Genomic DNA, 72089 nt, shown 5'->3' with positions numbered 1-72089 from the left:
AGGCTCCTAGGCACCTGCCCAGAGGTAAGCTACACCCCTTACCCGTTCCACAGCGGCCTTGGTCGCACCTGTCGGTAGATTTTCTGACTGATCTCCCACACTCAACACCTCTTAACACCGCGATCCTGGTCGTTGTGGATCGTTTCTCTAAGTCCTGTCATCTCCTTCCTCTGCCCGGTCTCCCTTCGGCCCTACAGACTGCGGAGGCCTTGTTTACATGTCTTCCGGCACTACGGGGTGCCTGAGGATATAGTGTCTGATCGGGGTCCTCAGTTCACGTCTAGGGTCTGGAAGGCATTCATGGAACGTCTGGGGGTCTCGATCAGCCTTACTTCAGGGTTTCACCCTGAGAGTAATGGGCAGGTGGAGAGAGTGAACCAGGATGTGGGTAGGTTTCTGCGGTCCTATTGCCAGGACCGGCCGGGGGAGTGGGCGGCACAGAACTCACTCCGCCACTCCTCCACTAACCTCTCTCCCTTCCAGTGCGTACTGGGGTACCAGCCAGTTCTGGCGCCTTGGCATCAGAGTCAGACCGAGGTTCCTGCGGTGGACGACTGGTTCAGGCACATGGAGGAGACATGGGAAGCCGTCCGTGTCCACCTTCAGCAGGCCGTGACGCGCCAAAAGGAGAATGCAGATTGCCACCGCAGTGAGACCCCAGTGTGCGCACCGGGGGACCGGGTCTGGCTCTCGACCCGAAACCTGCCCCTCCGCCTGCCCTGCCAGAAGCTGGGTCTGCGGTTTGTGGGGCCATTTATAGTCCTGAGGAGAGTGAACGAGATTTGTTATAGGTTACAGCTTCCACCCGATTACCGTATTAACCCCTCGTTCCATGTATCTCTCCTCAGGCCGGTGGTGGCTGGCCCGCTCCAGGAGTCTGAGGTGCGGGAGGTTCTTCCGCCCCCTCTGGACATCGGGGGGGCCCCGGCGTACTCCGTTCGTTCCATACTGGATTCGAGGCATCGGGAGAGGGGCCTTCAGTATGTTGTGGAGTGGGAGGGGTACGGTCCAGAAGAGAGGTGCTGGGTTCCGGTCGAGAACGTGTTGGACCCTTCAATGCTGCAGGAGTTCCACCATCTTCATCCGGATCGCCCTGTGCCTCGCCCTCCGGGTCGTCCCCGAGGCCGGTGTCGACGCGCAGCTGGAGCCGCGCGTCAAGGGGGGGGGTACTGTCACGACTTCCGCCGAAGTTGGTCCCTCTCCTTGTTCAGGCAGCGTTCGACGGTCAAAGTCACCGACTTTCTAGCCATCGCCGATCCACTTTTCATTTTCCATTGGTTTTGTCTTGTCTTCCATCACAGCTGGTTCCAATTCCATCAATTACATGTTGTGTATTTAACCCCCGTTCCCCTCCATGTCCTTGTCCGTAATTGTTTGTTGTAGTGCTTGTGCACGGTATGCTGGTATTTACCGGGTTTTGTTTGACCCATTTATTGTATTGTTCTGTTGACGGTGGTTTATGGTTATTAAACACAACCGTTGTAAATCAGTTTCCGCTCTCCTGTGCCTGACTTCTCTGCCGCCAGTAGCATCGCATTACAGTATTGAAGGCCTGTCAATCAAAGCAACAGCTGGGCACCACAGAGGAGAGTGAAAATAAATAACAAGAATGTTGCTGTTGCAGCTAGCTCTCAGTCTCACGTCAGAATTAGATGTTTGTCAAACGTGAAATTTCGAAGTGTTTAAGGTTAAGTTTAGGCATTAACTCGGAATGGTTTGGGATAGGCTTAAAACAAAAATCTAAAAAACTACTTTCTATCTCTGAATTCGAACTTGCAACCCTTGGAATCAGAGGCTTACGCCCATCCACAATACCCTTCCACAACGCCCTAGCAAAACCAAAACCTACTTGAAGGTAATAGCGCTCACTGTTGCCATTAGTGCCTGGTTTCCACGTCATCTCCCGACGTCCTCCGACATGGAAGGACATCGAATACTGACTTGTATCACCGGTGACCAGGCTGGCTGTTAGCCATACTACTATGTGAAGTGCTTATGCAAGGAGAATTAGGGCTCCTGAAGTGCAGACACAAATAGCAATAGAGACATAGGCACGTCTCAAAGCCAAGGGGTAATTTATGTTTGATGTAACAGAGAGCTTGCAGTGGAATAAGTCTTTGAGATTGTAATCTATAGTCTATACTACATAGCCCAAAACAAGTGATAGATGGGCATCTGCACTATATCCAGGTGATGAGGATGATAGACATTCTCAGAATAAAGTTTCCCAATATGTTTAAATAATCATCTTATTTCTATATTGACAGATACCTGTAACGGCTGTCTTTAGAGAGAGTGGACCAAAATGCAGCGGAGTTAGTGTTCATGATATATTTAATGAAACGGAACACTATACAATTACAAAAACAATAAACTGACAGCCAACACAGTCCTGTCAGGTGCAAACACTTTAACAAGAACAATTATCCACAACCCCCAAAGGAAAAGTAGGCTCCTTATGTGTGACTCTCAATTAGCCACAACCCTCTACAGCTGTGCCTGATTGGAAGTCACATGGCCAAAATAAACGAAACAATCAAAACACACACTTCTCTTCTGCCACGTCCTGACCCAACTACACCCTCTACTGGTCAGGACGTGACAATACCAGGGTTGGGGTCAATTCCATTTCAGCTCAGTCAATTCAGGAAGATTGCAAGGAGTAGGTCTGTTGATGATGTAGTAGTAGTACTATTGTAGTAATTGAGTTATTAACTTTATTGTAGACCGATTTGTTTATAAACTTTTTTGTTGACTATTATTTTAATGTAATTTCACAATTTAGATACTTATGTTTCACCTAAATGACCTAAGAGCCCCTTTGAGATTAGGGACATTTGGCTCCTTGTCGACAAATAGTTTTTCTAATTACACTTTTTGATTAACAGTGAGAGTAAAGAAGGGGAAAAATAATAAGTAAAGAAGGAAAACGATATTTGCCTTTTTGTCTTGTCATATTGGATGACATCCACTGATGCAAATGCACCACATATTCTCAAGCCGTCTCTCCATAGGCTAGACGTGTCTTCATAGTCTTCACATAATCCATTCTTCTTTAAAAGTTTAAAGTTTGTCTAAGAATTAAATATATATTTTTCTAAACAAAAACAACACAAGATATGACTGATAAATTACAAACGCGCACATTACAAACAAAACGGCGACGGTGAAACTCCCGCAGCAGTTCAGGATCCAGAACATCTGCAACCGGAACCCAGCACCTCGTACCCCTCCCACTCCACGAGGTACTGAAGGCCCCCCGCCCGACGCCTCGAATCCAGGATGGAACGAACGATGTACGCCAATGTCCAAAGGGGGCGGAGAGACCTCCCGCACCTCAGATTCCGGAGCGGACCAGCCACCACCGGCCTGAGGAGAGACACATGGAACGAGGGGTTAATACGATAATCAGAAGGAAGCTGTAATCTGTAACATACCTCGTTCACCCTCCTCAGGACTTTAAATGGCCCCACAAACCGCGGACCCAGCTTCCGGCAGGGCAGGCAGAGGGGCAGGTTACGGGTCGAGAGCCAGACCCGGTTCCGAACACCGGGTCTCTCCTAAACCTAGCCTGGGCCACGGATACGCCAAAAGCATCCATTCCCAATGGAGGTCTGTAATTTTTTATCATAGGTACACGGAATCTAAAACAAAAATCCAGAAAATCACATTGTATGATTTTTAAGTAATTAATTTGCCTTTTATTGCCTGACATAAGTATTTGATATATCAGAAAAGCAGAACTTAATATTTGATACAGAAAACTTTGTTTGCAATTAAAGAGATCATACGTTTCCTGTAGTTCTTGACCAGGTTTGCACACACTGCAGCAGGGATTTTGGCCCACTCCTCCATACAGACTTTCTCCAGATCCTTCAGGTGTCGGGGCTGTCGCTGGGCAATATGGACTTTCAGCTCCCTCCAAAGATTTTCTATTGGGTTCAGGTCTGGAGACTGGCTAGGCCACTCCAGGACCTTGAGATGCTTCTTACGGAGCCACTCCTTAGTTGCCCTGGCTGTGTGTTTCGGGTCATTGTCATGCTGGAAGACCCAGCCACGACACATCTTCAATGCTCTTACTGAGGGAAGGAGGTTGTTGGCCAAGATCTCGCGATACATGGCCCCATCCATCCTCCCCTCAATACGGTGCAGTCGTCCTGTCCCCTTTGCAGAAAAGCATCCCCAAAGAATGATGTTTCCACCTCCATGCTTCACGGTTGGGATGGTGTTCTTGGGGTTGTACTCATCCTTCTTCTTCCTCCAAACACGGTGAGTGGAGTTTAGACCAAAAAGCTCTATTTTTGTCTCATCAGACCTTCTCCCATTCCTCCTCTGGATCATCCAGATGGTCATTGGCAAACTTCAGACGGGCCTGGACATGCGCTGGCTTGAGTAGGAGGACCTTGCGCTGCAGGATTTTAATCCATGACGGCGTAGTGTGTTACTAATGGTTTTCTTTGAGACTGTGGTCCCAGCTCTCTTCAGGTCATTGACCAGGTAGTTCTGTGTAGTTCTGGGCTGATCCCTCACCTTCCTCATGATCATTGATGCCCCACGAGATGAGATCTTGCATGGAGCCCCAGAGCGAGGGTGATTGACCGTCATTTTGAACTTCTTCCATTTCCTAATAATTGCGCCAACAGTTGTTGCCTTCTCACCAAGCTGCTTGCCTATTGTCCTGTAGCCCATCCCAGCCTTGTGCAGGTCAACAATTTTATCCCTGATGTCCTTACACAGCTCTCTGGTCTTGGCCATTGTGGAGAGGTTGGAGTCTGTTTGATTGAGTGTGTGGACAGGTGTCTTTTATACAGGTAATGAGTTCAAACAGGTGCAGTTAATACAGGTAATGAGTGGAGAACAGGAGGGCTTCTTAAAGAAAAACTAACAGGTCTGTGAGAGCCGGAATTCTTACTGGTTGGTAGGTGATCAAATACTTATGTCATGCAATAAAATGCAAATGAATTACTTAAAAATCATACAATGTGATTACAGACCTCTACATGCTTTGTAAGTAGGAAAACCTGCAAAATCGGCAGTGTATCAAATACTTGTTCTCCCCACTGTATATTCATAACTGTACGTTCTTTATACGAGTAGAGCAGAGAATGCGCAAAAAGTAGAGGATCTCCGGGACCCCCAGCCACCAGGAAGCAGGGTCCAGAAAAGTCAGATCCGAAGCCTCTGCCTAAAAAGAATGTGTGCGTAAAATAACACATGCGCTGTGCAGAAGGTGATTAGGATCTTTAGCTCTGGGGAAGAGGGTTTCAAGAGGGCAGAATGGGGCGGTTACCTTTAGATCCGCAACCTCGGCCCCCCCAAAATATGGTAGTAACCTAATTTAAAAAAAAGAGAACAATGACTGAAAATCACTCTTTTTACACTTTAGGCTATATTAATAGGAATTAAAAGGGAGTTCGAGTGGCACCTTCCAAAGTGTGGGATGAAAATGTCCCAATTTGTGACTGCCTGAACATTACAAAAACCATGTGATCAAAGGTCTTGAAGTTTTGACTGCAGTTGACTGCAGATATCTGCAGTTCCTTTTCACCAACTTCATCCTGCAGCCATCACCTGCATCGTGGGAGGATCTATTTTCAACCAATCATCAAGCTGTTTTTGTTTGACCATATGTGACTGAAACAAGAACCAACTTTGCTTCGATTCATGTGTACAGTGGATATGTACAATTGAATGTAGTTTGAGGCTCTCTCTCACCAAATGATAGTACAATGTACACACATATTTAGTTTGTGAGTGTGTGATATGGAGGTTAGAGACATGTTTACTTTGACATTACAAATAAAAACTTTTATAAACAATGGCAACACTTCCATGTTGCAGTGAGCCCTACTATTGGAAAACCACATCAGTGTCTGACTTTCGGCTGTCGCAGATGCACCAGGGAGGTTTGACTTTCGTCTACAGTCGGTTGCTTTCACCTTACCACTCAATGTGCAATTTCAAATAATTTGCATCTCAGAAATCCTGAGCGGGGAGTTGAGGACCAATCAAATTAGATTCCCTTCCTCTCGCAAAGAGTTTGTCATCATCCCACCACTCTCCGTTCATAACTGTTTAGTTCTTTAGTACACTTTTATGACCTGTATGACCTATGTCAGAAAAATATTTGGAAATGTCCCAACGGTTCATGCATTTAAAACAAGATTTGCAATGTCAGTTACCTGTGTGATATAATCTGTCTGAGTAGTAAACTGTTATCAATTTAACATATCTTCTGCATGCGGTAAGCTCTTACCTACCTACCTATGTACGTATGTACTTACTTACTTAGTCCTCTTCATTCCACATGTAAGCTACATAAGGCATTCCACATGTAAGCTACTTGCCTAGTACTTATAATAGTTTCTACCCCCAGGATCCCCATCATCCTCAGAAAACATGGCACAGCCCACACCTCTGGAAGCCTCCCTGGGAGCTCTCATCATGACATTCCACAAGCACGCTGGTAGTGGAGATGCCAAGACCCTCAACAAAAAAGAGCTAACCAACCTCATCAAGGCAGAGCTGCCCAACATCGCTGGGGTGAGTCACTGCAACACCTCGGGACAGTTTCCTGGACACAGATTAAGCCTATAGTCCTGGACTAAAAATCCCTTAAAATGAAGAGTATCCATTGAGTATGCTTATTTAAAAAGTCCACCACCTTATGAGATAGAAAATGCTTTTCTAATGCTAACTTTTATTGTTAAAGATGCAGCCCGGGAGCTTAAGCACATATCATATCATACCGTTTTTTGGGCTGGATTTAGGATATCATACAAAATGGATGATATTTGAGCAAAACGCTACCAAATTTCTATCAACACATTGACTGTAGTACTTGCTCTGGTAAAATACTCGACCACTGCTACTCCCCCTTTCAAAAATCTTCCAAGGCCCACACCGGTCTCCCTTCAAATCAGATCACGACTCCAGATTGTTTTGATCACGGGGACTGGGATATGTTCCGGGTAGCCTCTGAGTATAACATTGACGTATACACGGACACAGCAACTGAGTTCATCAGGAAGTGTATAGGAGATGTTGATCCCACTGTGACTATTAAAAACTACCCAAACCAGAAACCGTGGATAGATGGCAGCATTCGCACAAAACTGAAAGCGCGAATCATCGCTTTTAACCATGGCAAGGTGACTGGAAATATGGTTGAATACAAACAGTGTAGTTATTCCCTCTGTAAGCCAATCAAAAGGGCAAAATGTCAGTACAGAGACAAAGTGGAGTCGCAATTCAATGGCTCAGACATGAGACGTAAACTCAGCAAAAAAAGAAACGTCCCTTTTTCAGGACCCTGTCTTTCAAAGATAATTCGTAAAAATCCAAATAACTTCACAGATCTTCATTGTAAAGGGTTTAAACACTGTTTCCTTTGCTTGTTCAACGAACCATAAGCAATTAATGAACATGCACCTGTGGGACGGTCGTTAAGACACTAACAGCTTGCAGACAGTAGGCAATTAAGGTCACAGTTATGAAAACTTAGGACACTAAAGAGGCCTTTCTACTGACTCTGAAAAACACCAAAAGAAAGATGCACAGGGTCCCTGCTCATCTGCGTAAATGTGCCTTAGGCATGCTGCAAGGAGGCATGAGGACTGCAGATGTGGCCATGAGGCTGGACTGAGAGCTTGTAGGCCTGTTGTTAGGCAGGTCCTCACCAGACATCACCGGCAACAACATCGCCTATCGGCACAAACCCACCGTCGCTGGACCAGACAGGATTGGAAAAAAGTGCTATTCACTGATGAGTCTCTGTTTTGTCTCAACAGGGGTGATGGTCGGATTCGTGTTTATCGTCGAAGGAATGAGCATTACACCGAGGCCTGTACTCTGGAGCTGGATCGATTTGAAGGTGGAGGGTCCGTCATGGTCTGGGGCACTGTGTCACAGCATCATCGGACTGAGCTTGTTGTCATTGCAGGCAATCTCAACGCTGTGCATTACAGGGAAGACATCCTCCTCCCTCATGTTGTACCCTTCCTGCAGGCTCATCCTGACATGACCCTCCAGCATGACAATGCCACCAGCCATACTGCTCGTTCTGTGCATGATTTCCTGCAAGACAGGAATGTCAGTGTTCTGCCATGGCCAGCGAAGAGCCCGGATCTCAATCCCATTGAGCACGTCTGGGACCTGTTGGATCGGAGGGTGAAGGCAAGGGCCCTTATGTGGCAGGGTCTACAGACAATCACAGATTACAAAGGGAAAACCATATCGGCGGTCTCAGAGCATGTACAGACCAGATGGCTGGAGTGTTTACGGACATATTCTGCTCTCCCCACTTGCTTCAAGATGTCCACCATTGTTTCTGTACCCAAGAAATCAAAAGGTAACTGAACTAAATGACTATCGCCCCTTAGCATCTGTCATCACAAAGTGATTTGAGAGGCTAGTTAAGGATCATATCACCTCTACCTTTATCTTTAGGGAACAGGGGAGTCATTTGTTCAACTGAATGCATTCAACTGAAATGTGTCTTCCACATTTAACCCAACCCATCAGAATCAGAGAGGTGCAGGGGCCTGCCATAATCAACATCCACTGCACCCAGGCAACAGTGGGTTAACTGCCTTGCTCAGGGGCAGAACAACATATGTTTACCTTGTCAGCTCAGGGATTTGATCCAGCAATTTTTTGGTTACTGGCCAAATGCTCTAACCACTAGCCTACCTGCCGCCCCAACCTTACCTGACACCCTAGACCCACTTCAATTTGCTTACCGCCCCAATAGAGCCACAGACGATGCAATCGCCATCGCACTGCACACTGTCCTACCCCATCTGGACAAGAGGAATACTTATGTAAGAATGTTGTTCATTTGCTATAGCTCAGCATTCAACACCATAGTACCCTCCAAGCTCATCATTAAGCTTGGGGCCCTGAGTCTGAACCTCACCCTGTGCAACTGGGTCCTGGACTTGCTGACAGGCCACCACCAGGTGGTGAAGGTAAGAGATAACATCTCCACTTTGCTGATCCTCAACACAGGGGCCACACAAGGGTACGTGCTCAGCCCCATCCTGTACTCCCTGTTCACTCATGAAAGCTTGGCCACGCATACCTCCAGCTCAATCATGAAGTTTGCAGACGACACAACAGTAGTAGGCCTGATTACCAACAATGACGAGACAGTCTACAGGGAGGAGGTGAGGGCCCTGGTGGAGTGGTGCCAGGAAAATAACCTCTCCCTCAACTTCAACAAAATGAAGGAGCTGATCGTGGTGAAGAAGGCTCAACAGCGCCTCTTCGTCCTCAGGAGGCTGAAGAAATGTGTCTTGGCCCCTAAGACCCTCACAAAGTTTTACAGATGTACAATTGAGAGCATCATGTCGAGCTGTATCACCGCCTAGTATGGCAACTGCACTGCCCGCAACTGCAGGGCTCTCCAACGCATCACCGGGGGCACACTGCCTTCCTTCCAGGACAGCACCTGATGTCACAAGGAGGCCAAAAAGATCATCAACCACCCAAGCCACGAACTGTTCACCATCATCCAGAAGGCGAGGTCAGTATAGGTGCATCAAAGCTGGGACCGAGAGACTGAAAAACAGCTTCTATCTCAAGGCCATCAGACTGTTAAATAGCCGTCACTAGCCGGCTACCACCCGGTTACTCAACCCTGTACCTTAGAGGCTGCTGCCCTAATATACATAGACATGGAATCACTGGCCACTTTAATAATGGTACACTAGTCACTTTAATAATGCGTACATATTGCTTTACTCATCTCATATGTAAATACTGTATTCTATTCTACTGTACTTTAGTCAATGCCATTGTTCGTCCTAATATTTATGTATTTCTTAATTCCATTCTTCTACTTTTAGATTTGTGTGTATTGTGGTGAATTGTTAGATACTACTGCACTTTAGGAGCTAGGAACACAAGCATTTCGCTACACCCACAATAACATCTGCTAATAATGTGTATGTGACCAATACACTTTGACTTGATTTGATATAGCACACAATTGTGCAACATTTTTGGGGACCATTTTGGCTAGTGAGCACTATTTTCAAAAATACTGGCTGAAATTATACAAAAGCTCTGTAGCATCACTGTAGCCCTTTCCTGCAGTCAAATGGCTAGTGGCCTCCTGGGTGCAATGTTATTAATATTTTGCATAATTTCCTAATTAATAAACGTTACTTTTTTTAAACAGCCGAAAATCTGGTGTTTCTATGGCGAACGGTTTTGGTATATAAAGTGTAATATTGGGATGCAAACCCAAAATGTAATACATTTCAAGTCTATATCTGACATGGTACAGGTGACTTATTTTCTTAAGCCCATAACCATGTGTGTGAGGTGTATACTTTGGTAGATTTGTTTAAGACTACCAAGAAAGACTCTGTATGACCCTGCTTTAGCCCACTGCAGTAAAAGCTTGTAAGTGTGTCAGGATTTTAATAAAAAATACACTTGAAAAAAAGTTTTATTGAACTTTGACTGACTTGCTATATTGCATGGTGTCTCAGCCATTCAGTGCGAATAACAATTAAATACAGAAATCCTAATGTATTGTGCCTTCCTTGTGATCTTATATCCCATGCCCACATTCTCTTGACATGAGCAGAAGGGTGTTTGACTGTATTGGTTGTATGTTGTGTGGAGTGTCAGTGTCACGTCCTGACCAGCAGAGGGTGTAGTTGTGTAGTATTTTGGTCAGGACGTGGCAGAAGATGTCTGTGTATGTTTGTTCTGGGTTGTATGTTTCTATGTTGGTCTGTGTGGCTCCCGATCAGGGACAGCTGGTTATCGTTGTTCCTGATTGGGAGTCATATATTAGGTGTGTGTTTTTCACTTGGGTTTGTGGGTTGTTGTTTTTCGCACTGCTAGATTCTGTATAGCCTGTGAAACTGTCACCTGCCGTTCTTCGTTTTCTTGTTTTCTATGTTCACTTTATTCTAATTAAATATAAAGATGAGCATTCATATCCCGTCTGCGTTTTGGTCATCCATTCCCAACGACAGCCGTTACAGTCAGTCATTAAGTCTAACTGACAACAAAATACAGAAATCCAATTGTTTTGTCTTCCTTGTGGTCCTATATTATATTGACATAAGCTAGAGCGATGACAATGCTGGACAAGGACACTGACGGTTCTGTGGACTTTAAGGAGTAGATCACCCTGATTGGATCCCCTGCATGTGCAACTGTGTTCTATAGTGGAAAATGCCTGCTTCCATATGCTTTGTTCAGTGTATTACATTACACTAGTGCACCCTGCCCTTCTGAGCGGTAAATAATTTGAAATTAATAATTGGATTCAATGCAATTCCCCCCCTCCTGTAAATCAAATATGTATCTATCAGACCCCAACCAAGGAGCATTAAAAGTCGTACTATAAATTCTCAGACAACCCAAAGATTCCTTGATGCCCTTCCAGACTCCCTCTGCCTGCCCAAGGATGCCAGAGGACAAAAATCAGTTTTAACCACCTAACTGAGGAACTCAATTTAACCTTGCACAATACCCTAGATGCAGTTACACCCCTAAAAACTAAAAACATTTGTCATAAGAAACTAGCTCCCTGGTATACAGAAAATACACGAGCTCTGAAGCAAGCTTCCAGAAAATTGGAACGGAAATGGCGCCACACCAAACTGGAAGTCTTCCGACTAGCTTGGAAAGACAGTACCATGCAGTATCGAAGAGCCCTCACTGCTGCTCGATCATCCTATTTTTCCAACTTAATTGAAGAAAATAAGAACAATCTGAAATTTATTTTTGATACTGTCGCAAAGCTAACTAAAAAGCAGCATTCCCCAAGAGAGGATGACTTTCACTTCAGCAGTAATGAATTCATTAACTTCTTTGAGGAAAAGATCATGATCATTAGAAAGCAAATTACGGACTCCTCTTTAAATCTGCGTATTCCTCCAAAGCGCCGTTGTCCTGAGTCTGTACAACTCTGCCAGGACCTAGGATCAAGGGAGACACTAAAGTGTTTTAGTACTGTATCTCTTGACACAATGATGAAAATAATCATGGCCTCTAAACCTTCAAGCTGCATACTGGAGCCTATCCCAACTAAACTACTGAAAGAGCTGCTTCCTGTGCTTGGCCCTCCTATGTTGAACATAATAAATGGCTCTCTATCCACCGGATGTGTACCAAACTCACTGAAAGTGGCAGTAATAAAGCCTCTCTTGAAAAAGCCAAATCTTGACCCAGAAATGATAAACTATTGGCCTATATCGAATCTTCCATTCCTCTCAAAAAAATTTGAAAAAGCTGTTGCGCAGCAACTCACTGCCTTCCTGAAGACAAACAATGTATTCGAAATGCTTCAGTCTGGTTTTAGACCCCATCATAGCACTGAGACTGCACTTGTGAAGGTGGTAAATGACCTTTTAATGACGTCAGACCGAGGCTCTGCATCTGTCCTCCTGCTCCTAGATCTTAGTGCTGCTTTTGATACCATCGATCACCACATTCTTTTGGAGAGATTGGAAACCCAAATTGGTCTACATGGACAAGTTCTGGCCTGGTTTAGATCTTATCTGTCGGAAAGATATCAGTTTGTCTCTGTGAATGGTTTGTCCTCTGACAAATCAACTGTAAATTTCGGTGTTCCTCAAGGTTCCGTTTTAGGACCACTATTGTTTTCACTATATATTTTACCTCTTGGGGATGTCATTCGAAAACATAATGTTAAATTTCACTGCTATGTGGATGACACACAGCTGTACATTTCAATGAAACATGGTGAAGCCCCAAAATTGCCCTCGCTAGAAGCCTGTGTTTCAGACATAATGGCTGCAAACTTTCTACTTTTAAATTCAGACAAAACAGAGATGCTTGTTCTAGGTCCCAAGAAACAAAGAGATCTTCTGTTGAATCTGACAATTAATCTGGATGGTTGTACAGTCGTCTCAAATAAAACTGTGAAGGACCTCGGCGTTACTCTGGACCCTGATCTCTCTTTTGAAGAACATATCAAGACTCTTTCAAGGACAGCTTTTTTCCATCTACGTAACAATGCAAAAATCAGAAACTTTCTGTCCAAAAATGATGCAGAAAAATGTATCCATGCTTTTGTTACTTCTAGGTTGGACTACTGCAATGCTCTACTTTCCGGCTACCCGGATAAAGCACTAAATAAACTTCAGTTAGTGCTAAATACGGCTGCTAGAATCCTGACTAGAACCAAAAAAATGTATCATATTACTCCAGTGCTAGCCTCCCTACACTGGCTTCCTGTTAAGGCAAGGGCTGATTTCAAGGTTTTATTGCTAACCTACAAAGCATTACATGGGCTTGCTCCTACCTATCTTTCCGATTTGGTCCTGCCGTACATACCTACACGTACACTACGGTCACAAGACGCGGGCCTCCTAATTGTCCCTAGAATTTCTAAGCAAACAGCTGGAGGCAGGGCTTTCTCCTATAGAGCTCCATTTTTATGGAATGGTCTGCCTACCCATGTGAGAGATGCAGACTCAGTCTCAACCTTTAAGTCTTTACTGAAGACTCATCTCTTCAGTAGGTCCTACGATTAAGTGTAGTCTGGCCCAGGGGTGTGAAGGTGAACGGAAAGGCTGGAGCAACGAACCGCCCTTGCTGTCTCTGCCTGGCCGGTTCCCCTTTCTCCACTGGGATTCTTTGCCTCTAACCCTATTACAGGGGCTGAGTCACTGGCTTACTGGTGTTCTTCCATGCCGTCCCTGGGAGGGGTGCGTCACTTGAGTGGGTTGAGTCACTGACGTGGTCTACCTGTCTGGGTTGGCGCCCCCCCTTGGGTTGTGCCGTGGCGGAGATCTTTGTGGGCTATACTCGGCCTTGTCTCAGGATGGTAAGTTGGTGGTTGGAGATATCCCTCCAGTGGTGTGGGGGCTGTGCTTTGGCAAAGTGGGTGGGGTTATATCCTGCCTGTTTGGCCCTGTCCGGGGGTTTCATCGGATGGGGCCACAGTGTCTCCTGACCCCTCCTGTCTCAGCCTCCAGTATTTATGCTGCAGTAGTTTATGTGTCGGGGGGCTAGGGTCAGTCTGTTACATCTGGAGTATTTCTCTTGTCTTATCCGGTGTCCTGTGTGAATTTAAATATGCTCTCTCTAATTCTCTCTTTCTCTCTTTCTTTCTTTCTCTCTCTCGGAGGACCTGAGCCCTAGGACCATGTCTCAGGACTACCTGGCATGATGACTCCTTGCTGTCCCCAGTCCACCTGGCCGTGCTGCTGCTCCAGTTTCAACTGTTCTGCCTGCGGCTATGGAACCCTGACCTGTTCACCGGACGTGCTACCTGTCCCAGACCTGCTGTTCCAGACCTGCTGGAACCCTGACCTGTTCACCGGACGTGCTACCTGTCCCAGACCTGCTGGAACCCTGACCTGTTCACCGGACGTGCTACCTGTCCCAGACCTGCTGTTTTCAACTCTCTAGAGACAGCAGGAGCGGTAGAGATACTCTCAAAGATCGGCTATGAAAAAGCCAACTGACACTTACTCTTGAGTTGCTGACTTATTGCACCCTCGACAACTACTATGATTATTATCATTTGACCATGCTGGTCATTTATGAACATTTGAACATCTTGTCCATGTGCTGTTATAATCTCCACCCGGCACAGCCAGAAGAGGACTGGCCACCCCTCATAGCCTGGTTCCTCCCTAGGTTTCTTCCTAGGTTTTGGCCTTTCTAGGGAGTTTTTCCTAGCCACCGTGCTTCTACACCTGCATTGCTTGCTGTTTGGGGTTTTAGGCTGGGTTTCTGTACAGCACTTTGAGATATCAGCTGATGTAAGAAGGGCTATATAAATACATTTGATTTGATCTGTTCAGATTTTTGGTATCTGGATAGACTACCAATGCTATTATCTGTGGAGGAATGTAAAAAAAATCCCATATTTCCCTTTGTATCATGGCACTTGCTTTCATGACCATTACTTAAGTCAGCAAGATGTGCGAAATGGCTGCTTGCTGCCTCGTGTGTCACTGACTTGGTGGAGTGTGTTTTGATAGGCCTACCATGAACCCATGTTATCCATATCTATTAAAAACAGTATTCTACAACAGAAATAGAGTTAGGCCTACTATTGTGATGCATGATTGCAATGCAATTCCCCCATCCTGAAAATCAAAATGTGTCTGGATATACTGGTAATATTCTCAACTCCGGTGCATAAAGAAAACCTCCCATTGGCCTATCTCCTGTCGGATCATGGCACATACTTTCTCTTTAAAATTCTATGTTTTGATAGGCCCACCATGAACTCATGTTATCTATTTCTATTAAAAAACAGTAGGCCTGTAGGCTAGGGCTGGCCCAGCATGTCTGATGCGCAGGACGCACATCCAAACTAGGAGTGGGATGTACATTTCACCTCTCCAGAGTGGGCTGACTAATCTACCAGCTCACGTTTGTTGCCTATGTTTAGGCCTAGTGCTTGTTTGACTCATTATGTACAGTAACTTGCTTTATTTAACAGCATTATTTGAAAGGCTTTGAGGGTTAGTTTAAGAGTTGGGGAAAACAGGGCAGTGAGCCATGAGATCTGCCTTTGAAAATGTTATGCAAAGGGAATAGGGTGCTAAAAGCACAGCAGCACTGTTGATAGTATACCTTGGATTGCTGCATGTTGCATATTAATATTACTAATGTGATGCATAATTGCCATGGTAATTTGGAATGTCCAGTCAATGCGCAATTGATTCTACAGAATCAAAATTGGGCTACAAGTGCTTACATAATTTATATTGTGACAGCATGGTATCCCAGGGATACCGGACATTCCAAAACACAAAAAACAGGAAAATAAATAGAAAATACAAAACACAAGACGACGTGCTTCCTTTAAGCCTAAAATGAAGAAAATCAGCGCCAAATCAACCGCAGTTGAGAGGCTTACAGTATTAAAATATACTGTAAATTCTACATTAATAAATGGCTGTTTAATTTTCATTTGTTTGTGTTTTCTTTGTGAATAGGTTTTGTGGATTAAGGAATTTATAAGGAATGAAAGGTTTTGTGTATAAAATATGTAGTAGCTAGTAGGCAAATTAATATGTAATAACATCATGCTGTGAAACCATTTCCTTGTAGGCTACTATAAGGGTAGTTGAGATCAAATTGTATTCACTTGGTTGCACTGGTAGTACCTACTAGTAGATTAATGAAGCTGTTTCCTATAAAAGTATAGCCTAGCCCTAGCTAGATGTGTGGCGTTCTGACATTCAGTCAAAATCAGGCAAATCATGGTATCTGTCCCATTATGTCGTCTGTGAGCACACAAGCAGCGCCATTTAGACAGATACAACGCTGCGATCTCTATGGGACAACCGGAAAGAATAAGGTAGTGGATAGAATCTCGTTTCTTATGATTATCAGTGAAATTAAGGAATAATAAAATATGAGTTATTATGTATAGCTTTGTAAGACTATAAATGACCAACCATCCAGTTTTGGAGAAGTTAGAAGGTCTACTCCACTGCTTTTGGCTTGGCCCCTAAAAATCCTCACAAACTTTTACAGATGCACAACTGTGAACATCCTGTCGGCTGTATCACCGCCTGGTATGGTGATACTGCAGGGCTCTCCAGAGGGTGGTGCGGTCTGCCCAACCCATCACCGGGGGAAAACTGCTTGCCCTTCAGGACACCTACAGCACCCGGTGTCACAGGAAGACCAAATCAAATCAAATCAAATTTATTTTTATATAGCCCTTCGTACATCAGCTGATATTCTCAAAGTGCTGTACAGAAACCCAGCCTAAAACCCCAAACAGCAAGCAAAGCATGTGAAAGAAGCACGGTGGCTAGGAAAAACTCCCTAGGAAAAACTCCCTAGAAAGGCCAAAAACCTAGGAAGAAACCTAGAGAGGAACCAGGCTATGAGGGGTGGCCAGTCCTCTTCTGGCTGTGCAGGGTGGATATTATAACAGAATATGGTCAAAATGTTAAAATGTTAAAATGTTCATAAATGACCAGCATGGTCAAATAATAATAATCATAGTAGTTGTCGAGGGTGCAACAAGTACGTCCGGTGAACAGGTCAGGGTTCCATAGCCGCAGGCAGAACAGTTGAAACTGGAGCAGCAGCACGGCCAGGTGGACTGGGGACAGCAAGGAGTCATCATACCAGGTAGTCCTGAGGCATGGTCCTAGGGCTCAGGTCCTCCGAGAGAAAGAAAGAAAGAGAGAAAGAGAGAATTAGAGAGAGCATATTTAAATTCACACAGGACACCGGATAAGACAAGAGAAATACTCCAGATGTAACAGACTGACCCTAGCCCCCCGACACATAAACTACTGCTGCATAAATACTGGAGGCTGAGACAGGAGGGATCAGAAGACACTGTGGCCCCATCCGATGATACCCCCGGACAGGGCCAAACAGGCAGGATATAACCCCACCCACTTTGCCAAAGCACAGCCCCCACACCACTAGAGGGATGTCTCCAACCACCAACTTACCGTCCTAAGACAAGGCCGAGTATAGCCCACAACGATCTCCGCCATGGCACAACCCAAGGGGGGGGGCGCCAACCCAGACAGGAAGACCACGTCAGTGACTCAACCCACTCAAGTGACGCACCCCTCCCATGGACGGCATGGAAGAACACCAGTAGGCCAGTGACTCAGCCCCTGTAAAAGGGTTAGAGGCAGAGAATCCCAGTGGAAAGAGGGGAACCGGCAAGGCAGAGACAGCAAGGGCGGTTCGTTGCTCCAGCCTTTCCGTTCACCTTCACACTCCTGGGCCAGACTATACTTAATCATAGGACCTACTGAAGAGATAAGTCTTCAGTAAAGACTTAAAGGTTGAGACTGAGTCTGCGTCTCTCACATTGGTAGGCAGACCATTCCATAAAAATGGAGCTCTATAGGAGAAAGCCCTACCTCCAGCCGTTTGCTTAGAAATTCTAGGGACAATTAGGAGGCCTGCGTCTTGTGACCGTAGCGTACGTGTAGGTATGTACGGCAGGACCAAATCGGAAAGATAGGTAGGAGCAAGCCCATGTAATGCTTTGTAGGTTAGCAGTAAAACCTTGAAATCAGCCCTTGCCTTAACAGGAAGCCAGTGTAGGGAGGCTAGCACTGGAGTAATATGATCCAATTTTTTGGTTCTAGTCAGGATTCTAACAGCCGTATTTAGCACTAACTGAAGTTTATTTAGTGCTTTATCCGGGTAGCCGGAAAGTAGAGCATTGCAGTAGTCCAGCCTAGAAGTAACAAAAGCATGGATTAATTTTTCTGCGTCATTTTTGGACAGAAAATTTCTGATTTTTGCAATGTTACGTAGATGGAAAAAAGCTGTCCTTGAAACAGTCTTGATATGTTCTTCAAAAGAGAGATCAGGGTCCAGAGTAACGCCGAGGTCCTTCACAGTTTTATTTGAGACGACTGTACAACCATCCAGATTAATTGTCAGATTCAACAGAAGATCTCTTTGTTTCTTGGGACCTAGAACAAGCATCTCTGTTTTGTCCGAGTTTAAAAGTAGAAAGTTTGCAGCCATCCACTTCTTTATGTCTGAAACACAGGCTTCTAGCGAGGGCAATTTTGGGGCTTCACCATGTTTCATTGAAATGTACAGCTGTGTGTCATCCGCATAGCAGTGAAATTTAACATTATGTTTTCGAATGACATCCCCAAGAGGTAAAATATATAGTGAAAACAATAGTGGTCCTAAAACGGAACCTTGAGGAACACCGAAATTTACAATTGATTTGTCAGAGGACAAACCATTCACAGAGACAAACTGATATCTTTCCGACAGATAAGATCTAAACCAGGCCAGAACTTGTCCATGTAGACCAATTTGGGTTTCCAATCTCTCCAAAAGAATGTGGTGATCGATGGTATCAAAAGCGGCACTAAGATCTAGGAGCACGAGGACAGATGCAGAGCCTCGGTCTGACGTCATTAAAAGGTCATTTACCACCTTCACAAGTGCAGTCTCAGTGCTATGATGGGGTCTAAAACCAGACTGAAGCGTTTCGTATACATTGTTTGTCTTCAGGAAGGCAGTGAGTTGCTGTGCAACAGCTTTTTCAAAATTTTTTGAGAGGAATGGAAGATTCGATATAGGCCGATAGTTTTTTATAATTTCTGGATCAAGATTCGGCTTTTTCAAGAGAGGCTTTATTACTGCCACTTTTAGTGAGCTTGGTACACATCCGGTGGATAGAGAGCCGTTTATTATGTTCAACATAGGAGGGCCAAGCACAGGAAGCAGCTCTTTCAGTAGTTTAGTTGGAATAGGGTCCAGTATGCAGCTTGAGGGTTTGGAGGCCATGATTATTTTCATCATTGCGTCAAGAGATATAGTACTAAAACACTTTAGTGTCTCCCTTGATCCTAGGTCCTGGCAGAGTTGTGCAGACTCAGGACAATGGAGCTTTGGAGGAATACCCAGATTTAAAGAGGAGTCTGTAATTTGCTTTCTAATGATCATGATCTTTTCCTCAAAGAAGTTCATAAATTTATTACTGCTGAAGTGAAAGCCATCCTCCATTTGCGAAGGCTGCTTTTTAGTTAGCTTTGCGACAGTATCAAAAAGAAATTTCGGACCAAAAATATCATCAAGGATATCAAACAACGTAAGCCACAGCCTGTTCACCCTGCTATCATCCAGAAGGCGAGGTCAGTACAGGTTCATCAAAGCTGGGACGGAGAGACTTAGAAACAGCTTCTATCTCAAGGCCATCAGACTGTTAAATAGCCATCACTAGCCGGCTTCCACCCAGTTACGCAACCCTGCACCTTAGAGGCTGCTGCCTTGTATACATAGACTTGGCCACTTTAATAATTGAACACTAGTCACTTTAATAAAGTTTACATACTGCTTTACTCATCTCATATGTAAATACTCTATTCTATTCTACTGTATTTTAGTCAATGCCACTCCGACATTGCTCAATCTAATATTTATATATTTCTTAATTACATTCTTTTACTTTTAGATTTGTGTGTATTGTTGTGAATTGTTAGATTCTACTACACTGTTGGAGCTAGGAAATCTCACAGTATCCCTTCAATTAATAAGAAGTCCCACCCAGTTGACTACTTCAAAATGGTGAAAGTCCTCAATGGCGCTGCATGCTCTCGGTAGCCGATGTGAGCAAGACCTTTAAACAGGTCGACATTCACAAAGCCGCGGGGCCAGATGGATTACCAGGACGTGTACTGAAAGCATGCGCGGACCAACTGGCAAGTGTCTTCACTGACATTTTCAACCTCTCCCTGACCGAGCCTGTAATACCTACATGTTTCAAGCAGTCCACCATAGTCCCTGTGCCCAAGGAAGCTAAGGTGACCTGCCTAAATGATTACGTCGGTAGCCATGAAATGCTTTGAAGGCTAGTCATGGTTCACATTAACAGCATCCTCCCGGATACACTAGACCCACTCCAATTCACATACCGCCCCAACAGATCCACAGATGACGCAATCTCAGTCGCACTCCATACTGCCCTTTCCCACCTGGACAAAAGAAACACCTATGTGAGAATGCTGTTCATTGACTACAGCTCAGCGTTCAACACCATAGTGCCCACGAAGCACAACACTAAGCTAAGGACCCTGGGACTAAACACCTCCCTCTGCAACTGGATCCGGGACTTCCTGATGGGCCGCCCCCAGGTGGTATGGTCTGCCATGCTGATCCTCAACACTGTGGCCCCTCAGGGGTGTGTACTTAGTCCCGTCCTGTACTCCCTGTTCACCCACGATCGCATGGCCAAACACGACTCCAACACAACAGGGGTAGGCCTGATCACCGACAACGATGAGACAGCCTATAGGGAGGGGGTCAGAGAACTGGCAGTGTGGTACCAGGACAACAACCTCTTCTTCAATGTGAGTAAGACAAAGGAGCTGATCATGGACTACAGGAAAAGGCGGGCCGAACAGGCCCCCATTAACATCAATGAGGCTGTAGTGGAGCGGGTCGAGAGTTTCAAGTTCCTTGGAGTCCACATCACCAACAAACTATCATGGTCCAAACACACCAAGACAGTTGTGCCCTCTTTTCACAAAAGATTTGGCATGGGTCCCCAGATCCTCAACAAATTCTACAGCTGCATCATCGAGAGCATCCTGACCGGTTGCATCACCACCTGGTATGGCAACTGCTCGGCATCTGACCGTAAGGCGCTACAGAGGGTAGTGCGTACGGCCCAGTACATCACTGGGGCCAAGCTTCCTGCAATCCAGGACCTATATAAGAGGTGGTGTCAGAGGAAAGTCCATAAAATTGTCAGAGACTCTAGTCCCCCAAGTCATAGACTGTTTTCTCTGCTACCGCATGGCAAGTGATACCGGAGCGCCAAGTCCAGGACCAAAAGGCTCCTTAACAGCTTCTACCCCCAAGCCATAAGACTGCTGTCCAATTAATCAAATGGCCACCGGACTATTACATTGACCCCCCCCCCTCCATTTTTTTTGTACACTGCTGCTACTCGCTGTTTATTATCTATGCATAATCAGTTTACCCATACCTACATGTACAAATTACCTCAACTAACCTGTACTCCCGCACACTGACTCGGTACCGGTACCCACTGTATATAGCCTCGCTATTGTTATGTTATTGTGTTACTTTTTATTATTTTAAATTTTTTACTTTAGTTTATTTGGTAAATATTTTCTTAACTCTTCTTTAACTGCACTGTTGGTTAAGGGCTTGTAAGTAAGCATTTCATGGTAAGGTCTACACTTGTTGTATTTGCACACGTGACAAATAAAGTTTGATTTGATGCTAAAATTGTCTTTTGGGCACTAGAGGCCTCTATACATCTCTATGGGTTAACCCACTTGATGGGAATTGTGAAGTCGCTCATATAGCAAGAATCGCTACACTGCCCCCTCTGAACGCACCTTCCAGCTTTTGGACTTCTCCGCCTCTTCACACGTCCCGGCCGTGCGTTTCTGTGGTCTAAAGGCCTCCCACTTCTGACATTAATGCCTCCTGTGATGCGCCAGGAGGCTTGGACCAGCCTGCACGCCAACGATAGGCTGGAGTAAGTCTAAACCACACCCAGCCTCTACTCTGATAGTTCCCGCACAGAGCGGGCCTATCTCTGTCAGAGTATTAAAGAAGAACTTTGTGCTTAAACAGTGAGTTCTCTGTCTGCCCTGCTGGTGTTTCAGTGAGCCCGTATATATGAACATCATATTTACCATTCAAGAGTTTGCATTAATTAAAATACATAGACGATATAAACTGTGTGGTAATCATTTTATTCCAATACCAGATTCGAATTAACGCAACCCAACAAAAGGCAAACACCATCGCGCTAATAGGGTTAACTCACTCGGTGGGAATTGTAAAAATGACTCATATAGTGATGATCACTACAAAATATGTTATCTTTGCTGTTAATAAATGGGCAAAAAAGACCCAAGTACGTTTTGTAAAGCATTTACAAACATTTGCAATCCCACTTGACATTGGTAAACAGGCATGTCCGCCACTGTTATTTCTTTTACAGCAGTCATTTCCTATGTAAAATATAAATTTAACTGAGGCCACTTTAACATGGTTTATTAGGCTACACATGCTCTGACTATTGTAGTCCTTTTTTACCCCCGCCCCATTATATTGCAGTGTACCAGCAGAGACCGAAATCCCTGAATCGTGGCACGGTGTCCAAGGTTGATGCGATTCGGTAAAGGAGGGTGGGTTAAATCTGGGCGGGGAGTAGCCTATCAAGCGCATAATCTGGCAAACAATCTGAACGGTGTGTGCATTTTCATGATCGGATTATCGTTTAGACCTAAATTTAATTTCGTTACAAATTTAATTTCTCTCTTCCATTTGGATTGATTGCTCTATTACGTTGTATAATGTAGGCTATAGCCTTACGTGCGTGCGTCCACTTCCAATTTTATTGCGCAAAACATATGCCATATTAAAGCAAGGCCTTCTCCATTTAAATAAGGTGATCATCCAGGAGTTATGAATATCTATTTTGCAATATTTGCCTTCATGGCACCTGTAGTTATTGTTATGATAACGGTAGGGGTATCATGTGTAATTCATCGAAGGAGGCACAGTCGGATTGAACGCTCACTTCAATGATGGACGCTCTGGTTCGTGAGTAGCCTGTGTCTGTGATCGTGTCAGTGTGTGATTTGTCTGTGTTTACACGTTTTGTTGTTTTCCCGTTGTAGTTATAGCCTATGACATTTTATAGGCTAATGATGATGCATGCAGACAAATGTTCCCTTCACCCCTCCTTGTGGCGGGCAGAAATACCCCCCCCCCGCAGAAATACCCCCCTTCAGTGTCTATCCTCTCCGGGAGCATCGCTCCGATTACCATGGAAGAAACCTTCCTATCATGGCGGCTAGATTCCAGGTGAAGGTAAGAAATGCGCTGTTCTGGAAAACCAAGCCGGTAACAGACAGACATCGCATTGCACAGCAATTTGCGCTGTAATAGGCTATTTGGACAAATTGTTTGTGAGTACCAGTGGATTGTGGAGTATCCTGCCTGCACTCTAAAAAAAACCCATTGTTTTTATGGTGATTAACTGTCTGCCAGTAAATTAGGGGAGACCAGGGTTGTTTGTAACATAGGATAGTTGTAACGCTCTCAATATCTCCAATCAGGAACAAGCTAGAATTATGTGACTGGCTGTGCACATGCTCAGTTTAGTCCTCAACCCTCATGTGAAGAAGCAAGGACCTGTGATAGACAGCAGATTTCATTGACAAGAATATGATTTTGAGGTAAGAAATACTTTTTTTAACCAAAATTGTTTTTGCGATGGCATTACCTGCTTTGTAGTTAGATTCACCAAACTTGTATCAGGTTTATAACCAGTGTGTGTAGATTTATTTCATGTAAGATAACAATGCAAGGGTCAGGGTTAGTTGTAACAAGCCTTCGGAGGTATGGGTTCAGTGCTGGGAATGCAAATTATGGGCCTGTCAGGCCAAATAGTGTCCGCCCCCCGCGTCGCAATAGGATTTGTTGTGATTGTCTAACAAGTTGGAAGACAAGGGTTGCTGAAATACTAGTCTAAGTAAATTTGCTCTGTTTTCTTTCTCTCTGTTTCTCCCTCTCTCTCTCTGTCTTTCACTCTCTTCCCACCTCTCTCTCCCTCTCTCACTTTCATCCTTTCTCACTTTCTTCCTCTCTCTCTGGTTCTGTCTGTCTGTCTGTCTGTCTGTCTGTCTCTCTCTCTGTCTAGCGAAGAAACCTAGTTAAGGGCAGTTGGACCTACTATAATTGCTCACACCTATCCATTTGATTGATCAAGGTTAACTTATAGCTAGATACCTCAATATGACAGACATATAACTAAATGTATACAGTGAGGGGGGAAAAAGTATTTGATCCCCTGCTGATTTTGTAGGTTTGCCCACTGACAAAGAAATGATCAGTCTATCATTTTAATGGTCAGTTAATCTGAACAGTGAGAGACAGAATTAAAAAAAAAAAAAAAAAAAAAACGCATGTCAAAAATGTTATAAATTGATTTGCATTTTAATGAGGGAAATAAGTATTTGACCCCTCTGCAAAACATGACTTAGTACATGGTGGCAAAACCCTTGTTGGCAATCACAGAGGTCAGACGTTTCTTGTAGTTGGCCACCAGGTTTGCACACATCTCAGGAGGGATTTTGTCCCACTCCTCTTTGCAGATCTTCTCCAAGTCATTAAGGTTTCGAGGCTGACGTTTGGCAACTCGAACCTTCAGCTCCCTCCACAGATTTTCTATGGGATTAAGGTCTGGAGACTGGCTAGGCCACTCCAGGACCTTAATGTGCTTCTTCTTGAGCCACTCCTTTGTTGCCTTGGCCATGTGTTTTGGTTCATTGTCATGCTGGAATACCCATCCACAACCCATTTTCAATGCCCTGGCTGAGGGAAGGAGGTTCTCACCCAAGATTTGACAGTACATGGCCCCGTTCATCGTCCCTTTGATGCGGTGAAGTTGTCCTGTCCTCTTAGCAGAAAAACACCCCCAAAGCATGTTTCCACCTCCATGTTTGACGGTGGGGATGGTGTTCTTGGGGTCATAGGCAGCATTCCTCCTCCTCCAAACACGGCGAGTTGAGTTGATGCCAAAGAGCTCCATTTTGGTCTCATCTGACCACAACACTTTCACCCAGTTGTCCTCTGAATCATTCAGATGTTCATTGGCAAACTTCAGATGGGCATGTATATGTATTCTTGAGCAGGGGGACCTTGCGGGCGCTGCAGGATTTCAGTTTTCTTGGTGACTATGGTCCCAGCTGCCTTGATCATTGACAAGATCCTCCCGTGTAGTTCTGGGCTGATTTCTCATCGTTCTCATGATCATTGCAACTCCACAAGGTGAGGTCTTGCATGGAGCCCCAGGCCGAGGGAGATTGACAGTTCTTTTGTGTTTCTTCCATTTGCCAATAATCGCACCAACTGTTGTCACCTTCTCACCAAGCTGCTTGGCGATGGTCTTGTAGCCCATTCCAGCCTTGTGTAGGTCTACAATCTTGTCCCTGACATCCTTGGAGAGCTCTTTGGTCTTGGCCATGGTGGAGAGTTTGGAATCTGATTGATTGCTTCTGTGGACAGATGTCTTTTATACAGGTAACAAGATGAGATTAGGAGCACTCCCTTTAAGAGTGTGCTCCTAATCTCAGCTCGTTACCTGTATAAAAGACACCTGGGAGCCAGAAATCTTTCTGATTGAGAGGGGGTCAAATACTTATTTCCCTCATTAAAATGCAAATCAATTTATAACATTTTTGACACGCGTTTTTCTGGATTTTTTTGTTGTTATTCTGTCTCTCACTGTTCAAATAAACCTACCATTAAAATTATAGATTGATCATTTCTTTGTCAGTGGGCAAATGTACAAAATCAGCAGGGGATTAAATACTTTTTCCCCCCACTGTAGTTAGCAACATGTAGATGACCAACTAGATGGCTAAGTGTTGAAAAACGGTTGTTCAGTAAATCCTTCCAGTGATCTAATTGAAGTTAAGTATTAAACTTTACCCTGTGAATTTCTCTGCCCTACGAATGTTGCGACTCTTGTCAAGATTGGAAAGATGAAACAAAATCTCCTCGAGGGATGCCATTAAAGTGCAAGCTACATACAAACAGAAAGCTACAATAACAGTTAGCTAGCTATCGTTAGCTAAATAAAACTGTCTGGCTAGCTAGCTGACTAGGCAGGCTGATGTACAGTGCATTCGTAACATATTCAGACCCCTTCCCTTTTTCCACATTTTGTTACGTTACAGCCTTATTCTAAAATGGATTAAATAAAAAATGTCCCACATCACTTTACACACAATACCCCACGATGACAAAGTGGAAACAGGTTTTTAGACATTTTTGCTAATTTATTGCAAATAAAAAACAAATACCTTATTTACATAAGTATTCAGACCCTTTTCTATGAGACTCTAATTGAGCTCAGTGCATCCTGTTTCCATTGATCATCCTTGAGATGTTTCTACAACTTGATTGGAGTCCACCTGTGGTAAATTCAATTGATGGGACATGATTTGGAAAGGCACACATGTCTATATAAGGTCCCCAGTTGAAAGTGCATGTCAGAGCAAAAACCAAGCCATGAGGTCGAAGGAATTGTCCGTAGAACTCAGAGACAGGATTGTGTCGAAGGCACAGATCTGGGGAAGGGTAATTTCTGCATCATTGAAGGTCCCCAAGAACACAGTGGCCTCCATCATTCTTAAATGGAAAAAGTTTGGAACCATCAAGATTCTTCCTAGAGCTGGTTGCCCAGCCAATCTGGGTAATCGGGGGAGAAGGGCCTTGGTCAGGGAGGTGACCAAAAACCTGATGGTCACTGGCAGAGCTCCAGAGTTCCTCTGTGGAGATGAGAGAACCTTCCAGAAGGACAACCATCTCTGCAGTACTCCACCAATCAGGCCTTTATGGTAGAGTGGCCAGACGGAAGCCACTTCTCAGTAAAAGGCACATGGCAGCCTGCTTGGTGTTTGCCAAAAGGCACCTAATGGACTCTTAGACCATGAGAAAGAATATTCCAAGATTGAACTCTTTGGCCTGAATTCCAAGAGTCACTTCTGGAGGAATCCTTGCACCATCCCTATGGTGAAGCATGGTGGTTGCAGCATCATCTTGTGGGGATGTTTTCAGCGGCAGGGACTGGGAGACTAGTCATGATTGAGGGAAAGATGAACAGAGCAAAGTACAGAGAAGTCCTTGATGAAAACCTGCTCCAGAGTGCACAGAACCTAAGACTGGGGCGAAGGTTCATCTTCCAACTGGACAATGCAGGAGTGGTTTCGGGACAAGTCTCTGAATGTCCTTGAGTGGCCCAGCCAGAGCTCGGACTTGAACCCGATCGAACATCTCTGGAGAGACCTGAAAATAGCTGTGCAGTGACGCTCCCCATCCAACTTGACAGAGCTTGAGAGGATCTGAAGAGAAGAATGGGAGAAACTCCCCAAATACAGGTGTGCCAAGCTTGTAGCATCATCATACCCAAGTACTCAGTAAAGGGTCTGGATACTTAAATGTAATATTTCATTAAAAAAAAAAAAAAATCGAAATTAAAAACAAATTTCGGAATTGGCATTATGGGGTATTGTGTTTAGATTGATGATTTCAAAAAATGTTTAAATCCATTTTAGAATAAGGCTGTAACGTAACAAAATGTGGAAAAAGCCAAGAGGTCTGAATACTTTCCGAATGCACTGTAAATACGTAGCTAGCAAAGTCAATCTAAAATCAATCTTAGAACAGCTTCAATTATTTCTTCCTATTTGACAATATTATCTTATATAAAGACAAATATCAAAGAAAGAGTTTTAACCCTTTTCAGTATTTTCGGTCTTCTGAAGCAGGAGGTAGTCAGCAGGTATTCACCGTAAAAACAACGTCCTTGTAGAGCGATTCTGAGGTGATATATTTGCGCTGACCGAGCGAGCACTTATGAGGTGAAATAGATCTAGAACGTCGTCCCTCTTCCGTGACGCTACAAGGTAAAATAGAGCGAAGCAACCAACATAGCAAAGGACACTTTGTTTCATTACGTAGGCCAGTCAGAATTTTGCAAGTTCAAGCAACAGCCCTATCAATGGAACCTAGAGGTCATTGAATCCCATTGTGACGCAGGGGGTAGGGACACTTTTTGGCATGACAGGTCCCACCAAGCCTGTACCCCAGGAATACCATACCACTGTCACAACTGTGACTCTGATTCAGTGAACATGTCCAAGATTCAGTCATACACACACAAACACCGCTCTCTCTCACACACACTCACACACCACCCCTCTGTCTCTCTCAAACTCAGTCACTCACACACACAAACACAAGCGGCACTCACACCACAAACATTCAGCTGTTTTGTTCAGTTGTTTAGTTGTCAGATGTTTTTGTTTAGTTGAGAAGGGACAGTTAATGGAGTGTACATTTTTTAAATTATTTTATTATTTCTGCCACACAAAAACATATGTTAAACATGGCAATGTTGTTCTCATGTTCTGAATAAAGGCTTTCAATCTTTTGTTTCATGTCATGATTTATGCAATTTTTCAAACTGTTACGTTTCACCCCCAAGCCCTGTTACAACTGACCTGGGAGGTGGTGTAAATTGTAATTTCACTCCTTGTATTTGAGGAAAAAGTCACACCTTGTCAGTTTGATTTAGAGAAATAACACCTATATCAATTTGTAGCAGACAGATGTAAGTTGTTTGTATCAAATTTTGAATTTAGTACCTCAAACAATCTCTGAGAAATTGACAAAAATGCAAAAAGTGTTACAGCCATCCCTGGTCTTCCCTACATACCATTTTTATTAATTTTATTTTTTACAATGTGGCTATTCCTTTTTTAATCTGCTGATTAGACTGAAGAACAAAATAGTACATTGATCAATAGGGTAGAATGCAGGAAATAAATACTTTTAAAACACTTTTGAGAAATGCACATTATTCTTCTGTTAATGTTTTTTTCCTTAACGTGTACTATTCATATCTGTTTAGTTCTATACCTACACACGCTACTTTGTCATAAAAATACTTAGAATGTCTCAAACATGAACATTAATTTACTGTTCATGCATTCACAAGAGTTCAAATGTCAGTTACTTGTGTGATATCATCGGTCTGAGTAAACGTATCAATTTACCATGCATATTCTGCATGTGGTAAACGCCTACTTACAGTACTGTATGTAGTTTCACTTACTTACTGACTTAGTCCTCTTTATTTCGATGCAAAACATAAGGCATTCCACATGTAAGCTGCTTGCCTAGTAGCCTACTTATAATAGTTTCCACCCCCAGGATCACCATCAGTCTCAGACACCATGGCACAGCCCACACCCCTGGAAGCCTCCCTGGGAGCTCTCATTATGGCCTTCCACAAGCATGCTGGCAGTGGAGATGCCAAGACCCTCAGCAAGAAAGCTAACCAACCTTATCAAGGCAGAGCTGTCCAACATCGCTGTGGTGAGTCATTGCAACACCTCGGACCAGTTTCCCGGACACAGATTAGGCCTATAGTCCTGGACTAAAAAGCACTTTCAATTAAGATTATCAATTGAGCATGCTTTTTTTTAAAGATGGAATCCGCAGTGAGGACACGGTCGGCCCAACCGCTGTTATATTTTTTGCTTTGTTGACAAAGCATTGGTGAGGAGCGTCGTGCAATGTGGTAAAAAGGAAATGCAGTATGTATTGTGCTGTTCTATAGCGCGTGCAAGGATATCCGATTGAAAAGTATAAATTGTTTGCAGTAATGTTTTTGTTCTAATATCGCAAACGGTCGTGCCAGTTTTAAAGTGCAGTACTAGGCGTAATCTGTGTCTGGGAAACTAGTCCTTCATAAACCAGCAAATGCTATTCTAATGCTATTTTTTATTTTTATTTATTTTTATTTCACCTTTATTTAACCAGGTAGGCTAGTTGAGAACAAGTTCTAATTTGCAACTGCGACCTGGCCAAGATAAAGCATAGCAATTCGACACATGCAACAACACAAGAGTTACACATGGAATAAACAAAACATACAGTCAATAATAGAGTAGAACAAAAGAAAACAAAATGTCTATATACAGTGAGTGCAAATTAGGTAAGTTAAGGCAATAAATAGGCCACGGTGGTGAAGTAATTACAATATAGCAAGTAAACACTGGAATGGTAGATGTGCAGAAGATGAATGTGCAAGTAGAGATACTGGGGTGCAAAGGAGCAAGATAAATAAATACAGTATGGGGATGAGGTAGGTAGATAGATGGGCTGTTTACAGATGGGCTATGTACAGGTGCAGTGATCTGTGAGCTAGTGAGGGAGATATGAGTCTCCAGCTTCAGAGATTTTTGCAGTTCGTTCCAGTCATTGGCAGCAGAGAACTAAGGAAAGACGACCAAAGGAGGAATTGGCTTTGGGGGTGACCAGTGAGATATACCTGCTGGAGCGCGTGCTACGAGTGGGTGCTGCTATGGTGACCAGTGAGCTGAGATAAGGCGGGGCTTTACCTAGCAAAGACTTGTAGATAACCTGTAGCCAGTGGGTTTGGCGACGAGTATGAAGCGAGGGCCAACCAACGAGTGCGTACAGGTTGCAATGGTGGGTAGTGTATGGGGCTTTGGTGCCAAAACGGATGACACTGTGATAGACTGCATCCAGTTTGTTGAGTAGAGTGTTGGAGGCTATTTTATAGATGACATCACCGAAGTCGAGGATCGGTAGGATGGTCAGTTTTACGAGGGTATGTTTGGCAGCATGAGTGAAGGATGCTTTGTTGCGATATAGGAAGCCGATTGTAGATTTAATTTTGGATCGGAGATGCTTAATGTGAGTCTGGAAGGAAAGTTTACAGTCTAACCAGACACCCAGGTATTTGTAGTTGTACACGTATTCTAAGTCAGAGCCGTCCAGAGTAGTGATGCTGGACGGGCGAGCAGGTGCGGGCAGTGATCGATTGAATAGCATGCATTTAGTTCTACTTGCGTTTAAGAGCAGTTGGAGGCCACGGAAGGAGAGTTGTATGGCATTGAAGCTCGTCTGGAGGTTAGTTAACACAGTGTCCAAAGAGGGGCCAGAAGTATACAGAATGGTGTCGTCTGCGTAAAGGTGGATCAGAGAATCACCAGCAGCAAGAGCAACATCATTGATGTATACAGAGAAAAGTCGGCCCGAGAATTGAACCCTGTGGCACACCCATAGAGACTGCCAGAGGTCCGGACAACAGGCCCTCCGATTTGACACACTGAACTCTATCAGAGAAGTAGTTGGTAAACCAGGCGAGGCAATCATTTGAGAAACCAAGGCTGTCGAGTCTGCCAATAAGAATGTGGTGATTGACAGAGTCGAAAGCCTTGGCCAGGTCGATGAATACGGCTGCACAGTTATGTCTCTTATCGATGGCGGTTATGATGTCGTTTAGGACCTTGAGCGTGGCTGAGGTGCACCCATGACCAGCTCTGAAACCAGATTGCATAGCGGAGAAGGTACGGTGTGATTCGATATGGTCGGTAATCTGTTTGTTAACTTGGCTTTCGAAGACCTTAGAAAGACAGGGTAGGATAGATATCGGTCTGTAGCAGTTTGGGTCTAGAGTGTCACCCCCTTTGAAGAGGAGGATGACCGTGGCAGCTTTACAATCTAGTAATAGGGGTTGCAATAATTTCGGCAGATCATTTCGGCATATCATTTAGAAAGAGAGGGTCCAGATTGTCTAGCCCAGCTGATTTGTATGGGTTCAGATTTTGCAGCTCTTTCAGAACATCAGTTATCTGGATTTGGGTGAAGGAGAAATGGTGGGGGCTTTGGTGGGTTGCTGTGGAGGGTGCTGGGCAGTTGACCGGGGTAGGGGTAGCCAGGTGGAAAGCATGGCCAGCCGTAGAGAAATGTTAATTGAAATTCTCAATTATAGTGGATTTATCGGTGATTTATCGGTTATTGTTATGTGTTGTGATTTTAATAAAACATTAACATGAAATATAGTTTAATTGAGATTGACTGATTAAAATGCCTGGAGTCTCATTCATTTAGTAGCCTACTAATGACAGCAAAGTATAGATATCCTAATGTATTGTCTTCCTTGTGATCCAATCCCTTCCCTTCACGTTCTCTTGACATGTGTGAAGTGTCAGCCATTCAGTGCGATTGACAACAAAATAATGATATCCTAATGTGTTGTGTCTTCCTTGTGATCTTATATTACGTTGTCATGAGCAGAAGGGTGGTCCTGAAGGGGATGACCTGATGACGATGCTGGACCAGGACGGCGCTCTGAACTTCATGGAGTACCTTACCCTGATTGTATCCCTTGCCTGCATGTGCAACTGCGTCCTGGAAGGGAAAATGTTTTTGCATTTCATGAAAAGACCTGCCTGCTTCCATCTGCTTTCTACAGTGTATTGCATTAGGCCTACATGTCACACTAATGTCTCATATCTCATTGAGTAAATTGGGTAAATGCCCTCCTCCCTGTGTCCACACGCATGCAAGCACGCCAGCACGCACACATAGACACAAAGGTTTGCATAACTGCAATAATTATGAGACTGATCCTCAAATACATGCACCCACATGGATTCTTTGTCAGAAAGTAGCATGGCGCTTGCAACGACAGGCTAGTGGGTTTGATTCCTGGGAACACCCGTTGTAAAATTTAGGCACGCATGACTAAATCGCTTTGGATAAAAGCCTCTGCTAAATGGCGTATATTGTTAGATTATATTATTATATTAAGATCTCAAGAAGGCTGCTAAACAGAGCATAGCATGTGAGATAGTAAACAGGGTGTGTAGGCTATGTGTAGGCCTAAGTATTTACCGTGATATGTTTTATCTTTGCTGCTAATAAATGGGCAAAATACCCAACCAAAGATCCACGTTTGGAAAGCGGTTTGTTTTGCACACGTTTATAAACATTTGCAATCCCGCCTGTGCTATAGACTCTAGTGTACTTTTTAGTCTGTTTATAAAGCTGTAGCAATTTTTTAAGTAAAATAAAAATTAAAAAATGAGGTCACTCTTTTTAGTAACAGGCCGGGTTTATTACGCATGCTCCGATTACTGTAGTACTCACCCCGACAGAGACAAAAAAACTGAATCGTGACAGAATTTCCGAGGCTGATGTGATTCGGTAAAGGAAGGTTGAGAGACGACTAGGTGGGGAGTAGCCTACCAAGCGCATAATCTGGCAGCATTTGGAACGGTGTGTGTATTTTCATGATCGCTTTCATTTCATTTCGTTACAAATTCCATTTCTCTCTTCCATTTGGCTTCATTTTTTATTTTAAAGTTTTTTTGAGGGTTGTAGGCTCATGCGCATGCGTCCATTTCCAATAATGCGCAAAACCGATGTCTATTATGGCTAAACACGCTATATTGATCCAGGAGTTATGAATATCTATTTTGCAGTTTGTTATGATAACGGTAGGCCTATCATGTCTAATTCATCGAAGGAGGCACAATCGGATTGAACGCTTACTTCTTCAGTGATGGACGCTCTGGTTCGTATTAGTGTGAGTAACATGTATCTGGTCATGTCAGTGTTTGTATATGTTTACATGGTTTGTTGTTTCCCCGTTGTAGTCTACTAATAGCCTATTACATTGTATAGGCTAATGATGCAGGCAGTTGCCTAAAGCCTAGGCTACCAGAAACAGATCACCATTTATTTTCAGGTGTCTGATTCGCCCCCATATGCATCTGTCGGACCCCTCTTATTAGTCGACGTAATAATTTCCAACATTTAACACGGCTCAATGTAACACATTGATATCTTTTTTTTATGTGATATAAGTCTGTCTATACACTGTTTTCTAGAAAAGCTATTCCCCTTCCACCCCATTCCTCTATCTTGAATGTGATCATGAATTCGTTATGATGGCCTAAATAGTCTTCAACCTAGACCAAAAGGAAACATATATTTATGTTTTAAATAACACTATCCTTTACCATACTATTCCCATTAGGCAATATTCCAATTTCCATTGAATTCACCTGCAAATATGTGGATGCCTACCAAATGTATTGAACTACTTATAGGCCTTTTACAGGCGTTACCCTTTTTGGGGAACATTTCTGAGAACTAGGCTTTAAGGTGCTCTATCGTGTATATATATTTTTGGGTGGACAACAAAAATGCTAAAGAAATGTAGACCATATGCCTATTCAAATGCAACATTAGACACACTGGAAACAAATAAAGAAGCGGTGCATCTAAAATGCAACGCGTTTTGTGCTTGATCTGGGGATGCGCAGGGACCAGGGATGCTCGTTACCATGGAGACGGGATGCAGGAAAGCGGCCCGGTCTTGCGCTGCAGACGGGGAGATAAAAAAAAATAGGGTACCGAATATTGCACAGCGCAATAGCCTAACCTAGTTTAAAAAAAAAATGTAACTATGAGAGACTGAAAATAACTCCATTTACGCACTATATTAAGGAATGAAAAGGGAGTCCTTAAATATTTGCATCTCACAAATCTCCCATGCCACACCTTGTGGCGAGGCAGAAATAGGCCTAGGCCTCGCTTTCAGTTTCTACTATCCCATCTGGGTGCGTCGCTCAGATTATCATGGAATAAAACCTTCATATCATGGTGCCTAGATTCCAGTTGAAGGTAAGAAATACGCTGTAGCACAACACGTGTTCTGGAAACCAAACCGGTGACAGACAGACATCGCATTGCAAATTACATTTCGCTGTAATATCGAATATAGGTCCTATTTGGAAAAATAATTTGTGGGCGTCAATAGATTGTAGCCAGTGTAGCATAGCCTGTCTAGCCTATTGCTAATTTAGCCGCCGGCTGTTTTGAACAGAACAAGAAAGGACAGGACGGAGTTGACATTGGTGAATGACAGCGAGACAGGATCTCTAACCATGTCCTGCTGGTAAATTATACATTATCTTTTTCTTTAACCTCCAGGTCTGCATGTTTTTTTAATGATGTGATGTGTGTGTGGATTGTTTAGTATTGCTTCATATAATAAAAATAAAAAAATGTCACTTTGGTGCAATTTTAACAAGTAGGCTATGTGGTACATTTTCACAACTCTAAGCACAAAAATCCAAACGAAAATGGCTCATGTTTCAAAACTCTAAGCACATTTTAAATGAACTGAGTACAACAAATTAATTCACAGTCACTTGTTAACTGCATCAAATCACTCTTTCAAGTTGGATTCAATCGAAGTATCTGCTTTTCAAAATGCAATAGGCCTACTTTTGATATGATGTTCTTGTCATTTGTTAACAATACAATTAACTATCACTTAATCAAACTGCTCAAAACTGATAACTGCTGAACCAAAATTATGTAGTGTCTAGTTAACGTATATACTGTACACTGAACAAAAAAATAAACACAACATGCAACAATTAAAAATATTTTACTTACATACAAGGAAATCAGTCAATTGAAATAAATTCATTAGGCGCTAATCTATGGATTTCACATGACTGAGAATACAGATATGCAAATGTTGGTCACAGATACCTTAAAAAAAAGGTAAGGGTGTAGATCAGAAAACCAGACAGTATCTGGTGTGACCACCATTTGCCTCATGCAGCGCAACACTTCTCCGTCGCATAGAGTTGATCAGGCTGTTTATTGTGACCTGTGGAATATTGTCCGACTACTCTTCAATGGCTGTGTGAAGATGCTGGGTATTGGCAGGAACTGGAACACGCTGTCGTACACATCGATCCAGAGCATCCCAAACATGCTCATTGGGTGACATGTCTGGTGAATATGAAGGCCATGGAAGAACTGGGACATTTTCAGTTTCCAGAAATTGTGTACAGATCCTTGAGACACTGGGCCGTGCATTATCATGCTGAAACATGAGGTGATGAATGACAAGACAATGGGCCTCAGGATTTCTTCAAGGTATCCCTGTGCATTAAAATTGCTAATCGATAAAATGCAACTGTGTTCGTTGTCCGTAGCTTATGCCTGCCCATAACATAACCCCACTACCACCATGCGGCACTCAGTTCACAACGTTGAAACCACTCGCCCACACGGCGCCATACTGCCCGGCAATCTGCCCGGCATAGTTTAAACCGGGATTCATCTGTGAAGTGCACACTTCTCCAGCTTGCCAGTGGCCATCGAAGGTGAGCATTTGCCCACAAGTCGGTTATGACACCGAACTGCAGTCAGGTCAAGACCCTGGTGAGGACGACGAGCACGCAGATGAGCTTCCCTGGGACGGTTTCTGACAGTTTGTGCAGAAATTCTTCGGTTGTGCAAACCGAAGAACCAAAAGGGGTTCTTCAAAGGGTTATCCTATGGGGACAGCCGAAGAACCCTTTAAGGTTCTAGATGGCAACTTTTTTTTCTAAGAGTGTAGTGTACAATGTACTGCTGAAAGATCTGGGTTGTGTATAGCAATATATTCCACTCACTATCTGAATTTCATTGATGCACTGTAAGCTAATACATTTTGTCAAGCAGATAGATAGGTGGTACTGCTTCAGTTGACAAGTCACATAGAAAATGTGATCTTGTACAATGTTGCATGGGGCAGAAAACACTATGCAACGTTTTTAGAAAACTGCTTCACAATAACCTTATTTCTGATGATTTGTCCTACGTATGTACTGTATAAGGATAATAAAACTGTAAGACTGACATATTTCTCAACATCCTCACAACCTGCCATTGGATACAAAAAATGTCAATTTATAGTCAAATACTGTATGGAAAATGCGATTGGATTAAATGGTAGTTAAAATGAGTAAATGGTAAGCCTATCATTATCTGATGTATTGGTGACTTGAACCAAATGTGCACACGGTATTTCACGGAAACCTTAGATTTTTCATGAATGGCTCAGGGGTGAAAGATGTGTGAAACCCCAGTGAATGCACAGTCAAAGGTTCTGAACATAAGATAGGGGGCATTACAAGTGTTATCAGTTAAGAGTTTTTTACTTAAAATTTTGAAAATGTACTACTTACATCTGAACATTTTACCAAAGTGATTGAAAAAGCTGTAATGTGGGAAATGTATCAATTGATTTAGGCTGTGCTATATTTAAGCAATAAGGCACAAGGAGGTGTAGTATATGACCAATATACCACAGCTAAGTGCCGTTCTTAAGCACGACACAACGCAGAGTGCCTGGATACAGCCCTTAGCCGTGGTATATTGCCCATATACCACAAAACCCTGAGGTGCCTTATTACTATTATAAACTGGTTATCAATGTAATTAGAGCAGTAAAAATAAATGTTTTGTCACACCAGTGGTATATGGTCTGATATACCACGGCTGTCAACCAATCAGCATTCAGGGCTTGAACCACTCAGTTTATATTGTTGCTTAAATCATATAATGAAATATAAATAATGTAATTTAAGTGGATGTGATCAGTTTAGAAAATTCAAAGGGAGGTTGTTATCCTCTTCCTCTCCCCTCTGCATGAGAGCAATCAATATAATGGATATCTGTTAGGTTAAGTGGTTTTCAATGTAATCCGTCTGATTAAATTGTGTCAGTGTGTGTGTGTGTGTGTGTGTGTGTGTGTGTGTGTGTGTGTGTGTGTGTGTGTGTGTGTGTGTGTTTGTGCGTGTGTGTGTGTGTGTGTGCATGTCTGTGTGTGTGAGGGAGTGAGGGAGTGAGTGAGTGTCAGTGTGAGTGTGCCACTGTGAGTGTCAATGTGTGTGTGTGTGCGTTATCAGTATTGATGCATTCCTGCAGCAGTTACACTCTCATAAAAAAAGGGTTCCAAAAGGGTTCTTTGGCTGTCCTCATAGGAGAACCCTTTTTGGGTTTAATGTTGAACCCCTCTGTAGAAAAGGTTCTACCTGCAACCAAAAAGGGTTCTTCAAAGGGTTCTCCTATGGGGACAGCCAAAGTACCCTTTAAGGCTCTAGATAGCACCTTTTTTCTAAGAGTAAAGTCTCCTGATGCTGCTACAGTTTACTGGGGGAGTTCCTTCCTTCATTCATTCACTCACTCACTCACTCACTCACTCACTCATTCACTCATTAATTCATTAATTTCCTTCACTCAGAGTAGGAATGCTGATCTAGGATCAGGTCCCCCCTGTCCATGTAATCTTACTCATTATGATCTAAAAAGTTAAACAGCTAGAATCTAGCCGCTAGCTGTTTTAGCCAGAGCTTTATGTCCCAGACCTCTGTCAAGGGAAACCACAGAAGCAACACACCTAGTCTTGGACCTATCAGTGTCCACTGTCTAGCTCTAAGGGACACGCTATCTTCAGCACTACAAATGCATTTCCTCCATTCATCCTTCCGATCTAGGTCTGTATTCATAAAACGTCTCAGAGTAGGAGTGCTGGTCTTGGATCAGGTCACACTGTCCATATAGATCTTATTCATTATGCTCTAAAAGGCAAAACTGATCCTAGATCAGCACTTCTGCATGAAACTTTATGAATACACCCAGGTATGGTGTGTGTGACAGCAGGGAGCACCAGTCTATACAGCAGAGGTGTGTGGAATGAACTCATCGGGACCAGGGGTCACACACACACACACTCCGGATGAGGCGTGTGCAGGAATTACAAAACGTCTGGTCCTCCTTCCTTATTGATATTTAACGAGTCTCACACTGTTTTGACAGCCCATTGAGGACAGCTATTTATAAAGCCCACTGTCATAATGTCACATGTTAACACTTAGCTAGAGAAATCTCTGCCCCTCTCTCACGCTACGGCTGCATCCCAAATGGCACTCTATTATCTATATCAGGGGTATTCAACTCTTACCCTACGAAGTCCGGAACCTGCTGGTTTTCTGTTCTACCTGATAATTAACTACACTCACCTAGTGTCCCAGGTCTAAATCAGTCCCTGATTATAGGGGAACAATGAAAAATCGCAGTGGAATTGGCTTCGAGGCCCAGAGTTCAGTTTGATGGCCCTATATAGTGCATTCTTTTTTACCAAGGCCCATAGGGCTCTGGTCAAAGTTAGTGCACTATATAGGCAATAGGGTGCCATTTGGGATGCCAGCCTACCTCTCCTCCTTCAACCTCTCAGCCTCTCTGTATCTCACTCAGTTACCGAGACCGTTCATCTCCTGTGCTCTGTGTTCTCGTGACTTGCATGTTTATGGATCTTGAGTGCTGCAGTTTATTGTAGTTGGTGGTACAGCTATTTCTTTTATTTCTATACCTCTCTTAAATTTTCTTCATGTCATTCCTCTGTTTCTGTCCCGTACATACTTCAGTCTCTTTTCAAAACATTTATTATAAATTCATCCCTGGACCCCTTCTTTTTTTTGTCTTGGTGGGTTCATTTTAGTTCAATTAATTACAGTAATTCCCTTGAATATCAAGGTAGTAGAGACTCCGCATTTACATTACATTTAGGTAATTTAGCAAACACTCTTATCCAGAGCGACTTACAGTAGTGGCCCACAACCCTGACCTTGCAAGCACCATGCTCTACCAACTGAGCGACATGGGACAACCTTAGGTCTGTCTATTTGCTGTACCTGTGTGATTCATTGACTCTCTACCTCTCCCTCCTCCCCAGTCTAACATGAAGAGCATGGAGCGGGAGCTGCATTGCCCGGTGTGTAAGGAGATCGTCAAGCAGCCCGTGGTCCTGCCATGTCAGCACAGCGTCTGTCTGATGTGTGCCTCCGAGGTCCTGGTTCAAAATGGCTACCCTCCTCCGGAGTTGCCACCCGAGCCCAACTCTCCTGCCTCCACCCCCAACACCCGCTCTCCCCACCAGGCACGCAGGCCCATGCCCAGCAAGGCCGACCATCGACCCATTGACCGGGTGCTACGTTCAGGTAATGTTTGTGTGTGTGTGTGTGAGTGTGTGTGCACATGAGAGAGAGAGTGTGTGTGTCTTTAGATTCAATGTTGAATGTGACGATTAATAGGACTAGTCTGGGGATTCGATGGGAATACACACATCCTCCTTTGATTCTTTTTTTACTCTATTCTCCTCCACCCTTTACCCATCCCCTCTCCCACCCTCTATCCAGGATTTGGGACCTATCTGTCGCCGGGGCGACGTCGTAAGGAACCACCCCATGCAATGTTATTTCCATGCCCGCCCTGTGGGAGGGAGGTAGAGCTGGGAGAGAAGGGCCTGACTGACTGCCTACGTAACCTCACCTTGGAGCGCATTGTAGAGAGGTAACACACACACACTTATACACACTTACACTTGTACATGCACGCACGCACACACGCACATATGCACAATCATATGGAGTGGAGGTGTCGGTGTCTTGTGAGCCCTTACTTGAAAAATCGAGAATTTCACGTGATCCCATGTGATCTTATGTGAAGTTAATGTGATAACATGTAAAGCAACATGCAAAAACATGATCACATTTGGTGTTCCGAAATGACGTTTTCACATGATTTTCTGAATTTTCTGTGAAATCGTGGTTTTTCTGTAAGGGAGGATGTAGCCCTCCCTGCCTGCAAAATCACTGTCACCATCGGGATGGAATTTCTGTTTAAGATTTTTGTTTCCCAAGACACTCTTATCCAGAGCAACTTACAGGAGCAGTTAGGGTTACGTGCCTTGCTCAAGGGCACCTCGGCAGTTTTTTCACCTAGTCGGGGATTTGAACCAGCGACCTTTCGGTTATTGGCCTAACATCTTAACCGCTAGGCTACCTGCTGCCCCTGACACACACGCACACACACATACACGTGCACAAACACACTCACACAAAGATACATATTAAAACAGCATTCACACTGTGTTGTGGTCGGTTGTTACATGCCTATATGCTGCAGGGTAGGCTATAGTGTAACATTTCAATTAGTAGCAGCTTTAGCCCCTTAAATAGTGAGTGAGAGAACGTGTCCAAGTTCTGCGTCCCAAATGGCACCCTGGTAAAAAGTAGCTCACTATATAGTGGGAATAGGGTGCCAAGTGCTGACTCTTGTTAATCAGCGTGAAGCTCAGCTAGAGAGGAAACTAGCAGATCTCCCAAGCTAGCAGAGCTCCTGCAACCTACTGCAGCAGACATACACTGCACTTCCACTGGACTACTGCAGTGTAACTGCAAACAACTTATTTTCCCCTTGTACTGTAATCTCTTTATGATATTTATCACCATGTCTACCCATCCACTCTCTCTCTGTCTTGGCACCGTTTTCTCCTTCCACCGTATTATTTTTTTGTCTCTCTTTTTTCCACCTCTTTTCGCCCTTTCTACTACTATCCAGCCCTAATTCGCCCGATGCTCTCTCTTTCTCTCCCCTACCCTCCTCCCTTTAATCATTCCCCTCTCCTCCCCCCACTCCCTCTCTCCCCTCCTCCTCTTAGGTACAGACACACAGTGAGCCTGGGCAGTGTGGCTGTAATGTGTCAGTTCTGCAAGCCTCCCCAGTCCCTGGAGGCCACTAAGGGCTGCGCCGACTGCCGAGCCAGCTTCTGTAACGAGTGTTTCAAGCTCTACCACCCCTGGGGGACACCGCGCGCCCAGCACGAACACGTCCAGCCCACCCTCAACTTTAGGCCCAAGGTGAGGCCTGCCTCTCTCTCATCCCTCTCTATCCTCTCTCATCCCTCTCTTCTCTCCTCTCTCTCATCCCTCTTGCCTCTCCTCCTCCAGGTTCTGTCGTGTCCTGAGCATGACCAGGAGCGTCTGCACTTCTACTGTAGGACGTGCCAGCGGTTGCTGTGCCCGCTCTGCAAGCTGCGCCGTGTACACGCCGGGCACAAAGTGGCGCCAGTCGCCCAGGCCTACCAGACTCTCAAGGTGGGCACCTGGGTGCAATAGCTTAATTGGTTATAGCATGGTTCCTGCATTGGCCTTATACTGTACAATATACTGAATAATGTGTGTAATACCCTTTAGCTGCTTTGAATAAAAGTACCTGCTAAATGGCAATGTTAGTTATACTCAGTGGCATTAGTGGATATCACATGCAATGGAGATTGGCCCTCAATGGTTGGTGGTTAGTCTAGTAGTACAGTGCGTGACAGAAAAGGGGTAAGAGTAGCCATTGAACTGTGGGTTTAGATCATCCAGTGTGTAAGAGATGAGTACAGTTAAAATGTAGGGTAATACAGAGCTACTGTTGTGCATTAGGATTAAGTCTAGTCTGGGGTGTTAAACTCTTTGTTTGTCGTCACTGTTTATTTGTCAGGACAAGATTACCAAGGAGATGAACTACGTTCTGGCCAACCAGGAGACGGTGCTGGGCCAGATCACACAGCTGGAGAGTGCCATCACTCAGACAGAGGTGACTAAATAATACTGCAGTCTGCAAAGCTCCAGAAATACCCCACCAGAGGAGTATACCACAAAGCAGAATCAATGAGTTAGCCAGCTAACTTTGATAAAGAACCAGCAATAACTATAGGTTTTCTGGTTTGTGAAGAAAGGTCAACTTAGATATGTGTTTTTGGTTGTTGAGTCAATTAGACCATGGCCATTTCAAGTTATTTCAGAATATTTAGGCAAATTAGGATCATTGATCCTACTGACCACACCACGATGGACAACATTGTTTACCACAGTAAACATCATATGCTACTGTATACTGTATATAAAATATCTTGCTCTATGGTCCTAACCTGTGTGTTGCTGTGTAATACATCATCTCTGTGGTCCACCTAACCTCCCTGTGTGTTGCTGTCTGACTGTTGAACAGCGTAGCCAGTGTTAATCACAGAATGAAATAGAACACAACTCTAGAATAATATCGATTCATATACAGTATATCTATATAGTCCTAACCTCCCTGTGTGTTGCTGTCTGTCCCCAGGCGAACAGCGTAGCGGCACGGGAGCAGCTGTCTCAGAGCGTGAGGGACCTGACTGCCCTCCTCGCCGAGCGCCACGCCTCATTGACCGAAGCCCTGGAGAGGGCGAGGCAGAAGCGGGGCGAGGCGTTGGCGGGCCAGGTGGCGGAGAGGCGGAGCCTGCTGGAGCATGCAGGCCTCATGGCGTTCTCCCAGGAGCTGCTGAAGGAGACGGACCCGCCCTGCTTCGTCCAGGCAGCGCGCCAGACACACAGCAGGTACACACAATAGGTCTGACTGGCTGGACAGCAGACAGCGTGGCAACTTATACAAATAGCACCCTATTGTTATACAAATGACACCCTATTCCACATAGGGCTCTGGTCAAAAGCACTGTAGGGAATAGGGTGCTATTTGGGACGCATACCCAGGGCTCTTTAACTCCCTAGTTTTGTTGTTTGTTCATTTTTCTGTTCCTTTGTTTTTGTTTCTCTGTTCTTATTGTTCCGTTTCTCCTCCCACTCCTTCTATCAATGTCTATTGTCTATGCTTCTTTCCTTTTTTTGTGTTTTCGCTGCTCATCCCACATCACCAGCAAAATAACAAATGGACACAAGAGGGAACCATTATACCTGTTAGATAAAAGTAACATGGCTTTGTTTTAGTGATGTTGTTCTATGTAAACTCAGCAAAAAAAGAAACACCCTCTCACTGTCAACTGCGTGTATTTTCAGCAAACTTAACATGTGTAAATATTTGTATGAACATAACAAGGTTCAACACCTGAGACATGCACTTAACAAGTTCCACAGACATGTTACTAACAGAAATGGAATAATGTGTCCGTGAACAAAAGGGGCGTCAAAATCAAAAGTAACAGTCTGTATCTGGTGTGGCCACCAGCTGCATTAAGTACTGCAGTGCATCTCCTCCTCATGGACTGCACCAGATTTGCCAGTTCTTGCTGTGAGATGTTACCCCACTCTTCCACCAAGGCACCTGCAAGTTCCCGGACATTTCTGGGGGGAATGGCCCTAGCCCTCACCCTCCAATCCAACAGGTCCCAGACGTGCTGAATGGGATTGAGATCAGGGCTCTTCACTGGCCATGGCAGAATAATGACATTCCTGTCTTGCAGGAAATCACGCATAAAACAAGCAGTATGGCTGGTGGAATTGTCATGCTGAAGGGTCATGTCAGGATGAGCCTGCAAGAAGGGTACCACATGAGGGAGGAGGATGTCTTCCCTTTAACGCACAGCATTGAGATTGCCTGCAATGACAACAAGCTCAGTCCGATGATGCTGTGACACACCGCCCCAGACTATAACGGTCCCTCCACCTCCAAATCGATCCCACTCCAGAGTACAGGCCTCAGTGTAACACTCATTCCTTCGACGATAAACGCAAATCCGATCATCACCCCTGGTGAAACAAAACCGCGACTCGTCAGTGAAGAGCACTTTTTGCCAGTCCTGTCTGGCCCAGCGATGGTGGGTTTGTGCCCATAGGCGACGTTGTTGCCGGTGATGTCTGGTGAGGACCTGCCTTATAACAGGCCTACAAGCCCTCAGTCCAGCCTCTCTCAGCCTATTGCGGACAGTCTGAGCACTGATGGAGGGATTGTGCGTTCCTGGTGTAACTCGTGCAGTTGTTGTTGCCATCCTGTACCTGTCCCGCGGGTGTGATGTTCGGATGTACCGATCCTGTGCAGGTGTTGTTACACGTGGTCTGCCACTGCGAGGGAGGTCAGCTGTCCGTCTTGTCTCTCTGTAGCGCTGTCTTAGGCGTCTCACAGTACGGACATTGCAATTCATTGCCCTGGCCACATCTGCAGTCCTCATGCCTCCTTGCAGCATGCCTAAGGCACGTTCACGCAGATGAGCACGGACCCTGGGCATCTTTCTTTGGGTGTTTTTCAGAGTCAATAGAAAGGCCTCTTTAGTGTCCTAAATTTTCATAACTGTGACCTTAATTGCCTACCGTCTGTAAGCTGTTAGTGTCTTAACGACCGTTCCACAGGTGCATGCTCATTAATTGTTTATGGTTCATTGAACAAGCATGGGAATCAGTGTTTAAACCCTTTACAATGAAGATCTGTGAAGTTATTTGGATTTTTATGAATTATCTTTGAAAGACAGGGTCCTGAAAAAGGAACGTTTCTTTTTTTGCTGAGTTTAGTTGTGCTCCAACCGGTGTTCACTGTTTCCAATGATAGTTTGTTTGACTGACACTGGATCAGTGGCATGAAACATGTACAGTGCCTTCAGATCTACACCATGATTTCACAGTGGAATTATGTTTTTAGAAATTAATAAAAAATGAAAAGCTGTAATGTCTTCAGTCAATAAGTATTCAACCCCTATGTTATGGAAAGCCTAAATAAGTTCAGAAGTAAAAATGTGCTTAACAATTCGCGTAATAAGTTGCATGGACTCATTCCATGTTTAATAACTACCTCATCTCTGTACCCCAAACATACAGTTATCTGTAAGGACCCTCAATTGAGTAGTGAATTTCAAGCACAGATTCAGCTACAAAGATGAGGGAGGTTTTTCAAAGCTTCGCAAAGAAGGGGACTGATTGCTAGATGTGTAAAAATAAAAAAAGCAGATGCTGAATATCCCTTTGAGCATGGTGAAGTTGTTAATTAGACTTTGGATGGTGTACCGATACACCCAGTCACTACAAAGATACAGGCGTCCTTCCTATCTCAGTTGCTAAAGAGAAAGGAAACTGCTCAGGGATTTTACCATGACGGTAAAGGTGATATTAAAAGAGTTACGGAGTTTAATGGTTGTGATATGAGAAAATTTAGGATGGATCAACAACATTGTATTTACTCGAGAGTGAAAAGAAGGAAGCCTGTACAGAATATAAATACAAAAACATGCATCCTGTTTGCAACAAGGCACTTAAATAATACTGCAAAAAATGTGGCAAAGAAATTAACTTTTTGTCCTGAATACAAAGCGTTGGGGCAAATCCAACAACACATAACTGAGTACCACTCTTCATATTTTCAAGAATGGTGGTGGCTGCATCATGTTATGGTATGCTTGTAATCTGCAAGGACTAGGGAGGTTTTTAGGATAAAAATAAATGGAATAGAGGTACACACAGGCAAAATCCTAGAAGAAAACCTGGTTCAGTCTGCTTTCCTACAGACACTGGAAGACAAATTCACCTTTATTCAAGACAATAACCTGAAACACAAGGCCAAATCTGCACTGAGTTGCTTACCAAGATGACACAGAATGTTTCTGAGTGGCCGAGTTACAGTTTTGACTAAAATCGGATTGAAAATCTATCGCAAGACTTGGAAATGGCTGTCTAACAATGATCAACAATCAACTTGACAGAGTTTGAAGAATTTTAAAAAGAATAATGGTCAAATATTGTACAATCCAGGTGTGCAAAGCTCATAGAGACTTACCCAGAAAGATTCACAGATCTAATCACTGCCAAAAGCGATTGTAACATGTATTGATTCAGGGGTGTGAATACTTATGTACATTTAATATTTCTGTATTTAATTTTCAATAAATGTACATGTTTTCATTTTGTCATTATGGGGTATTGTGTTTAGGTGGGTGAGAAAATGTTGTATTTAATCTATTTTGAATTCAGGCTGTAACACAACAGAATGTGAAATAAGTCAAGGGGTATGAATACTTTGTGAAGGCACTGTATGTGAAAATGAACATTCCAAAATGAACTGCAAAGCACACTGGGTATTATTATTGGCCTTTTTTGGGATCATGTCTTGATGGGATACAATGGTGAACTTACTAAATGACTGAGAGTTTGTGACTGTGTGATATTAGGTTGCTTCTTGTGTAAATATTTTCTGTCTGGATTTTAATGATTTGTATGTTTCTGTCTGGATTTTAATGATTTGATTTTATGATTTCTATGATTTTTCTTAATGATTTAATGATTTGTATTATTTTATGTCTGGATTTTAATGATTTGTATGTAACCTGCTACGTTAATTTGCCTAACCCTCTGCATATTTACTTGTAAACCTGCTATGAATAGTACATTTTGACAAAAGCTGTATCCCTTCTAAACAAAACCTTGTTTTGGGGCAGATCTCATTAGCATAATACTGAGCATGCTTTGCAATTGCCCATTTTTACAGACACATTTATATTTAGTTCATTTAGCAGACGTTCTTATTATACCATAGTGCCATCAGACTTCTGATACCAATGTAGGGTGAAAGGGGGACACAAAATGGTGAACCGCTATAAAAAATGGTATAGAAAAGTATTTCGTATTTTGAAAATTCCAATTACAGCTCTCAAAAGTATCTTGTTTCAAAATACATTGGAATGTATTTCAGCCCAATGCAATACAAATTACAAAATGCTCAGAAGTGATTGAAATACATATTTAAAATACACTACCGGTCAAAAGTTTTAGAACACCTACTCATTCAAGGGTTTTTCTTTATATTCACTATTTTCTACATTGTAGAATATCAGTGAAGACATCAAAACTATGAAATAACACATGGAATCATGTAGTAACCAAAAAGTGGTAAACAAATCAAATATATTTCATATTTCACATTCTTCCAATAGCCACCCTTTGCCTTGATGACAGCTTTGCAAACTCTTGGCATTCTCTCAACCAGCTTCATGAGATAGTCACCTGGAATATATTTCAATTAACAGGTGTGCCTTCATGTGTTTGAGCCAATCAGTTGTGTTGGGACAAGGTGTGTGTGTGTGTGGGGGGGGGGGGGGGGGGGGGGGAGATAGCCCTATTTGGTAAAAGACCAAGTCCACATTATGGCAAGAACAGCTCAAATAAGCAAAGAGAAACGACAGTCCATCGTTACTTTAAGACATAAAGATCAGTCAGTCCGTAAAATTTCAAGAACTTTGAAAGTATCTTCAAGTGAAATCGCAAAAACCATCAAGCGCTATGATGAAACTGGCTTTCATGAGGACCGCCACAGGAATGGAAGACCCAGAGTTACCTCTGCTGCAAAGGATAAGTTCATTAGAGTTAACAGCCTTTGAAATTGCAGCCCAAATAAACACTTCACAGAGTTCAAGTAACAGACACATCTCAATATCAACTGTTCAGAGGAGACCTTGGTCGTATTGCTGTAAAGAAACCAATACTAAAGGACACCAATAAGAAGAGACTTACTTGGGTCAAAAAACATGAGCAATGGTGGAAATCTGTTCTTTGGTCTGGAGTCCAAATTTGAGATTTTTGGTTCCAACCGCCATGTCTTTGTGAGACGCAGTGTGGGTGAACGGACAATCTCCGCATGTGTATTTCCCACCGTAATGGATGGAATAGGAGGTGTTATGGTGTGGGGGTGCTTTGCTGGTGACACTGTCTGTGATTTATTTAGAATTCAAGGCACACTTAACCAGAATGTTTACCACAGCATTCTGCAGCGATACGCCATCCCATCATTTGTTTTTCAACAGGACAATGACCCAACACACCTCCAGGCTGTGTAAGGGCTATTTTACCAAGAAGGAGAGTGATGGAATGCTACATCAGATGACCTGGCCTCTACAATCCCCCGACCTCAACCAAATTGAGATGGTTGTCACGGTTGTCATAAGAACGGGACCAAGGCGCAGCGTGTGTAGAGTTCCACATCTTTATTCCAAAGTGAAACTTAGCAAAACAAAATATATCAATAAACAAACAATGAAACTTGACTACGTGGTGCACATGCACAAACACAAAACATATCTCACAAAACACAGGTGAGAAAATGGATACCTAAATATGATCCCCAATCAGAGGCAACGATAAACATCTGACTCTAATTGGGAACCATATTAGCACCAACATAGAAATAGACATACCAGAACACCCCTAGTCACGCCCTGACCTACTACACCATAGAGAACCAAGGGCTCTCTATGGTCAGGGCGTGACAATGGTTTAGGATGAGTTGGACTGCAGAGTGAAGGAAAAGCAGCCAACAAGTACTCAGCATATGTGGGAACTCCTTCAAGACTGTTGGAAAGGCATTCCAGGTGAAGCTGGTTGAGAGAATGCCAAGAGTGTGCAAAGCTGTCATCAAGGCAAAGGGTGGCTACTTTGAAGAATCTCAAATATAAAATATATTTTGATTTGTTTAACACTTTTTGGTTACTACATGATTTCATATGTGTTATTTCATAGTTTTGATGTCTTCACTGTTATTCTACAAAATAGTAGAAATAAAGAAAAACCCTTGAATGAGTAGGTGTTCTAAAACTTTTGACCGGTAGTGTACATGTTACAGAAATACTGCCTATCTCTATGCATATTACCCTAATGATAAAATTGTTATGTCTCCCTCCCCCGACTTGTTGTGTCTCGTCTACTCCCAAACAATTAATCTAAATGTTTCTCCCTTTCTCTCTCACGCTTCCTCCTCGCTCTCCCTCTCTCTCCCTCCCCTCTCTCCATCTCACCCCCCCCCCCCCCCCCCCCCCCCTCGCTCTCTCCAAGGTTATCCACGTCCATCGAGGGGCTGCAGTGTTTCTCTCTGGCCGCTGATCCCTCCTTCAGACACTTCCAGCTGGACGTCTCCAAAGAGCTCAAACTCCTCACAGACCTGCAGTTCATCCAGGGTGAGACAGAGGAGGAGAGGAAGATAAAGGAGGGGATAGGGGGCTAGGGAGGGGTAGCGGGATAGAGTCCACCAGAGAGAGAGGATAAGAGGAGGATAAAGGAGGTGGCTGGGGAGGCATAGAGGGATAGTCAGCCAGAGAGAGAGGAGGAGAGGAAGATGAAGGTGGGGTCTAGGGGGACATGGAGGGCATGGAGGGATAGAGTCAGTCAGAGAGAGAGGAGGAGAGGAGGATAACGGAGGGGGATATGAAGGGGAAGGAGGATAGAGTCAGCCAGAGAGGGTTAAGGCAACGTCATCTCGCTGAGTCTACCTTTAATTATGTCATATTACTGCATCTTCAACTATGTATTTCATGGTAAGGTCTACGTATTCGGTGCATGTGACAAATAAAGTTTGATTCGATTTGTTTACAAACTGTAATAAACATCTGGTAGTATTGCATATGTAATCAAGCCAGAGAGAATTGTATGTTTGTGACTCTAACATCTGAATGACAGCTGTAATGTTTTCTCCCATCAGCCCCTCTGGCCCCTGTCATTGACACCCAAAAGACCCTGGCCTATGACCAGCTTTTTCTGTGTTGGCGGCTGCCTCAGGAATCCGCTCCCGCCTGGCACTTCTCTGTGGAGTTCCGTCGCCGTGGGGTGGTGCCAGGAGGCGGGGCCAGAGGTGGTATCCAAGGACGATTGGCTGCGGCCCGCTGGGGCTGGCAGCGGCTGGAGGAAGTGGGCGGGACCAGTGCTGTGATTGACAGGTTGGAGATGGACAGTGTGTATGTGTTGAGGGTGAGAGGCTGCAACAAGGCCGGCTTCGGGGAGTACAGTGAGGAGGTGTACCTACACACCCCGCCAGCACCAGGTGAGTTCTATACACTGATCTAAAGGCGCACACACACTATATACACACACGCACATACACAAACACACACACTTGGCCTCATTATAAGTCTTGGTATAGCTGATATGCATCAGAACAGTATCCATGGAGATCATCTTAATGACAAATGTCTCTCTTTTTCTGCCCATTCCCATCCTTCTCTCTGCCCATACCATCCATCTCTCCTCCCATCCCTCTCTTTACCCATCCCATCTCTCTATCCAACCCAGCCTCTTTCCTCTTTACACTTTGTCTTCAGATATCTCTCCTCATCTCACTCATTCCGCTCCTAGGTCCAATCTCCCAATCCACATTTCTCCCTCTGCCTGTTAGTGTGAGCATCTACACCCTTTCTCCTTTTTCGTCTTGTTGCTTCACACATATCTCTACCTTTTTTACATTTATACCATGCATCTCTTGTTCTCCCAGCCACCCTCTTTCTCCCTCTCTCCCATAATGAAATCTCAGAGTGTGTTGATGAGGTTTGCTGTTTGTTAAGACCTGAGGTTTAACAAATCGATTTGGTTGGTTGAGATCCGTGCTAATGGGTCTGAGAAGTCCTGAGTGGTCAATGTATCCCTCGTCTCCCCTGGTAAATTATTCTATCCTGTTATATTTCCCTCAGGAATATTAATCCCCAAAATGATCCCAGTTTAGGAATGATGCATCCCTTTCTCCTACTGCTCTTTTGATTGACCTTTTGCTTTGAATGTTTTCTGTCAATTTCCAGTTTGTTGATGAAGGACAGTTTGACTCCCTCTCTATTAGTCCTTGTCTCCTCTCCTCATTCAGGAGGAGTTGCATGTTGTCTATACCACTCCTCTCTTAACCCTCTCAGTTCTTTCCTTGCCCTGATTCTAAGTCTTACTACTCCTCTATCCCTGTATTTACCTCCTCTGTACCCTTATCTTCTACCTCTCTCCTATTTCACTTCTTTACTCCATCCCATCAAAACCCTCCACTTCCCGCTTCTCTCTTTCCTAAAAATGCACTCCTCCTTCCACCCTCCCTCCCTCTCTCCCCCCATCTCCCTCTCCTCCTGCCTCCCTCCATCTCACTCTCCTCCCCTGCCTTCCTCTCTCAGTGTTAAATTTTTACCTGGACTCTCGCTGGGGCCTCCATGCCGACCGGCTGGTGGTGAGTAAGGAGCAGCGCTGCGCCCGGAGCGTCCCCGGTCTGTCCCTGCTGCAGGCCGCCGACCTAGCGCTCACTTCCTGTCACCTGACCTCAGACCTGCTGGTGGGCGACGTGGCCATCACCCAGGGCAGGCACTACTGGGCATGCTCAGTGGAGCCCGGCTCCTATCTGGTCAAGGCAAGTGGAACGGCTGGGAAGAGAGTTTTGCCCAATCCCATATCGTCCCCAAAGCCCCGTACCATACTCACCTGTGGAGATCTGAGAGGATTTGACAGGTGAAATCCATTTGGTAATAACTCTACCTTGCCCTCTGATAGGCTAGGTGGACGTTTACCCATATTACCTATACCAATCAAATCCTCTCAGATCTCCGCTACTGCATAGGGTTTCAAGAACAATTTGGGATTGGCACTTACTGTACTGTAGATGGAGTGGTGCATTTTGTATGGTTTTTGTAGGCTATATACAAAAATGTGTATGAAACTGAATGTGTGATCATATGTGTTTTTGCATGTTGACCTCGTGGGTAATGATGTACTCTAGGGTCTGAAATTATTGGCACCCTTGATAAAGATGAGTAAAAAATAAATAATACAAAATACTGAGCTATATTGTATGCAAAACAAATATGAAAAGAATCATATTGTATGATAATATTATTGCTCAGAGAAAGAGTTATAGTTAACAACTCATATTTTTCTCAAAAAGTTAGGGGTCCAAATTATTGGCACCCCATTTTCAATACCTTTCAATAACTCACCTTGCAAGTTATTTTTCAAAAATATTTGATGAGATTGGAGAACACACTGGGAGGGATTCTAAACCGTTCCTCCATACAGAATTCTTGATATCCTTCGTCTGTGCTTATGGACTGCCCTATTCAATTCAAACCACAGGTTTTCAATGGGGTTCAAGTCCGGAGACATGGCCATTGAAAAATGTTGATTTTGTGGAAATTTACCAGTTGTGGATATCGATGTGTGCTTGGGGTTATTGTCTTTCAGGAAGATCCACTTGCAGCCAAGTTTCAGCCTCATGGCAGAAGCAGCCAGTTTTTTTCCTAAAATGTCCTGGTACTGTGTAAAGTTCATGATGCCGTTGACCTTAACAAGGGCCCCAGGACCAGTGGAAGCAAAATAACCCCATAACATCAAAGATCCACCACCATATTTTACAGTAGATATGGGGTTCTTTTCTGATTATGCGTTACTTATTTTTTCGACGATAAACCCACCACTGGTATGCATGGCCAAAGATCTCTATTTTTCTGTCATCCAACAAATGTAAATGCCTGGAGTTTGCTAAACGGCATTGGCACTTCGATTGGAACTGGTGCTATGGTCAAGATTAAGTGAAAATAGAGCTAGAATAGACTTTTACCACACACACCAGTGGTGGGTTTGCCGTCAAAATAATGATGACAAAAACAAACAATTTAAAAAAATATATATATATATTACTTGTTAAGCAAAATCTATTTCTCTGAGCAATTGTATTAGTATAAAATAATGTAATTTAAAAATATTCTGGAGCATACAATATAGCTCAGTATTTGTATTATTTATTTTATACTGTCTTTTTTGCTAATCTTTATCAAGGGTGCCAATCATTTTCGACCCCATTGTATGTTGCTGCCCGTTTTCAGTGCCTCTCTCTGTCTGTTCCACAGGTGGGGGTGGGCCTAGAGGCAAAACTACAGGAGTGGTTTCATCTTCCCCAAGACATGGCCAGTCCCCGGTGAGTGGTGCTGGAGGTTAAGGTTGTAAAGTGCATGGAGTACAGGAAGTAGTCAATGGAAAATATGTTGAGGAGAGACTGACCTACATCAGGGCTTTTCAAAAAAACGTCTCAAAGTAGGAGTGCTGGTCTAGGATCAGTTTAGCCTTTTACAGCGTAATTAATAACATTACATGGACAGGGGGACATGAAGATCAGCCTTTCTACTCTGAGATGCTTTATGAATACGGGCCCTAGTTTTGTGTGTGTGTGTGTGTGTGTGTGTATGTATGACTCAATCTCATTTTCTCTCTCTCTCTATCTCTAGCTATGACCCAGACAGTGGTCATGACAGTGGGGCGGAGGATTCCCTGGACTCCCCTCCCCCCTTCTCCTTCCTCACCATGGGGATGGGCAAGATCTTCCTGCCCCACGGTCCCAACCATCATAACAACCACGGTTGCCCCGCCAACGGCACAAGCCCTCGCCGCAGCCCCACCATCTCCAACGGAAACATCCCCGCCTCCTCGCCTACGGGCCTCACCTACCCCCTGCCTCCCAGGCTCGGGGTGTGCCTTGACTTCGAGAAGGGTCGCGTCACTTTCTACGATGCCCACTCGCTCCGTCCATTGTGGGAAGGGCCTGTCGATTGCTCCGGCCCCGTTTGCCCGGCTTTCTGTTTTATTGGCGGAGGGGCGCTGCAGTTACAGGAGCTGGTGGCCAATCGGATGGCAGACCAGACTCCAGTCAGGAGGGTCACCATCCAATCACGTGTCACTAATCTGAATAACTAGGCCAGATTCAATCCAAAACCACGGTGAAAGCGCGCTTGACATTTAAAGGTAATTTCCAATTGTGACAACATCTGCAACATTTACCTTGAATGCGATCTCCGCAAATGCGGTAACATTGCCTTTAAAACGCGCATCAATCATCTGAGGTGATTGATTGGACATAGAATGTAAAGTTAATTGTAAGCTATTTACTTGGCCGAAGCAAAAAGTTAGTAACCTCAGAGATTGTGTTGTTTTGTATTTCATTTGTATGAGAAAACTAGTTTTTATTGCAACCAATATGCAAATGTGTTTAACTTTACTACATTATTTTTTGGTTTGTCAGAAATACTAAATCGCTTAAGTAGGGGCTGTCAAATTACACACACAGCAATTATGTAATGTCTCATATCTTTGACACTTGCGCTATTAACCACACTATACTGTATATATTTACAGTATATATGTTTATATATATGCAAGAACATATATATTTTAGAAACACTCTTTCTCAGTCATGTTATGTCTGGGTGTTCATCTATGTCAGGGGTATTCAAATCTTACCCTACAAGGTCCGGACTACTGCTGGTTTCCGTTCTACCTGATAATTAATTGGACCTACCTGGTGTACCTGGTGGAACTGGCTTTGAGGTCCAGATTTGAATTTGAGGGATCTATGTTTTTTGATACTTCATGTAACAGGTTCCCCTTCACTGTGTACTGACACTATTTACACATCTACGTCTGTGTATCTCCAATGGAAAAAAGTCCTGACTGTTAGTGAAATCTTCCCACTCACTCCATCACAACCCCAACCAAAGTGATTTTTCTGGACTAAATACTGTTGTAATTGAGTAGACAGTAGATTTAGTTAGGAGGATAACATGAACATGAGGCAATACTGTAATTAGGAACTGAATGATACTGCTTCGGCTTCAGCCACCTTTATCACTTGCTTCTTGATTAATACGTTTGTGCATTGATTGTTTTTCCAAAGTTTAACTTCTGCAGTGTGTGCGTGTGTGCGTGCGTGCGTGCGTGTGTGTGTGTAGGAGAAGGAGCGAGAATGCAGTAATGAACTTGTCTGATAATCATGGCAAATGATAATTTAGGTTTAAGGAATATTTGGGATTATTTCAAAGTGGGCTTGATTGTAAATTAATGAGCAGTGCTTCTTATGAATGATAAGCTTTCTAGAAATGTAGGTTGTATCCGAAATGGCACCCTATTCCCTATATCGTGCACTACTTTCGATCAACTTGATTCTTGGTCAAAAGTGGGATGCAGACGAAATGTAGATTTCTCCTGCTGGCAGAATGTTTGTAAAAATAAAAATAAAAAACATAGACCAACAATTAACGCTAAATAAACACAAATTCTGAAAATAAGAAAAACCTGTCCTCCTTATTGTTATGGGTGGTAGTAGTAGTAGTAGTCAAACCAGCTTCAGTTCATTGTCCTTTGCATCCGCATGTGTCACATTTTCTGAGTACTTTCATGTCAAAACAGACTCTTGCCATTCACTTTTTATTTAACATTTAACATTTTATTTAACCTGTCAGGGAACGTGGGGCTTGCGTCCCACCCTAGTCAACAGCCAGTGGAATCGCGTCGTGCGAAATACAAATACCTCATAAATGCTATAACTTCAATTTCTCAAACATATGACTATTTTACACCATTTTATAGATACACCTCTCCTGAATCGAACCACGTTGTCCGATTTCAAAAAGGCTTTACAGCAAAAGCAAAACATTAGATTATGTTAGGAGAGTACCCTGCCCCAAAAAATCACACTGCCATTTTCAAAGCAACTAGCATGCATCACAAATACCCAAAACACAGCTAAATGCAGCACTAACCTTTGACAATCTTCATCAGATGACACTCCTAGGACATCATGTTACACAATACATGCAATACATGCATTCGATAAAGTTCATATTTTGTAACGACTGCCTTTAGAGAGAGTGGACCAAAACGCAGCGGAGTTAGTGTTCATGATATATTTAATGAAACGGAACACTATACAATTACAAAAACAATAAACTTGACAGCCAACACAGTCCTGTCAGGTGCAACCACTGTAACAAGAACAGAAACAATTACCCACAAAACCCCAACGGAAAAACATGCACTTATGTGTGACTCCCAATCAACAGCAACGACCTTCAGCTGTGCCTGATTTGGGAGCCACACACGGCCCAAAACAAAGAAATACAAACAGATAGAAACAGAACATAGAACGCCCACCCAATGTAACACCCTGGCCTAACCAAAATAAAGAACAAAAAACCCCTCTCTATGGCCAGGGCGTTAAATATTTATATATAAAAACAGCATTTTACATCGGCGCGTGACGTTCAGAAAATATTTTCCCTCAAATGCTTCCGGTGAATCAGCGCTACAATTTACAAAATTACTATTCGAAAACATTGTTAAAATTTAATATTGTCATTCAAAGAATTATAGATTAACATCTTGTGAATGCAACCGCATTGCCAGATTTAAAAATAACTTTACTGGGAAATCACACTTTGCAATAAACGACGGGTTATGCTCAAAAAAATAGGCTAGGCGATACATGTTAGCGCCATCTTGGGACCATCTAAAATCAAATATACTATTGTAAATATTCCCTTACCTTTGATTATCTTCATCAGAAGGCACTTCCAGGAATCCCAGGTCCACAACAAATTTAGTTTTGTTCGAAAATGTTAATAATTTATGTCCCAATAGTTCCTTCTTGTTAGCGCGTTCCGAAGGCTACTCATAATGTACTGAAGCGCGCGGGACTTGTCGTCACGAATGTGCAAAAAATATATATTTACGTTCGTTCAAACATGTCAAACGTTGTATAACATAAATCTTTAGGGCCTTTTTCAACCAGAGCTTCAATAATATTCAAGGCGGACGATTGCATTGTCTTACTAAACGTTTCGGGAACAAAAGGGTTCCCATGAGTGTTTTCTATCCAAATCTACTAATTATATGCATATTCTAGTTACTGGGCAGGAGTAGTAACCAGATTAAATCGGGTACGTTTTTTATCCGGCCGTGCAAATACTGCCCCCTATCCCCAACAGTTACCTATTTTGTGAGGGGGACCTAACAACTGCATAGGGGTGACTACTGCAAGTGTTTTGACCAATGATGTACAGTACCAGTCAAAGGTTTGGAAACACCTACTCATTCCATGGTTTTTCTTTATTTGTAATATTTTCTAGACTGTAGAATAACAGTGAAGACATCAAAACTATGAAATAACACATATGGAATCATGTAGTAACCAAAAAGTGTTACGCAAATCCAAATATATTTTATATTTGAGATTCTTCAAAGTGTGTAACACTTCCAGGCTGTGTAAGGGCTATTTGACCAAGGAGAGGGATGGAGTGCTGCGTCAGATGACCTGGCCTCCACAATCACCCGACCTCAACCCAATTGAGATGGTTTAGGATGAGTTGGACCGCAGAGTGAAGGAAAAGCAGCCAACAAGTGCTCAGCATATGTGGGAACTCCTTCAAGACAGTTGGCAAAGCATTCCAGGTGAAGCTGGTTGAGAGAATGCCAAGAGTGTGCAAAGCTGTCATCAAGGCAAAGGGTGGCGACTTTGAAGAATATAAAATATATTTAGATTTGTTTAACACTTTTTGGTTACTACGAGATTCCATATGTGTCATTTCATAGTTTTGATGTCTTCATTATCATGCTACAATGTAAAATATAAAGTAAAAACCCTTGAATGAGTAGGTGTGTCCAAACTTTTGACTGGTGCTGAATATAAACACTAGATTGCTGATGCTATGAATTGTCCATTAATACACTTTGAAGCCACCAGTGGCCAGAAGGAGCAGTCCTCCATAGGAATGACTGGAATTCTAATGTATTTCAGTTAAATGTTTCAAGGACCAAATTACATGTATTTAAGTATTTTCTTGTTGAAGTGGGGACAGTAACATTAGTACTCTCAAAAAAATTTACTTTAAGGAAGATGTATTTATATATTTTTTATGTTTAGCTCACAATATAATTGAAATGTATGCATTAAGACGCATGTAATAGAATAAATGTGGCAAATATACATTAATTTCTTTAGCTTCCAAAATCTTTTTTACAATGGAGGAGCACCAACATTGAGGTGCGGTGGCTACAAAACAGCATCCAATTCAGTCATCTAGTGTAAGATGAATTCAGAAAAAGTGAGACATCATGTAAACTGGGACATCTTAATCCTGATGCATCAACCTGATGATCAAAATCACATCACTTCATTGGTGTGACATCATAGAGGAAGGCAGAGCAAGCTTCAAACAGGGATTCTACACAGTGAGGCACATGGTAAGAAGTGACAGTTATTTTTTTGGTTTTGATGTTAAGGTTATAAACCTGTCCTAAATAACGCACTGTGCAAAATTGTGATATACAGTTGAAGTCGCAAGTTTATATTCACTTAGGTTGGAGTAAAAACTCGTTTTTCAACCATTCCACAAATTTCTTGTTAACAAACTATTGTTTTGGCGAGTCGGTTAGGACATCTACTTTGTGCATGACACAAGTAATTTTTCAAACAATTGTTTACAGACAGATTATTTCACTTGTAATTCACTGTATCACAATTCCAGTGGGTCAGAAGTTTACATACACTAAATTGACTGTGCCTTTAAACAGCTTGGAAAATTCCAGGAAATTATGTCATGGCTTCTGATAGGCTAATTGACATAATTTGAGTCAATTGGAAGTGTATCTGTGGATGTATTTCAAGGCCTACCTTCAAACTCAGTGCCTATTTGCTTGACATCATGGGAAAATCTAAAGAAATCAGCCAAGACCTCAGAAAATAATTGTAGACCTCCACAAGTCTGGTTCATCCTTGGGAGCAATTTCCAAATGCCAGAAGGTACCACGTTCATCTGTACAAACAATAGTACGCAAGTGTAAACACCATGGGACCACGCAGCCGTCATACCGCTCTGGAAGGAGACGCATTCTGTCTCCTAGAGATGAAGGTACATTGGTGCAAAAAGTGCAAATCAATCCCAGAACGATGGCAAAGGACCTTGTGAAGATGCTGGAGGGAACAGGTACAAAAGTATCTATATCCACAGTAAAACGAGTCCTATATCGACATAACCTGAAAGGCCGCTCAGCAAGGAAGAAGCACTCTCCAAACCGCCATAAAAAAGCCAGACTGCGGTTTGCAACTTCATATGGGGACGAAGATCGTACATTTTGGAGAAATGTCCTCTGGTCTGATGAAACAAAAATAGAACTGTTTGGCCATATTGACCATCGTTATGTTTTGAAGAAAAAGGGGGAGGCTTGCAAGCCGAAGAACACCATCCCAACTATGAAGCACGGGGGTAGCAGCATCATGTTGTGGGGGTGCTTTGCTGTAGGAGGGACTGGTGCACTTCACAAAATAGATGGCATCATGAGGTAGGAAAATTATGTGGATATATTGAAGCAACATCTCAAGACATCAGTCAGGAAGTTAAAGCTTGGTCGCAAATGGGTCTTCCAAATGGACAATGACCCCAAGCATACTTTCAAAGTTGTGGGAAAATGGCTTAAGGACAACAAAGTCAAGGTGTTGGAGTGGCCATCACAAAGCCCTGACCTCAATCCTTTAGAAAATGTGTGGGCAGAACTGAAAAAGCGCGTGCGAGCAAGGAGGCCTACAAACCTGACTCAGTTACACCAGCTCTGTCAGGAGGAATGGGCCAAAATTCCCCAAACTTATTGTGGGAAGCTTGTGGAAGGCATCCTGAAACGTTTGACCCAAGTTAAACAATTTAAAGGCAATGCTACCAAATACTAATTGAGTGTATGTAAACTTTTGTCCCACTGGGAATGTGATGAATGAAATAAAAGCTGAAATAAATCATTCTCTCTACTATTATTCTGCCATTTCACATTCTTAAAATGAAGTGGTGATCCTAACTAACGTAAGACAGCGAATTTTGACTAGGATTAAATGTCAGGAATTGTGAAAAACTAAGTTTAAATGTATTTGGCTAAGGTGTATGTAAACTTCCGACTGTAAATGTGCATACTCTGTATTGCCAAGGCAGCAGCTACTGCTCCTGGGGTTCAAACACATCAAGGCACTTACTATCACGTTTTAGGGAAGACCCAGATGCAGACAGTGTCGAAGTAACAACATTTTATTACCAGAACAGGGGCAGGCAAAACGACAGGTCAAGGGCAGGCAGAGGTCAGTAATCCAGATCAGAGTCAAAAGGTAGGGAAAGGCAGGCAGTCTCAGGGTCAGGGCAGGCAGAGGTCAATAATCCAGGGCGGTGTGACAAGGTACAGAACGGCAGGCAAGCTCAGTGTCAGGGTAGGCAGAATGGTCAAAACCGGGAAAACTAGAAAACGGGAACTATAGAAAAAGACAGGAGCAAGGGGAAAAATGCTGGTTGGCTTGACAGACAAATGAACTGGCAACAGACAAACAGAGAACACAGGTATAAGTACACTGGGGATAATGGGGAAGATGGGCGACACCGGGAGGGGGGTGGAGACAAGCTCAAAGACAGGTGAAACAGATCAGGGTGTGACACATACATTACATATCAAACAAAATATAAAACAGTACATCATATAACATTATTACATCACTACATATCTACCATACAAAATGTATAATACCACCAAAGAATAATATTGTAATATACGTGTGTGTAGAGTGCGTGTGCTAGCGCTTCTGTGCGTGTGTCTGTACCTGTGTGTGTGTCTCTTCACAGTCCACGTTGTTCCGTAAAGTGTATTTTTACCTGTTTTTTAAAATCTGATTCTACTGCTTGTGTCAGTTACCTGATGTGAAATAGAGTCCCATGTAGTCATGGCTCTACGTAGTACTGTGCGCCTCCCATAGTCTGTTCTGGACTTGGGGATTGTGAAGAGACCTCTGGTGGCATGTCTTGTAGGGTATGCATGGGGTGTCTGCGCCGTGTGCTAGTAGTTTAAACAAACAGCTCGGTACATTCAGCTTGTCAACACTTCTTACAAAAACAAGTAGTAATGAAGTCAATCTCTGTTCCACTTTGAGCCATGAGAGATTGACATGTATATCATTAATGTTAGCTCCCTGTGTTCTTTTCAGGGCCAGCCCTGCTGTCCTGTTCTGAGCCAATAGTAATTTTCCTGTCCTTCTTTGTGGCACCTGACCCCAATACTGAACAGTAGTCCAGGTGCGACAAAAATACGGCCTGTAGGACCTGCCTTGTTGATAGTCTTGTTAAGAAGGCACAGCAACACTTTATTATGGACAGACTTCTTCCCATCTTAGCTACTGTTGTATCAATATGTTTTGACCATGACAGTTTACAATCCAGGGTTACTCAGTTTAATCACCTCAACTTGCTCAATTTCCACATTATTCATTACAAGATTTAGTTGAGGTTTAGGGTTTAGTGAATGACTTGTCCCAATTACAATGCTTTTAGTTTTTGAAATATTTAGGACTAACTTATTCCTTGCCTCCCATTCTGAAACTAACTGCAGCTCTTTGTTAAGTGTTGCAGTCATTTCAGTTGCTGTAGTAGCTTATGTGTATAGCGTTGAGTCATCCGCATACATAAACACACTTTACTCAAAGCCAGTGGCAGTGGCATGTCGTTAGTAAAGATTGAAAACTAAGGGGCCTAAACAGCTACCCTGGGGAATTCCTTATTCTACCAGGACTATGTTGGAGAGGTTTCTATTAAAGAACACCCTCTGTGATCTGTTAGACAGGTAACTATTTTTCCACAAAATAGCAGGAGGTGTAAAGCCAGAACACATACTGTATGTTTTTCCAGCAGCAGACTATGATCAATAATGTCAAAGGCCTCACTGAAGTCTAACAAAACAGCCCCCACAATATTTTTTATCATCAATTTCTCTCAGCCAATCATCAGTCATTTGTGTACCAGGTGCACCTGTGTAATGATTAGGGTTACAAAGGGTCGGAAACTTTCTGTAAAATTTTCCATGGGAAGTTAAGCCCGGGAATTTGGGGAATTTTGCTTAAATTCATAAAAAGGTTATAACAGTGAACCTTTTTTTGGGATACACGTAAGGCAATTCTAGGTCTTGTGGTATATTTTGGTTAAACTATCCCCAATTCAATGGAATTTCAACCCTCTGCATGCACAGTGCATTCTTCCATCACATGTACAGTTGATTCTCAAGATCTTGCGCACTAATGGGATGCTATTGAGCCCACATTACTACACTGTCTGAGCCAAGGACTACATGCTTTCAGGTAAGTTTTATTACAATACTGGGTGGGTGAATATATTTTATGTGACATACATGATTTTTTGTTAACTATTAAATAGTATCCTACAGCAAAGTGTGTTTAAATCATTTCTAACTTGTTAACAATTTCTGCTAGTTAGTTTTTGCTACCATGTGGGTTTTAGCTTGCTTGTACATTTGCAAATACTGTGCCAAATCATATGTGAAGACTGAAACAACATGCAGAATCATTTGGTCGAGTGCATAAAGTTCCCTCAGTGCTCACAACAAGCAACCTCTGACAAAAGTCCCTCTACTTCTATTCGAGGTGAAAATTCAACATAGCAACAGCTCATGGTCCTCCTGGAATCTGATTTTTTTTTGGACTCAATGGAGGAACGTAGTCAGAGAAATGCTGATGAATGTCTTGCTCGAGCCGTGTATGCAACTGGTTCACCTCTGATGCTCACAGGCAATGTGTATTGGAAGAGATTTCTGAATGTTCTTTGCCCAGCATATACCCCTCCAACCAGAACAGAGCGGCACATTTTGCTCTTAATTGTAATCAGAGGGCTGATATAAATACTATGCATGCCAGCGTCTCTTGGCTAAGAGTTGAGGAGAGACTGACTGCATCACTTCTTCTTTTTATAAGAAACATTCATGTGTTGAAAATCCCAAATTGTTTACATAGTCAATTTACACACAGCTCTGACACACACACTTATCCCACCAGACATGTCACCAGGGGTCTTTTCATAGTCCCCAAATCCAGAACAAATTCAAGAAAACGTACGGTATTATATAGAGCCCTTATTGCATGGAACTTCCTTCCATCTCATATTGCTCAAATAAACAGCAAACCTGGTTTCAAAAAACAGATAAAGCAACACCTCGCGGCGCAACACCTCTCCCCAAAAGAAAATAGTTTTTTTTGTCAATTTTACATATGTAATACCCGTATGAACATACATTTGTCTTATTTTATTGAGTTTGTCCATAAGGCCTATGTTTTGTCCATTTGCAATATATGATCATAGGAAGTCAAAAGTCACTGAACCATAGCCAAATGGCATAAGAAATGTCCAAATGCCATAGATAAGTATTGAACATACCAAATCAGGTGTTATGTCCATTTGCCATATATGATCATAGGAAGTCGGCTTCCAAACCCAAAAGTCAGTAAACTATGTCCAAATGCATAAGAAATGTCCAAATGTAATTTCAACTGATCAAACTATATATATATATATCATTATGTTAAGCCCTGAATCAAACTAGAAGGTATATTTGTCATGTTTGATCATAGGAAGTCATAGGAAGTAAGAATTTGCTGCAATGAGAGAGAAGTGGGACTCTGTCATTTTTCTGAATATTTTTAGAAAAATGTCCAAAATGACCAGGGGCGAGCTCTATTGGTTGGGCACAGGTGAGGGGTGCTCCCTACCTGGCCATGGACCCCTTGCACCCCCCTAAAGGCATTAAAAACAATTTAAAAAATGTGCTACTGGTAACACGTTCAGGTAACCAGGTTGACATGCTGATGGTAAACCAGGTTGACATTCATGATGGTAAATGTCCATTGTAAGACATTGCAAATGGACAGCAGTGCACGGCTCTAATATACTGCAGAAATGCCCAATTGACTGACCCGTTGAACTCGGGATGGCCGGGCAGTGATAGTGGTTCCTCTCCATCGCTCGTTGGTGTTGATTTCAGCATGTCAATTTGGTGATGGTTCATCAATGTTTAAACTTATTGCAAAAGGACAAAAGTCAGCCATCAAGTCAGCGTCCATCAGTCAATAAGATATCATTCTGACACCGAACTGATACATACTGACACCAAACCCACTTTGTCCAACACATTTAGAAGCCAACTATCACATATTTCAGAGCAGGCCCAAAATTCACAGCACCTTCTCTAGCGTAGGGGGAACTATTTTCACCTCCGGATGAAAAGCATGCCCAAAGTAAACTGCCTGCTACTCAGGCCCAGAAGCAGGGATATGCATATAATTGGTAGATATGGATAGAAAACACTCTAAAGTTTCCAAAAACTGTTAAAATAATGTCTGTGAGTATAACAGAACTGATTTGGCAGGTGAAAACCTGAGAAAAATCCGTCCAGGAAGTAGGATTTTCTTTATTTTTGTAGTTTTGTATTCAATGCCATTACAGTATCCATTGACTTAGGACTCAACTTGCAGTTCCTATGCCTTCCACTAGATGTCAACAGTCTTTAGAAATTGATTCAGGCTTGTATTCTGAAAAATGAGGGAGTAAGAGCAGTCTGAATGACTGGACCCTAAAGTGTCACAGAGCTTTTTTATGCGCAATCCCGGGAGAGCGCCTTTCTTGTTTACCTTTTATATTGACAACGTTATTGTCCGGTTGAAATATTATCGATTATTTAGGCTAAAAACAACCTGAGGATTGAATATAAACATCTTTTGACATGTTTCTATGAACTTTACAGATACAATTTGGATTTTCTGTCTGCCTGTTGTGACTGCGTTTGAGCCTGTGGATTACTGAAGAAAATGTGCAAACAAAATGGAGGTTTTTGGATATAAAGAAAGACTTTATCAAACAAAAAGAACATTAATTGAGTAAGGAATGTCTTCTGAGTGCACCGATATGAAGATCATCAAAGGTAAGTGATTCATTTTATCTCTATTTCTGACTTGTGTAACTCTTCTACTTGGCTGGTTACTGTTTGTAATGATTTGTCTGCTGGGCGATGTTCTCAAATAATCGCATGGTATGCTTTTGCCGTAAAGCCTTTTTGCAATCTGACACCGTGGTTGGATTCATAAGAAGTTAATCTTTAAACCTATGTATAACACTTCTATGTATTCTGAATTTTTATAATGAGTATTTCTGTTTTTGAATTTGGCGCTCTGCAATTTCACTGTTGGCCAGGTGGGACGCTAGCATCTCCAGCCTACTGAGAACCCAAGGAATAGCTTGATCACTTTGCTCGACAAACCAGCTTAACTCCACAGTGCTGAGCACCTCGTTTCTACAGCGTTTGCGACATTTTGCCATGTGCGTTGCCTGGGTCTGCCGCGTATCCCAATTCATCTTTGCCAAGCAGAGTAACACCTTTCTAATTCCACTGGCTTTAGCCGCAGACTATTCGGCCGTAACTGAAGAAGATAATTCAGGAAACTTCAAACATCGGCCCCGTATATTTTTAATGTGGATGGTGCCAAACCACGGTCTTCACATTGGCCATACCACTCAAACACACGTCTGTAATTATCCAGGGAACACAGTCCTTCATCAGCCTGACATAATGCGGAGGAATTCCTGTACTCAGGATAGACTGGTTTCACTGAAGGGTTTTTACCCAGAAAAAAGTGTTCATATTCAGTCAAAATTGCATTCCCCCAACCTTTAATTCTGGACGACACACCGCCGACTTCATCACTCTCGCTCTCCATTGAAGTCGCCCCGACGCAGCCTTGCTCCTTTGGTTCCGAGCGTGGTTCACCACCGCTCTGACTGGTTGGCTGCACCGCTGCTGCCGCCTGCTCACTCTTGTCCCCCAGCTGCTGATCCACCACCGCCGACTGCTCACCCTCGTCCACCAGCTGCTGCTCTACAGACCACTCATTTTCAACCCACTGCAAAGTACCAGGGTTCTCCCTGGGCTTCAGCCGCGGTCCACCACCGTTGTTACGCTGCATATACTGCCCTGATTCGGGCTGCTGTCTCTCAGTCGAAAGCCGGCTAGATCGCATAGCATACTTCCATTCGATAGTACCAGACTTAAGTGAATGGGCGACTTTGAAATGTAGGTCTATCCGCCCGATATTCAGCTTGGAACAAAGCCCACAGTCACGTTTTTGTCTGCTGTTCAAAGCTTCTCACTCCTGCCTTCCTACATGCGTGTCTTTGTTTGCTCCTCCGACCAACAAACTAACCCTAAACCCTAACCCTAACCCCTAACCCTAACCCCTAACCCTTAACCCTAACCCTTACCATTCTAACCCTAAACCTAACCCTAACCATTCTAACTCTGACCTTAACCCTAACATAACCATTATAACCCTAACCTTAACCATTCTAACCTTAACCATTTTAACCCTAACCTTAACCCTAACCTTAATCATTCCAACCCTAATCTTAACCATTCTATCCCTAACCATAACCATAACTCCCCCTAACCCCAACCCTTAACCATAACCCTAACCTTAACCCTAACCCCTGACCCTAACCCTAACCCTAACCCTAACCCTGACCCCTAACCCTAACCACTAACCACTAACCCTAACCAAAACCCTAACCCTAACCTGAACCATTCTAACCCTAACCTTAACCCTAACCTTAACCATTCTAACCTTAACCATTTTAACCCTAACCTTAACCCTAACCTTAATCATTCCAACCCTAATCTTAACCATTCTATCCCTAACCATAACCATAACTCCCCCTAACCCCAACCCTTAACCATAACCCTAACCTTAACCCTAACCCCTGACCCTAACCCTAACCCTAACCCTAACCCTGACCCCTAACCCTAACCACTAACCCTAACCAAAACCCTAACCCTAACCTGAACCATTCTAACCCTAACCTTAACCCTAACCTTAACCATTCTAACCCTAACCATAACCTTAACCATTCCGAACACTAACTCTAACCTTAACCCTAACCTCTAACCCTAACTGCAATCCTAACCCTAACCCCTCTCTGTGTGTGTATATGTGTATATGTATCTGTGTCTGACCTTGTGTTGTTAACCTTGTCTGTCTCTTATAATGTATTGTGATCCCTATTTTGTCACACTCCATATTTCATCCATACCAAATAACATTTTTACAAACCTTGTGTTACTACAAGGTTGGACTTTTGTCATATTGGGTCTCTATTGTATTGTTGTCAGGTGTGCTTGACCTCTACTCTAACTCCCTATCTACTTTAACCGCATCCCTATCCAATTCTCACCTTAATCTGAACCCCTCACCCCAAAACCTGTTTTCTGCTGCCCGGTTTAGTAACAGTACGGACCAATCAAAATAATCCATACCACCTAGGCCACACCCACCAAACACCAGAGAGGCAGCACACTTCACAGTTTTACTGGGAGACAACCGGACAGCACATCGCTCCACACACTTAACCAAGACTACATCAAGGGCAAGTAAATCACACAGAACACCGCACTGCACATATAGATATATACACATTTTATTACAACTTTTTGCATTTTGTATTCATATTTTTCTCCCTGCTACCTGATAAAGCCGAGTAAGGCAGAAACGCGTCGTGGCTGGGACTCCTCTAGATCTGTAGTGTTGCTGTAAGGAATGCAGGTCCCACACAGACGTCGGAGGGGTCTCCTTTTGGCTACTTTTTCATTTGTACTTTTCTCTTTCCTTAATTTGAGTTTTACACAGCTCTTATATATATACATACACACACAAGGATGAAGGGGAGTGTTATGTTGTATGTTATCCCTCACCCCCCTTGTGGGGATGTATGTGTATGCTTTTGTATGTGTAAAAAATATGTGTATAGGCATATCCCTTCTTATGTTTATGTGTGTATGCATGTGTACCCCCACCCTTAACCCCAACCCTACTGACGGACTCTAACGCCCAGCCATCGCACCCCAGGGCTTTTTTACCAGTGGGCAACCATGGGTCTACAACTTTGGCCGGGTGTGCCCAGACCCCCCTGGCCCTCGCGTCAATGCTGTGGAGTGCACCCATTCCCCCCCCCCCCCCCCCCTTCGGCTTCCACGTGTCAGAGATGGAAGTGGATCAACCAACTCAAAACTAGAACCTAACCCTAACCCTAACCCCTAACCCTAACTTAACCCTAACCCTAACCCTTAACCTCAACCCCAACCCCAACTCTAACCCCTAACCTAACCCTAACCTCACCCTAACCCCAACCCTAACCCTAACCTTAACCAACCCTAACCCTAACCTAACCTAACCTAACCCCACCCACATCCTAACCCTATTCTCACCCTTACCTCAACCCTACCCCCCACCCTAACCCCACCCCCTACCTGGACTTAAAACGGACAAAAGACCAAGGATGAAGACACCTAAAACCAACGCACCCCAAAACCAACTCTACTAAATTGGGCAACTGTAGGGTTCTACAACCTGGGCGGATCTGTGCCCGGACCCCTCAACTCCCCCTTTTGGGCAAGCGGAGTGCAACCCTCCCCCCCGGTCTCTGCATTAGCTTGAAGGCATCAGATCGACCTTGTGGATTCCTTAACAAACAAAAACCTAACCATGGCCAGACACCTGGGTGTTGGACATCGGGGGCCTGGGTCACAGCCATCCCAGGCACCTTATCTATATCTACAAAAGACACGATACAGCACTTCTAGAACTCCAACCAAGACACAAGACATCTACACGACTGGACAGAAAACAAGGGCTTCCGCAACTAAAGGCAAGATCACACTTCACACCAACGGACGCAACAAACAAGACCACTGACCCTCTACACCAACGGAGACCACAACAAAAAAGAGACCATCACCAACGGATACCACCAACAAGACACCCACCTCACCTACACTCAACCAACACATAGGAAACACAACCACCTATTAATAAATACCCACACATTTGACCACCACGGTATTTGGAACGCGATGGCTTTGGCACCTGGATGGATGACTGATGATGGACTCATTAAGAGGAGGGGATAGAAAAGAGAGGCTCAACAACAAAGACCTCCCTGAAACAGGACATCTCATCTACAAAACTTCATGAACATCACCGGACCCATACAGGTATGTGTTATCCTCACCTTCTATGTGCCCACCCCAGGTAAGTATTCCCTTTAGCATGGGTAGCACCACCAACGGATGGACAACTCAGGATAAAAGAGAGCACTATCCCCAACACCAGAGCAGAGCTACTACCACACAACCAGAGGAGCTGTAACACAACACAACAGGTTTCTAAAATCCGCACCTACGAGGATCGAACTCCTACTTCACTTCTACCGCTACAATGTAAACCTATGGAATTCACAATACTACACAACTTCAGCAACAGTGGAGAAATAGAAAAACACCTCGGAGGAACAAAACACCAGACTGGTGACAACCCCAAGGGAGTAATCTTCATCCTCCTATAGCCCCAGGATTTGGACCCACACCCCTGAGAAGCTTAGGCCTTCAACACACTGATATAGCCCAATGCTCTCTACCGGTACAATGAATACTTTTGGGAAACCGATAACACAGCACAACTACCTGAACTTCAACCACAGTGGAAAAATAGAAAAACACCTCCCAGGAAGGAAACAATGGGTGGACTACAACCCCACAAGGGTAAAATTCATCCTATTATAGCCTCAGAATTTTGGCCCACACAGACAAGGAGCAAAAGACCAACAGAACAACACTATAGCCCACCGCTCTCTTTCATTACAATGGAAGCCTATGGACAATCGATAACAAAGACACCAAACTTCAAAGGTAAGTATGAACCACTTTAACACCTCCAATACACCCACCACATCCTCGCCGATAACACCAACTGAACCAACTGGACAGAGGCCAGGTACCTCGGCAGCAGATGGGCAGAATAACTCCTTCAAAGACCCCCACTACTACCTCTTCTGGAGAGCCTGCGGAACGCCCTCCCTGACCTTCAAGGAGACTGGCCAACCAGAGACAATGGCCAATTCATCCCCCCACTCACCCACACCCCCCTCAGGGACGACTCACCTCTCCAGACCTCTCTACACATCACCCCAACTGAGGAGAGACCTCCTTCGCCACGCCAAGGTCTGAAACTGCCCCTCTCTACAGAAGAAGAACCGTCAGGACTGAACTTCGACCCTCCAGACAAAGCCACTACCTCCCACATCACGGAAGAAACCTACAAGACAAGACACCCACAGACCGCTACTAGAGGATGCAAGAGAACCTACGAGACCTACAGGGCCTCTACACCCTCTCCAGATCCTGACACCAGCCACCTACAGATCAAGAATGCCCCCGACCCACCGCCGACCACCAGTATGCCCAACCCAAACCCAGCACGGACCCCACCCAGACCAGGGAGACCGCACCTGAGGAAACCAAGGCTCAACCTAATACCTCTGAGCCCACAACACTACACCCCACCCTGGACAGAGACCACCACCTACCAGAACCTACAGACCAGCCAGCGCCAACTACCTACAAAAAGACCAAGAAACGACTTGACCATTACTCCAAGATACGCCTGGTACTTCTCCAAAGCCCCCTCCACCCTCCAACCTATCCACCCGGCATTGCAGAGACCATCAACCAACTCGCTGCACTAGAAGAGGGGCTCCCCACCTTTCTGGACCTCACCACCAGCCCTCCAGTCCTCTCCAGACCACCACTATCACCTCTTCACTCCACCGGACTACCATCTCCACTGGCTCCAGAGGATCAAAATACCCTAGACAACGCCCTCCTCATGCGTGCTGTGACAGAACTCTCCCAGCAGGCTAGAAGAGAGAAAACAACAGCCACCAGACGCCACTCAACCCAGACACAAGAGGCACCACTACCCTCCACAAGGAAGAAGACCACCACTACAACACTACCATGGCACCTCCTCTTCTACCTTCTCCACGATCCTCCACCACCATGATGAACACCAGACAACATCGAAAGGGACACAACACCCCCAGGATCAACCAATCACCGCACAACAGCAAGACCATCACATCAGCACAGACCAAGAGCAGCTCCTTTACACCTCAACCCTCCACCAGCAATGACTCCTCTACACACTCGTCTAGAAACACCACCACCACCACCTCCTCCTCACCTCCACCACCGACGCCTCCTCATCATCCCTCTCCCCTCCACCTTCTCATCCTCGATGTTCTCCCATCACCACCATCACCATCCAAAACCTCTGCCATTGCGGACCAACCCAACACCTACACCTACCACATCCCATCATAAAAAATGACACAACAGACTCCAATCAACACTCTACTCAACAAGATACAAAGCCAAGTGCAGACCCAGCAACGGGCCCCCAAGGCACTAGCCATCGAGGGAGCAACAAAAACACACGGAGGCAACAGCCCTCCTGTGTTTCAACCCATCCACTCTCCAATCAAGCCTCTCATCAACCTCAACTACAATCAACCCACTACAACCCACCAACAAACCCTACGATAGAGAGGACCTAAACACTCCTCCAACCTTCAGTTCCTTGGCTCCCCCAATGGGCCGTCTGTGCGCTGAGCCTCCCTTGCAAATCAGGCCCGTCCAAATCCTAACACCAAAGGGTGAAAAGTACGGTAAAAAGGTAACCATCTAAATACGCCTGTGGGACTGGATAGAGGGTCTTCCCCTCCAAATCTACCCTTCAACCACATCTTTCAGGCCTTCATGCGACCCTCGCCCCCGCTGCTCCGAGGGGCTCAGAGTTGGAGTGCACGTTGGATTCATGCCCTGCATAAGACGCTCTAACAAAGCGATGCTGTCCTACGCATATCCGTTCCATATATGCCAGACACTCTCACCGAAGAGGATTCGGGGCTTGACTAACGGCCAACGACATGCCTTCGCTCCCGGCAGAGCTACCCTGTAAGTCACTGGCCTGCTGATTCAATACCTTGACAGAATGAGTCGGGAAGTTCAGCCTCTGACCGGCTGGTGGCCCTAGATGTCTCCAATGGAGTGTTGGTGAAATGGGCTTGGGATCACTTGGCGGCTGGAACCTGGTTGGGGCGGCCTTGGAACCTGGAAGGGAGACCAGGTGCAGCTTGACGGGGAAGAGGATTAGTCAGATATAAAAACCAGCTTCGGACACTGCAGACACCTGGCCCCGTCTCGCTCATACTGATCCGACCACTACAAGACTTGAACAACATAGCGACAATAACTCACTGTCTAAGAATGACACCCTATGGGGACCCACAATCCTGGAAGGGAGTGGCCTCACTAGTTCTTGCCATCTGAACCACTGAGTACAAAGGACTGACACTTGGGGTGGATGCCTGACAACCGTAGAGGAGGTTATACTTCCTGGGTTTTTGTCTGCTCAAACTCTCAAGGCCGACTGATTGACATGCTTGGGATGGACACATGGCAACCGACTGAGAAGCTGGCTTCCTGGAAGGGAGTAGCCCTCTATGTTTTTTGCCTGAC

The 72089-nt window shown here is 43.8% G+C and overlaps 1 protein-coding gene across 7 annotated transcripts; it reads left to right on the top strand.

Annotated features, from left to right (window-relative positions):
- The first annotated feature begins 22581 nt into the window (after positions 1 to 22581).
- On the top strand, positions 22582 to 55136 carry trim46b (tripartite motif containing 46b). Of its 7 annotated transcripts, XM_082961079.1 has the most exons (16): positions 23067 to 23328; positions 23577 to 23696; positions 29242 to 29406; positions 32140 to 33123; positions 33330 to 33433; positions 39434 to 39698; positions 39897 to 40050; positions 41201 to 41399; positions 41490 to 41636; positions 42028 to 42123; positions 42649 to 42902; positions 49104 to 49225; positions 49747 to 50085; positions 51188 to 51417; positions 52910 to 52977; positions 53285 to 55136. In XM_082961079.1, the coding sequence occupies exons 5-16, from the start codon at positions 33410 to 33412 to the stop codon at positions 53748 to 53750; spliced, it is 2364 nt and encodes a 787-aa protein (XP_082817205.1). In that variant the 5' UTR covers positions 23067 to 23328; positions 23577 to 23696; positions 29242 to 29406; positions 32140 to 33123; positions 33330 to 33409; the 3' UTR covers positions 53751 to 55136. The 7 variants fall into 7 exon arrangements, with proteins under 7 accessions (XP_082817203.1, XP_082817206.1, XP_045550565.1 ...); XM_082961077.1 differs by lacking the exons at positions 23067 to 23328; positions 23577 to 23696 and adding an exon at positions 22582 to 23054; XM_082961080.1 differs by lacking the exons at positions 23067 to 23328; positions 23577 to 23696 and adding an exon at positions 22582 to 23058.
- Positions 55137 to 72089: the final 16953 nt, after the last annotated feature.

This window comes from Salmo salar, chromosome 14 (genome assembly GCF_965601325.2).
Source record: "Salmo salar chromosome 14, fSalSal1, whole genome shotgun sequence".
NCBI classification, from domain to species: Eukaryota; Metazoa; Chordata; class Actinopteri; order Salmoniformes; family Salmonidae; genus Salmo; species Salmo salar.
The sequence above is the reverse complement of the archived record's forward strand: the minus strand, read 5'-3'. Positions and strand labels throughout refer to the sequence as shown.

Excerpts from the sequence above, each read along its gene's own strand:
- trim46b (XM_082961077.1), top strand. The coding sequence starts at position 33,410 with ATGGACGCTCTGGTTCGTATTAGT. Across the intron at positions 40,051-41,200 it reads TTGGAGCGCATTGTAGAGAG|GTACAGACACACAGTGAGCC; the intron begins GTAACACACACA and ends TCCTCCTCTTAG. Across the intron at positions 42,124-42,648 it reads GTGCCATCACTCAGACAGAG|GCGAACAGCGTAGCGGCACG; the intron begins GTGACTAAATAA and ends GTCTGTCCCCAG.